The 59,808-nt window shown below is 45.4% G+C and overlaps 2 protein-coding genes across 6 annotated transcripts in view; one reads left to right on the top strand and one right to left on the bottom strand.

The window, feature by feature from the left end:
- Window positions 1–20,042: 20,042 nt before the first annotated feature.
- Window positions 20,043–47,861, top strand: LOC121572091 (N-acetylneuraminate 9-O-acetyltransferase). The gene is made up of 19 exons (XM_041883996.2): window positions 20,043–20,254; window positions 21,597–21,693; window positions 21,849–21,969; window positions 23,952–23,996; window positions 24,185–24,247; window positions 24,871–24,915; window positions 25,028–25,151; window positions 31,999–32,213; window positions 32,874–33,040; window positions 34,124–34,382; window positions 34,586–34,675; window positions 34,925–35,044; window positions 35,659–35,815; window positions 36,006–36,085; window positions 36,343–36,444; window positions 37,057–37,197; window positions 37,919–37,996; window positions 44,583–44,675; window positions 44,821–47,861. The coding sequence occupies exons 1-19, from the start codon at window positions 20,122–20,124 to the stop codon at window positions 45,094–45,096; spliced, it is 2,406 nt and encodes an 801-aa protein (XP_041739930.1). The 5' UTR covers window positions 20,043–20,121; the 3' UTR covers window positions 45,097–47,861.
- A 1,075-nt stretch (window positions 47,862–48,936) lies between these two features.
- LOC121572090 (epsilon-sarcoglycan) overlaps window positions 48,937–59,808 on the bottom strand; it is a 36,485-nt gene continuing 25,613 nt past the window's right edge. For 3 of the 5 annotated variants that reach the window (XM_041883993.1, XM_041883995.1, XM_041883991.2), the window contains 8 exons: window positions 57,798–57,996; window positions 55,644–55,806; window positions 54,803–55,017; window positions 54,204–54,230; window positions 52,354–52,539; window positions 50,769–50,812; window positions 50,176–50,219; window positions 48,937–49,794 (listed from right to left, as the gene is read on the bottom strand). In XM_041883993.1, the coding sequence (XP_041739927.1) occupies window positions 49,744–49,794; window positions 50,176–50,219; window positions 50,769–50,812; window positions 52,354–52,539; window positions 54,204–54,230; window positions 54,803–55,017; window positions 55,644–55,806; window positions 57,798–57,996 (929 nt within the window). In that variant the 3' untranslated portion in view covers window positions 48,937–49,743. The remainder of the gene's footprint in view (window positions 49,795–50,175; window positions 50,220–50,768; window positions 50,813–52,353; window positions 52,540–54,203; window positions 54,231–54,802; window positions 55,018–55,643; window positions 55,807–57,797; window positions 57,997–59,808) is intronic. The other 2 variants (XM_041883994.1, XM_041883992.1) reach the window with 2 other exon arrangements.

Here is a 59,808-nt window from a genome sequence, read left to right as displayed (position 1 = left end):
CTTTCAGAATGAGACTGATATGAGGTAAATGATTAATAAATGACTGTTAAATGATAAGAGATATCTAGATATCTTTAGAGTCAATTCGGGAAACGGTAACTCGTTAAACAACTTTTCCCGTGGTGCCCCCAAATTCCTAATGAGTTAATTGTTACATTATTAATTTAATCTAGTAACGATTAAACATAGTAGGTAATTATTCAATAAATAATAGTCATCACAAATATGAAAGTCACGTCACGACACAGGCCTACAGTAGGCTGTGGCATCCACCACGACTGACAGTAATATGGTTACAATTAACTATGGATTTGCCATTGGATAAATTAGGCTATGTCTGTGCTTTGCTCACCTCACTAGAGTAGGGAATTGATAATGCTTGGTCATGTTTATCCTTTAAAAACGAACTTTATTTAAATAAATGTGTCTATACAATTTGTGCTTATGCTGCACTGTCTGGCGTGAGCAGTGTTGTGAGTCATATGAGTGTATTTTGTAGTCTGTCCCCACCTATTGTTATTAGTGTGACTATCTCACATACATTCAGAAAAAAGGGTTATTCGGCTGTCCCCATAGCAGAACCCTTTTTGGTTCCATGTGGAACCCTCTGTAGAAAGGGTTTTACATGGCACCCAAAAGGGTTGTACCTGCAACCAAAAAGGGTTCTTCAAAGGGTTCTGTTATGGGGGACAGCCGAAGAACCCTTTAAGGTTCTAGATACATCATTTATGCTAAGAGTATTCTTATTAGTGGGCTTGGTGAAAGCAGAACCACTTGTTATTTGCTCTCCTCTGTCACCTGTAGGGTCAAGATCAGTGGTGTAATGGAGGGCATACACATGTATACACCATATACCCACTTATTAAAACAATTTAGAAAAATGTCTTTGTCACATGCTTCGTAAACACAGGTGTGAACTAACAGTAAAATGCTTACTTAAGGGCCCTTCCCAACAATGCAGAGAGAAAGAAAATAGAGAAATAATAGCTGAAAAAAAAGAACACATAATAATAAAAGTAATAATAGATACACAATGAGTAACGATAACTTGGCTATATACAAGGGGTGCCAGTACCGAGTCGATGTGCAGGGGTACGAGGTAATTGAAGTAGATATGTACATACAGTGGGGAGAACAAGTATTTGATACACTGCCGATTTTGCAGGTTTTCTTACTTACAAAGCATGTAGAGGTCTGTATTTTTTATCATAGGTACACTTCAACTGTGAGAGACGGAATCTAAAACAAAAATCCAGAAAATCACATTGTATGATTTTTAAGTAATTAATTTGCATTTTATTGCATGACATAAGTATTTGATACATCAGAAAAGCAGTGTTCTTGGGGTTGTACTCATCCTTCTTCTTCCTCCAAACACGGCGAGTGGAGTTTAGACCAAAAATATATATTTTTGTCTCAACAGACCACATGACCTTCTCCCATTCCTCCTCTGGATCATCCAGATGGTCATTGGCAAACTTCAGACGGGCCTGGACATGCGCTGGCTTGAGCAGGGGGACCTTGCGTGCGCTGCAGGATTTTAATCCATGACGGCGTAGTGTGTTACTAATGGTTTTCTTTGAGACTGTGGTCCCAGCTCTCTTCAGGTCATTGACCAGGTCCTGCCGTGTAGTTCTGGGCTGATCCCTCACCTTCCTCATGATCATTGATGCCCCACGAGGTGAGATCTTGCATGGAGCTCCAGACCGAGGGTGATTGACCGTCATCTTGAACTTCTTCCATTTTCTAATAATTGCGCCAACAGTTGTTGCCTTCTCACCAAGCTGCTTGTCTATTGTCCTGTAGCCCATCCCAGCCTTGTGCAGGTCTACAATTTTATCCCTGATGTCCTTACACAGCTCTCTGGTCTTGGCCATTGTGGAGAGGTTGGAGTCTGTTTGATTGAGTGTGTGGACAGGTGTCTTTTATACAGGTAACAAGTTCAAACAGGTGCAGTTAATACAGGTAATGAGTGGAGAACAGGAGGGCTTCTTAAAGAGAAACTAACAGGTCTGTGAGAGCCGGAATTCTTACTGGTTGGTAGGTGATCAAATACTTATGTCATGCAATAAAATGCAAATTAATTACTTAAAAATGATACGATGTGATTTTCTGGATTTTTGTTTTAGATTCTGTCTCTCACAGTTGAAGTGTACATATGATACAAATTACAGACCTCTACATGCTTTGTAAGTAGGAAACCCTGCAAAATTGGCAGTGTATCAAACACTTGTTCTCCCCACTGTATAACTAGGATTAAAGTGGCAGATAGTAAACAGTAGCAGCAGAGCATATGTAATGAGTCCAAAAAGTGAGCGCAAAAAACGATTGCTATTTGGTACGAACTATTTAGCAGTCTTCTGGTTTGGGGGTAGAAGCCGTTAAGGTCCTGTTTGTTCCAGACTTGGTGCATCGGTACCGCTTGCCGTGCGGTAGCAGAGAGAACAGTCAATTACTTGGTATAGAGGTCTTGGATGGCAGGGAGCCCGGCCCCAGTGATGTACTGGGCCATACGCACTACCCTCTGTAGCACCTTGCAGTCGGATGCCAAAGCAGTTGCCATACCAAGCGGTGATGCAGCCAGTCAAGATGCTCTCAATGGTGCAGATGTAGAACTTTTGGAGGATCTGATTTTCTGCAGTTTTTTTCAATGTTTATTAAAACAATTATGAAAAATAGTAATAACATTCCACCCATGAGGCCACTAGAGGTCGCTTTGGTCATTCCACTGCATGAAAGGGCTACACGGACACAAACGGAATGAAACGGGGATAAAGATACCTGAATTTGTCCAGTAGAAACTCTTGTTTGCAACTGCTGGACTAATGATTACACCTTAGATCAGCTAGATGCAGGCAAGAGTGTGCAAGGTGATATTGAATGTGTCAACGTCTCACCTTGATTACTCAAATTTCTCTCGCCTGTGAACCTACGTTGTAGACTTTCATTCATATGCTAGGTTGCAGCAACCTCATGATGGGTGTAGGGACATTTTGAGTATCATGTAGTAGCCTAAACCTATCAATGTTACATTGAGCTGGGTGAATGGAATATGAAAGACAGTCATCCAATATGCTGTAATAGAAATAAGGCCATGCTCCTAAAAAATATAATCGTCCTCCCTCATCTTAAATGGCACCGACCGCCACTGCCTCATTGTGCACAGCGTATATAAGCCTAGGATATTAACCACTCAAAGTTGGCCTTACTGGGAGTAAAGTATTCGTTATCATTTAATTTTAGCGAAACACACAACTGCAAGGCATGCCTCTGTGTTTGTGGTGTGCTAGCGTACAGAGGAGGGTTAGGGGGAAGGAGTTGTGGGAGATGATTGTTTGGTAGTGTTACGTTCTCCCCTCGGGTGTAGTTCGTCAGAGGAGGAGAAGTAAATGCCCATGCCTGCGCACACAAGGTAAACTAGATGGATGGGGAAATGTGGGGTGTAATGAACTGAAATAACCAGACAACAATGTTAGCCCTCGGGGGACGTTTTGTAATTAAGCGAAAATAAATATACAATACCCATTAAGAAACAGTAATAAAACAAAAACCAATCAAACAAACCAAGGAAGGTAAGAGAAGGGAAGGTTTGGGAACGGGGTCCAAGTAATGAAAATAAACTAAAAAGTCCCTCCTCTTTTACACACCTAATCCTTCCTAACACACTCTAAGCCCTAACCCACTTTCCTACGTGTTACCAAAAATACAGGGGTGACTCCCGCCCGGCTAACCTAGTGTGTAAAACAATGGGTTATCTATGTGTGAATGTACACCCATGGGCAGATCTACCTTTTCCCTTCTCCCGGACCTAGGTAGGGTGGAGTACATCAGGAGGACAGGCTGGAACACAAACAAAGATACATTAAAACAACCACACGGCAAACAGTTTATTCTCTCGTCAATCAGGACTCCGGACCGAAGCCACGCCCACCATCGTCAGCCACAACTCAGCACACCTGTAATGCCCAGAACACACACAAACACACTACAAAGGATAATGGGGAGAAGAAAAAACACGTCACACGTAACAGTAGATTAAGCCAATGTCTATGTGCCGGGAGATTCTCCCGGCACTCTGTAACACTTCCAAAGGCCAAGTTTGACTCATTGGCCCACCAGACTCTTTACGCATTTGGGCGGAAGTGTCTGGGAACGAGATTAAAACATACACAACTAAGATCACACATGAACTTCATAGAACAGTGAACACATTTATCTCTCACAAAAAACACACATACTTGTATGAGTATTATGAGTAGGGCAGACTAAAACAACTGACACAAACACACATGCAAGCATATACCTCCCTCCACTCACATCTTCTGCCCCACGGGGTGCCAGAGGATATCGTGTCCGACCGAGGTCCCCAGTTCACGTCCAAGGTTTGGAAGGCGTTCATGGAACTTTTGGGGGTCTCGGTCAGCCTGACCTCTGGGTTCCACCCCTAGTCAAATGGGCAGGTGGAATGAGTAAATCAGGATGTGGGTAGGTTCCTGCGGTCCTACTGCCAGGACCAGTCGGGGGAGGGGTCGGTGTTCTTGCCATGGGCAGAATATGCCCAGAACTCTCTCCGCCACTCCTCTACTAACCTAACACCATTCTAATGTGTTTTAGGTTACCAACCGGTTCTGGCACCGTGGCACCAGAGCCAGACCGAAGCTCCTCCTGGATGACTGGTTTTGGTGCACGGAGGAGACGTGGGACGCTGCCCAGGTTCACCTCCAGCGCACTTTGCGTTGTCAGAAGGCCAATGCTGACCATCACCGCAGTGAGGTCCCGGTCTTCGTACCGGGGGATCAGGTCTGGCTCTCGACCCAGAATCTGCCCCTCCGCCTGCCCTGCCGGAAGCTGAGCCCACGGTTTGTGGGGCCGTTCAAAGTCCTGAGGAGAATCAACGAGGTTACGTATAGGTTGTTACTTCCCCCTGATTACCGTATTAACCCTTCGTTTCATGTGTCTCTCCTCAGACCGGTGGTAGTTGGTCCGCTCCAGGAGTCTGAGGTGCGGGAGGTTCCTCCACCTCCTCTGGACATCGAGGGGGCCCCGTCGTACTCTGTCCGTGCCGTCCTGGATTCGAGGCGTCGGGTGGGGGGCCTTCAGTACCTCGTGGAGAGGGAGGGGTACGGTCCGGAGGAACGGTGCTGGGTCCCGGTGAGGGATATCCTCGATCCCTCCCTGTTGCGGGATTTCCACCGTCGCCACCCGAGGCCGGTGTCGGCGCGCTGCTGGAGCTGCGCGTCGGGGGGGGCATGTCCAATGTTCCAAAACGACACCATTTAATGACTAAAGTGCTTTCGTGTTTTATGATGATGATATTATTAAATGAGGTTGGAGTTGAAAGATTGTTTTGTGTTTTTGGTGAAATAGAGAGCGCTTAACTCTTCCTTCCACATATCATCTTCACGACCAGAAGGAGGATACAAAGACTCTGCCAGTATGCAAGTAACTTCTTTAATCATCATTACCTATTTTCTATAAGTAAACCAAACACCTTTTTTCAATAGTTTAGGAATCAAATAGCCCTACAAGTACATGAATACAGATGTCTGTTTACAAATGTAGCATCCACCACAGCTAACACAGGCCTACAGTAGGCTGTAACATCCACCACAGCTAACACAGGAAAATATCAAGGAGGAAGACAATGTTTTCGTGAAGATAGGAATGTGATTTTAGCTTTCTAACAAAATCATAGTGATGACAATACTCAAAGAACGTGTCAGTATGACGGAAACGCACCACTTTACCAGAGTGCATAATAAATCAACACGACGACAAAGTTGCCTCCACTAACAATCAATGTTACGGCTGAGTAGCTGTTCTAAGTACTGTATCTAAGAAGGTGAATTTAAGTGGGACCATCCTGTTACTCTCTTCAAACCATCGACTACTACACGGCTCTCATCACCCCACAGGGGATCATCGACACAGCTGATTAGCCGTCCTCAGAAGACCACTTCCAGAACGAATGAAAGTAAACAGACAACTAAGAAGAAGGACATTGTGACCTCGTGGACAATCTGAGCCTTACATCTAAAAGGCCATCCGAAAGAGAAGGCCCAATCGACCCCTTCCCATTAAGGCCTGGGTCCAACAGAGATACACGACGAAGACCTCCAACACGTAAATACATGCATTGCTTTTCTTCCCATACGGGCGGCAGTTCCGGGCAAAGTATTAGGATTACTGTGAGCATAGGTCCATGTGTATCCAAGTGTTTTCTCTCTCTCTCTTTAACTCGCCATCTTTTGTAACAAGTGTCATATTGTGTTAGTCCGCTAGGGAACGTTTTCATTGTATTACATTTCTAATCCCTACCTATGCCGTGTACGTGTTTGTATCTTGTGTTATCATTTTTAATTAGTTAGTAAATAAATAATTAAATCAATTTGTGTGGTACGGAATGATCAGTAAGGTTCGTGCAGACTTAAGAGCCTACGACTTTCAGAATGAGACTGATATGAGGTAAATGATTAATAAATGACTGTTAAATGATAAGAGATATCTAGATATCTTTAGAGTCAATTCGGGAAACGGTAACTCGTTAAACAACTTTTCCCGTGGTGCCCCCAAATTCCTAATGAGTTAATTGTTACATTATTAATTTAATCTAGTAACGATTAAACATAGTAGGTAATTATTCAATAAATAATAGTCATCACAAATATGAAAGTCACGTCACGACACAGGCCTACAGTAGGCTGTGGCATCCACCACGACTGACAGTAATATGGTTACAATTAACTATGGATTTGCCATTGGATAAATTAGGCTATGTCTGTGCTTTGCTCACCTCACTAGAGTAGGGAATTGATAATGCTTGGTCATGTTTATCCTTTAAAAACGAACTTTATTTAAATAAATGTGTCTATACAATTTGTGCTTATGCTGCACTGTCTGGCGTGAGCAGTGTTGTGAGTCATATGAGTGTATTTTGTAGTCTGTCCCCACCTATTGTTATTAGTGTGACTATCTTACATACACTCAGAAAAAAGGGTTATTCGGCTGTCCCCATAGCAGAACCCTTTTTGGTTCCAGGTAGAACCCTTTTGGGTTCTATGTGGAACCCTCTGTAGAAAGGGTTTTACATGGCACCCAAAAGGGTTGTACCTGCAACCAAAAAGGGTTCTTCAAAGGGTTCTGTTATGGGGGACAGCCGAAGAACCCTTTAAGGTTCTAGATACATCATTTATGCTAAGAGTATTCTTATTAGTGGGCTTGCTGAAAGCAGAACCACTTGTTATTTGCTCTCCTCTGTCACCTGTAGGGTCAAGATCAGTGGTGTAATGGAGGGCATACACATGTATACACCATATACCCACTTATTAAAACAATTTAGAAAAATGTCTTTGTCACATGCTTCGTAAACACAGGTGTGAACTAACAGTAAAATGCTTACTTAAGGGCCCTTCCCAACAATGCAGAGAGAGAAAGAAAATAGAGAAATAATAGCTGAAAAAAAGAACACATAATAATAAAAGTAATAATAGATACACAATGAGTAACGATAACTTGGCTATATACAAGGGGTGCCAGTACCGAGTCGATGTGCAGGGGTATGAGGTAATTGAAGTAGATATGTACATACAGTGGGGAGAACAAGTATTTGATACACTGCCGATTTTGCAGGTTTTCTTACTTACAAAGCATGTAGAGGTCTGTAATTTTTATCATAGGTACACTTCAACTGTGAGAGACGGAATCTAAAACAAAAATCCAGAAAATCACATTGTATGATTTTTAAGTAATTAATTTGCATTTTATTGCATGTGCGCGTCGGTGGACCCTACCCTCTGTAGCACCTTGCAGTCGGATGCCAAAGCAGTTGCCATACCAAGCGGTGATGCAGCCAGTCAAGATGCTCTCAATGGTGCAGATGTAGAACTTTTGGAGGATCTGATTTTCTGCAGTTTTTTTCAATGTTTATTAAAACAATTATGAAAAATAGTAATAACATTCCACCCATGAGGCCACTAGAGGTCGCTTTGGTCATTCCACTGCATGAAAGGGCTACACGGACACAAACGGAATGAAACGTGGATAAAGATACCTGAATTTGTCCAGTAGAAACTCTTGTTTGCAACTGCTGGACTAATGATTACACCTTAGATCAGCTAGATGCAGGCAAGAGTGTGCAAGGTGATATTGAATGTGTCAACGTCTCACCTTGATTACTCAAATTTCTCTCGCCTGTGAACCTACGTTGTAGACTTTCATTCATATGCTAGGTTGCAGCAACCTCATGATGGGTGTAGGGACATTTTGAGTATCATGTAGTAGCCTAAACCTATCAATGTTACATTGAGCTGGGTGAATGGAATATGAAAGACAGTCATCCAATATGCTGTAATAGAAATAAGGCCATGCTCCTAAAAAATATAATCGTCCTCCCCTCATCTTAAATGGCACCGACCGCCACTGCCTCATTGTGCACAGCGTATATAAGCCTAGGATATTAACCACTCAAAGTTGGCCTTACTGGGAGTAAAGTATTCGTTATCATTTAATTTTAGCGAAACACACAACTGCAAGGCATGCCTCTGTGTTTGTGGTGTGCTAGCGTACAGAGGAGGGTTAGGGGGAAGGAGTTGTGGGAGATGATTGTTTGGTAGTGTTACGTTCTCCCCTCGGGTGTAGTTCGTCAGAGGAGGAGAAGTAAATGCCCATGCCTGCGCACACAAGGTAAACTAGATGGATGGGGAAATGTGGGGTGTAATGAACTGAAATAACCAGACAACAATGTTAGCCCTCGGGGGACGTTTTGTAATTAAGCGAAAATAAATATACAATACCCATTAAGAAACAGTAATAAAACAAAAACCAATCAAACAAACCAAGGAAGGTAAGAGAAGGGAAGGTTTGGGAACGGGGTCCAAGTAATGAAAATAAACTAAAAAGTCCCTCCTCTTTTACACACCTAATCCTTCCTAACACACTCTAAGCCCTAACCCACTTTCCTACGTGTTACCAAAAATACAGGGGTGACTCCCGCCCGGCTAACCTAGTGTGTAAAACAATGGGTTATCTATGTGTGAATGTACACCCATGGGCAGATCTACCTTTTCCCTTCTCCCGGACCTAGGTAGGGTGGAGTACATCAGGAGGACAGGCTGGAACACAAACAAAGATACATTAAAACAACCACACGGCAAACAGTTTATTCTCTCGTCAATCAGGACTCCGGACCGAAGCCACGCCCACCATCGTCAGCCACAACTCAGCACACCTGTAATGCCCAGAACACACACAAACACACTACAAAGGATAATGGGGAGAAGAAAAAACACGTCACACGTAACAGTAGATTAAGCCAATGTCTATGTGCCGGGAGATTCTCCCGGCACTCTGTAACACTTCCAAAGGCCAAGTTTGACTCATTGGCCCACCAGACTCTTTACGCATTTGGGCGGAAGTGTCTGGGAACGAGATTAAAACAAACACAACTAAGATCACACATGAACTTCATAGAACAGTGAACACATTTATCTCTCACAAAAAACACACATACTTTTATGAGTATTATGAGTAGGGCAGACTAAAACAACTGACACAAACACACAGACATGCAAGCATATACCTCCCTCCACTCACATCTTCTGCCCCACGGGGTGCCAGAGGATATCGTGTCCGACCGAGGTCCCCAGTTCACGTCCAAGGTTTGGAAGGCGTTCATGGAACGTTTGGGGGTCTCGGTCAGCCTGACCTCTGGGTTCCACCCCTAGTCAAATGGGCAGGTGGAATGAGTAAATCAGGATGTGGGTAGGTTCCTGCGGTCCTACTGCCAGGACCAGTCGGGGGAGGGGTCGGTGTTCTTGCCATGGGCAGAATATGCCCAGAACTCTCTCCGCCACTCCTCTACTAACCTAACACCATTCCAATGTGTTTTAGGTTACCAACCGGTTCTGGCACCGTGGCACCAGAGCCAGACCGAAGCTCCTCCTGGATGACTGGTTTTGGTGCACGGAGGAGACGTGGGACGCTGCCCAGGTTTACCTCCAGCGCACTTTGCGTTGTCAGAAGGCCAATGCTGACCATCACCGCAGTGAGGTCCCGGTCTTCGTACCGGGGGATCAGGTCTGGCTCTCGACCCAGAATCTGCCCCTCCGCCTGCCCTGCCGGAAGCTGAGCCCACGGTTTGTGGGGCCGTTCAAAGTCCTGAGGAAAATCAACGAGGTTACGTATAGGTTGTTACTTCCCCCTGATTACCGTATTAACCCTTCGTTTCATGTGTCTCTCCTCAGACCGGTGGTAGTTGGTCCGCTCCAGGAGTCTGAGGTGCGGGAGGTTCCTCCACCTCCTCTGGACATCGAGGGGGCCCCGGCGTACTCTGTCTGTGTCGTCCTGGATTCGAGGCGTCGGGTGGGGGGCCTTCAGTACCTCGTGGAGAGGGAGGGGTACGGTCCGGAGGAACGGTGCTGGGTCCCGGTGAGGGATATCCTCGAACCCTCCCTGTTGCGGGATTTCCACCGTCGCCACCCGAGGCCGGTGTCGGCGCGCTGCTGGAGCTGCGCGTCGGGGGGGGGGGTACTGTCACGACTTCGGCCGAGGCTGCCTCCCCTCCTTGTTCGGGCAGGCTTTGGCGTTCGTCGTCACTGGAGTACTAACCACTGCCGCCCCAATCATCATCACAATTGTCGTGTCTCTTTATCACACACACCTGGATCTTATTCCCTAATTAGTCCGTATATAAGTGTTCCCTCTGCCCCCTTGTCCTTGTGGGTGATTGTTTATTGTGTTTAAGGTTAGTGAAGCTCAGTGGAGCTTGTGTATTTTGTTAGACAGGAGTATTTTCCTGTGTGCCTTGTATTTGCTGTAGGTCATGTAACTGTTTGTTACATGCAAAATGCTTTGTGGACTTCACCTGACAGCTGTTTGTCACGGTTTCGGCCGAGGCTGCTCCTCCTCCTGGTTCGGGCAGGCTTCGGCGTTCGCCGTCCCCGGAGTACTAGCTGCCACCGCTCTATGTTTCTGTATTTGATTGCTTTTGTCTGTCTGTCACACCTGTGTCTGTTTGGGTGTTGATTACGTGTCTTATAAGTTCCTTGTTTTGCTCTAGGGTAATTGTGTGTTGTTATTCTGTTGCCACGTTGTCTATGCTACGTGTTTGTTTTCCGTTTCATTTTCATGTTTAGTGTTTTACGCGTGTGCGTAATTTTCCCTCGCCACTTCGTGTTTTCGAGGTCGGGGTTTTCCACTCGTGTGATTGAGACTATTAAAGTCTTGTTGGACTAAACCTCTGTTTCCTGCGCTTGACTCCTCCACCACATCCACATCGGCATAGTGACAGAACAACACACCATCATGGAGTCAGCAGGAACAGCGGCGGCACCCGAATCCCTGCTGGACCGGATCAACTTCCAGGACGCCATGATCCGGCAACTCGGGACCGCCATGGACGAGGTGTCCAACACTCTGCGCCGATTGGTGAACCCTGAGGTGGCCAAGGACCCTTACAACATCTCATCACCAACGGCCAGTCCTCCTCTCTCAGCACCGGAACCCAGTGGCATTCGGCTCTCACTCCCGAGGGCATATGACGGTTCTGCAGCCGGGTGTCAGGGATTCCTCCTGCAGGTGGAACTTTACCTTGCCACCATACACCCGGCGCCCTCGGGATACGAGAGCGTCTCCGCCCTCATCTCCTGTCTCTCCGGCAAGGCGTTGGAGTGGGCCAACGCCGAATGGAGGGGAATAGACGCCGCAACCATCACCTACGCGGAGTTCTCCCGCCGCTTCAGGGCTGTCTTCGATCATCCACTTGAGGGGAAAGCGGCGGGAGAGCGTCTATTCCACCTCCGACAGGGGAAGAGGAGCGCACAGGAGTTCGCACTGGAGTTCCGGACACTAGCGGCGGATGCGGGGTGGAATGAGAGGGCCCTCATCGACCAGTATCGGTGTAGTCTACGAGAGAACGTTCGTCGGGAGCTGGCCTGCAGGGACACCAACCTGTCGTTTGACCAGTTGGTGGACATTTCCATCCGTCTGGACACCCTGCTGGCTACCCGCGGACGTCCCGAGTGGGGGTCGTCCAGTCCACCCTCCAGCACCCCCGAGCCGATTCCCATGGAGCTCGGGGGTGCTGGCGCTAGAGAGAGGAGGAGGGGGAACCCGAGGGGGGCCATCCCCTGCACCACCTGCGGTCGTGGAGGACACACTGCGGCCAGGTGCTGGGGAGGGTCACCTGGGAGAGGTGACAACAGGCCACGCACTGGGGAGTCATTTCAGGTGAGTAGGCGCCCCACTTACCCAGAGCTCTCTGTTGGACACATGAGTATTCCTGTGAGGTTTCCACAGGTGGCACCTCATTCCCAGCATAAGGCGCTAGTAGATTCAGGCGCAGCTGGGAACTTTATTGATCGGGCATTTTGTAGTAGGTTAGGAATTCCCCTTCGGCCGGTAGACACTCCATTTCCTGTCCACGCATTAGACAGCCGGCTGTTGGGGTCGGGCCTGATCAGGGAGGTCACAGCACCACTGACGATGACGACGCAGGGGGGTCATGAGGAGATCATTCAGTTTTATCTGATTGACTCTCCTGCGTACCCCGTGGTGTCAAGGCAGAGAAATGCCTGTTCTTCCAGGAGTCCGTCTCCTTTTTGGGTTATCGGTTGTCCGCGTCTGGTGTGGAGATAGAGGTAGACCGGGTATCGGCCGTGCGTAATTGGCAAACTCCAACCACTGTAAAAGAGGTGCAGCAGTTCTTGGGTTTTGCTAATTACTACCGGAGGTTTATTCTGGGTTTTGGACAGGTTGCAGCTCCCATTACGTCCCTGCTAAAGGGGGGTCCGGTTCGTTTGCAGTGGTCGGCTGAGGAGGACAGGGCATTTGTCAAACTGAAGAACCTGTTCACCTCAGCTCCGGTGCTGGCGCATCCGGATCCCTCTTTACCATTCCAGGTTGAGGTAGACGCGTCCGAGACCGGTATTGGGGCAGTCCTGTCACAACGGTCCGGCGCGCCACCTAAACTCCGCCCCTGTGCTTTCTACTCTAAGAAGCTCAGCTCGGCGGAGCGCAACTATGATGTTGGGGACAGGGAGCTGTTAGCCGTGGTCCAAGCCCTAAAGGTGTGGAGGCATTGGCTTGAGGGGGCTCAACACCCTTTCCTCATTCTGACTGATCACCGTAACCTGGAGTACATCCGGGCAGCTAGGAGATTGAACCTTCGTCAGGCTAGGTGGAATATGTTCCTAACCCGGTTTGTTTTTAAGATCACATACATCCCAGGGTCCCAGAATGGTAAGGCAGACGCCCTGTCCCGGCGGTATGACACGGAGGAGAGGTCCAACGAGCCTACTTCCATATTGCCGGAATCTTGTTTGGTGGCTCCGGTGGTATGGGAGGTCGATACGGAAATCGAGCGGGCACTGCGTACCGACCCTACTCCCCCGAGTGTCCTGTGGGGCGGACGTCACGTTCGCTCGAGGTCCGTGATCGTCTTATTTATTGGGCTCATACATCACCCTCCTCTGGACATCCAGGTATTGGCCGGACCGTGCACTGTCTTAGCATGAAATACTGGTGGCCAACGTTAGCTAGGGATGTGAGGGTTTATGTCTCCTCCTGCTCGGTGTGTGCCCAGTGTAAGGCGCCTAGACATTTGCCCAGGGGTAAGCTACATCCCCTGCCCGTTCCACAACGACCATGGTCCCACCTATCGGTGGATTTCGTAACAGACCTACCCCCCTCCCAGGGGAATACCACCATATTGGTCGTTGTGGATCGGTTTTCCAAGGCCTGTCGTCTCCTTCCCATGCCGGGTCTCCCTACTGCCCTACAAACCGCTGAGGCCCTGTTTACCCATGTGTTCCGGCACTATGGGGTCCCCGAGGATATTGTGTCTGACCGAGGTCCCCAGTTCACTTCCAGAGTTTGGGGAGCGTTCATGGAACGGTTGGGGGTCTCGGTAAGCCTTACCTCGGGGTACCACCCAGAGAGTAATGGGCAGGTGGAACGTGTCAACCAGGATGTGGGTAGGTTTTTGAGGTCCTATTGCTGGGACCGGCCGGAGGAGTGGTCGAGGTTCATCCCCTGGGCAGAGATGGCCCAGAACTCTCTCCGCCACTCCTCCACCAACTTAACACCTTTCCAGTGTGTTTTAGGTTATCAGCCGGTCCTGGCACCGTGGCACGAGAGCCAGATCGAGGCCCCTGCGGTGGACGAGTGGATTCGGCGCTCGGAGGAGACGTGGGACGCTGCCCATGTCCATCTGCAGCGTGCCATCCGTCAACAAAAGGCGAGCGCCGATCGCCACCGCAGTGAGGGACCGGTGTACGCACCGGGAGATCGAGTCTGGCTCTCGACTCGAAACCTGCCCCTCCGCCTGCCCTGCCGGAAGCTGGGTCGGCGGTTTGTGGGGCCCTTCAAAGTCCTGAGAAGATTGAACGAGGTGTGTTACAGGTTACAACTGCCAATTGAGTATAAAAATATTAACCCCCTCGTTCCATGTGTCTCTTCTCAGGCCGGTGGTAGCTGGCCCACTCCAAGAAGATGAGATAGGAGAGACCCCTCCGCCCCCTTTGGACATCGAGGGGGTCCCGGCGTACAGGGTCCGGACCATCTTGGACTCGAGGCGCCGGAGGAGTGGTCTCCAGTATCTCGTGGAGTGGGAGGGGTACGGTCCGGAGGAACGGTGCTGGGTGCCCAGGAGGGACATACTCGATCCATCCCTCCTGACTGAGTTTCACCGTGGGCATCCCACGCGCCCGGGTCCGCATCCTCCTGGCCGTCCCCGAGGCCGGGGTCGGCGCGCGGCTCCTGCCGCGCGTCAAGGGGAGGGTACTGTCACGGTTTCGGCCGAGGCTGCTCCTCCTCCTGGTTCGGGCAGGCTTCGGCGTTCGCCGTCCCCGGAGTACTAGCTGCCACCGCTCTATGTTTCTGTATTTGATTGCTTTTGTCTGTCTGTCACACCTGTGTCTGTTTGGGTGTTGATTACGTGTCTTATAAGTTCCTTGTTTTGCTCTAGGGTAATTGTGTGTTGTTATTCTGTTGCCACGTTGTCTATGCTACGTGTTTGTTTTCCGTTTCATTTTCATGTTTAGTGTTTTACGCGTGTGCGTAATTTTCCCTCGCCACTTCGTGTTTTCGAGGTCGGGGTTTTCCACTCGTGTGATTGAGACTATTAAAGTCTTGTTGGACTAAACCTCTGCTTCCTGCGCTTGACTCCTCCACCACATCCACATCGGCATAGTGACACTGTTGCTGTTTTGTGATTAAAAAAAGGTGTGGTTGAATGTATTCTGCCACTGTGTCTTCTTATTGTCTCAGCCTTAGGCCTATATATTACGGTGGCAAGGCATATGAACTAACAGGTTATAGAGCAAACAACGCAATTATCACAACCCATACGTTGTAATATGGCTTTTTTTCCCTGGCTTGGCTTCCCCAGTGATTTTACTGATGATGTAGGCTAAATCAAGTGTTATCAAGTCTTGATCAAATGTCACGCTGCTGTGGCAGTACTGTTGATATTTAAACTAGGTAGCTACCTACACACACTCAACCGGTGACCGCATCTCTCAAGCCATGCATGTTTGGATACCAGGCGCATGCAATCTCTGTACAGGGCAGACTGGAAAACAGGCGCAACCGGGCCGGGGTGTGGGGGGTTATACCACAGCCCAAAAGGGCACTTTAGATACTGGAAGGGCAAATGGGCAGGTAGAGCCGTATCTGTGCACCACAGGAGGTTGGTGGCACCGGGCTCGTGGTAATGGCCAGAGTGACTGCTCTTCTCTTTTGATCACCTGGAAATTCCTATTACACTATGACACCCACTAAGGCTGTGAAACCAGAACAACTGGTCAAACGTTTCATGAAACAAGACAGAGCACACAGCAACACACAGAGGCAGAGCAAGCTGAAAGGTGAAACTAAATGGATATTTCAGGGTGATTACTGTGCATTTGTTGGTTATGAACCGGAAGATGTTACAACTCCGTTGTGTCCTCCTCCCAGAGTGCGAAGAGCCTTGGTGTGACCCTGGACAACACCCTGTCGTTCTCCGCTAACATCAAGGCGGTGACCCGATCCTGTAGGTTCATGCTCTACAACATTCGGAGAGTACGACCCTGCCTTACACAGGAAGCGGCACAGGTCCTAATCCAGGCACTTGTCATCTCCCGTCTGGATTACTGCAACTCGCTGTTGGCTGGGCTCCCTGCCTGTGCCATCAAACCCCTACAACTCATCCAGAATGCCGCAGCCCGTCTGGTGTTCAACCTTCCCAAGTTCTCTCACGTCACCCCGCTCCTCCGCACACTCCACTGGCTTCCAGTTGAAGCTCGCATCTGCTACAAGACCATGGTGCTTGCCTACGGAGCTGTGAGGGGAACGGCACCTCCGTACCTTCAGGCTCTGATCAGTCCCTACACCCAAACGAGGGCATTGCGTTCATCCACCTCTGGCCTGCTGGCTCCCCTACATCTGCGGAAGCATAGTTCCCGCTCAGCCCAGTCAAAACTGTTCGCTGCTCTGGCACCCCAATGGTGGAACAATCTCCCTCACGACGCCAGGACAGAGGAGTCACTCACCACCTTCCGGAGACATTTGAAACCCCACCTCTTTAAGGAATACCTGGGATAGGATAAAGTAATCCTTCTACCCCCCCTTACCCCAACCCACCCACAAAAATGTGTAAAGTGGTTATCCCACTGGCTATAAGGTGAATGCACCAATTTGTAAATCGCTCTGCTAAATGACGTAAATGTAAATGTATTGTGAGATGAATTTTCTTTATCAGTCATCAGCTAAAGAGCTGTAAAGCACATACTCAATCACACAGCATCATTAGTAGGCCTACAATAGAGGATAAAAGTGATTGTATATATATTAAGAAAACTGTAAGTGCTATTGTGTTAATTTGTTGTAAAAAGTAGAAGATGTGTGTGCAAATGTAAAGCAAATCACCTAACCCTAATATGGAGTTAAAGGAAAAATCCACTCAAAAACTATCTTTAGGTATTTTATTCATTAGTCCACTGTTGATGCAGTCCCAAAATGTTTTGCATGTCAGCAGTCAAGTTTTCAAGATATAGGATTTTCAAAAAGCAAAGTGTCACTTGCCACATCATCATGATGATGCGTTCTGCATATACAGTGGGGAAAAAAGTATTTAGTCAGCCACCAATTGTGTAAGTTCTCCCACTTATATACTTATTTTCCACCATAATTTGCAAATAAATTTATAACAAATCCTACAATGTGATTTTCTGGATTTGTTTTTCTCAATTTGTCTGTCATAGTTGACGTGTACCTATGATGAAAATTACAGGCCTCTCTCATCTTTTTAAGTGGGAGAACTTGCACAATTGGTGGCTGACTAAATACTTTTTTTCCCCACTGTACACCATTTTTTTCTTTTTATAAAAAATAAACACAATATCACTTACATTTACATTTACGTCATTTAGCAGATGCTCTTATCCAGAGCGACTTACAAATAGGTGAATTCACCTTATAGCCAGTGGGATCACCACTTCACAATGTTTTTTTTTATTTTTGGGGGGGTTGGGGTTTGGGTTGGGGTAAGGGGGGGTAGAATGATTACTTTATCCTATCCCAGGTTTTCCTTAAAGAGGTGGGGTTTCAAATGTCTCCGGAAGGTGGTGAGTGACTCCGCTGTCCTGGCGTCGTGAGGGAGCTTGTTCCACCATTGGGGTGCCAGAGCAGCGAACAGTTTTGACTGGGCTGAGCGGGAACTATGCTTCCGCAGAGGTAGGGGAGCCAGCAGGCCAGAGGTGGATGAACGCACTGCCCTCGTTTGGGTGTAGGGACTGATCAGAGCCTGCATGTACGGAGGTGCCGTTCCCCTCACAGCTCCGTAGGCAAGCACCATGGTCTTGTAGCAGATGCGAGCTTCAACTGGAAGCCAGTGGAGTGTGCGGAGGAGCGGGGTGACGTGAGAGAACTTGGGAAGGTTGAACACCAGACGGGCTGCGGCATTCTGGATGAGTTGTAGGGGTTTAATGGCACAGTTTTAATGGCACAGTTTTGTTAATATAGTATATACAATTATTTATTTGGGAAAGGAGCAAAAAACTGTAAATTCTTCACACAAAGAATTGTCATGTGATTCAAAGGTCACTAAACTTAATGAAATGAATGGAAGGCAGCAGAGTGCTCATTTTGCCTGCAGGCCACCTGATCTAGACAATAGCACTAGACCAAGTTGCCCCACAAGTTTGACAGCATTATCGATTAGGCCTACGGTCTTAGTGTATAACACAAGAGAAGCTTTCGAGTTAAGTCACACTCAAATCACTGTACCTTTTTAGAAGCACTTGTCCCTCGGAAGGTAATCGGTAGACAGTTCTTATTAAATCGGTATCCCTTTCATCACAGAGCAGTGCACAAGAAAGTATTAAATCCAGTTGTTAGATGGGGTGCAGCATCTAACAACTGGATTTAATATTTTCTTGTGCACTGCTTGATGATGTTAACGATGCATTTTTAATCCGAACTTTCTACCGATTACGGATATAACTTCCGACAAGGTAAAAGTGTTGCTAAACAGGTACAGTCACAGGTCCGGACTAAACAGGTACAGTCACAAGTCTGGACTAAACAGGAACAGTCACAGGTATGGACTAAACAGGAACAGTCACAGGTATGGACTTAAGTGGCACGGTTTGCTGTTAGTGATATAGAGATGGACCTTGATTCATCGAGGTCTGACTATAACCTGGGCTATAGACCAAGGTGTAGGCCTAGCCCAAATATAGACAAACAGATAGATTAGCCTACATATCTAAACCAATTAGACCAACTTGAGCTCTACCTAGACTAGTTCTACACCATAGACTACTAGATTGTAGATCTACTGTAACATCTGGTATGGCAACTGCTTGGCAACTGCTTGGCCTCTGGTATGGCAACTGCTTGGCCTCTGACCGCAAGGCACTACAGAGGGTAGTGCGTACGGCCCAGTACATCACTGGGGCAAAGCTCCCTGCCATCCAGGACCTCTATACCAGGCGGTGTCAGAGGAAGGCCCTCAAAATTGTCAAAGACTCCAGCCACCCTAGTCATAGACTGTTCTCTCTGCTACCGCGACGGCAAGCGGTACCGGAGTGCCAAGTCTAGGTCCAAAAGACTTCTCAACAGCTTCTACCCCCAAGCCATAAGACTCCTGAACAGCTAATCATGGCTACCCGGACTATTTGCACTGCCCCCCACCCCATCCTTTTTACGCTGCTGCTACTCTGTTAAGTATTTATGCATAGTCACTTTAACTCTACCCACATGTACATATTACCTCAACTACCTCAACTAGCCGGTGCCCCCCGCACATTGACTATGCAACGGTACCCCCCTGTATATATAGCCTCCCTACTGTCACTTTATTTTACTGTATATATAGCCTCCCTACTGTCACTTTATTTTACTTCTGCTCTTTTTTTTCTCAACACTTTTTTGTTGTTGTTTTATTCTTACTTTTTTGTTTAAAATAAATGCACTGTTGGTTAAGGGCTGTAAGTAAGCATTTCACTGTAATGTCTGCACCTGTTGTATTCGGCGCATGTGACCAATAAAATTTGATTTGATTTGATTTGATCTATTTATATCACAGGTTCTAGGCCCATTTATATAGAAACAGTTGCAAGGCGTTTCTAGACTAACAGCAGAAGCAAATGAGTGCCTTTTTTATAGAGATACTTTTGCAGTTTAGTCAAGTCCCTGGCCATGTCCCACCGTATTATCTCTTATCTTTATTATAGCAGCTGCAGCCAATTGCTTTATGTGTCTTTCAGATCATTATACCCTCAGTTGATGGCAATCAAGAAAGTCAAATCCCCACAAATCTATAGTTCCAGGAACGGAATGACGACAACACAATGAATACAATTCAAACAACTGATAAGATTTTGCAGCATACGTTTTCAGGATCCTTTAATTGTACTGATGATTTATTTAACTCATGTTTGCATTGACGATGGAAGATGAAACGCAGATGCAGGTGGCTGGACCAGCCGCAGGTCAACGAGCAGCATCAGAAAATCGCGCACCAGCTATGCCCCACACAACAACAGTGTCAGACAGCCGAGGCGTGGACGCGCGGTGTACTCAGCCCACGACTACCCCGCTGCATCATATCTGTCTGCTTGTTGTCATGGAGGAGCCAAGATGGCGGTCCTCGCCTATAGCCTTGGCAAACGGGAAATAAATCAGTATTTTTGCATTAAAAATGCCAAATTATTATCTCTCGCTGCCGTCATTCTACTGACTGTGTTTCACACAGTTTCTCGGTATTATGGAGGTAAGCGACTGGCTTTTAAATATTTTGTTAGATAGCCAGCTACGTTAGCTAACGTAGACACTTGACTCAACTGTGTTAGCGGAACTTGTAGCTAGCTAGCTAACGTTAGCTTCCCTCTTTGGCCCTTTTTGCTCGCTGTTAGGGCGTTTGCTAACACAATCTTACTAGTTACAACAGTATGGTATTTGCAAATTGAGAGAACAGAATAATAAAACCGCAAGGATTTAGCTATAGCTAAGCAATTGCAAGGAAACATGAATACACTTGCAGAAGCCTGAATTAACTGAATTAGCTAACTTACGTTAGCTGCATCGTTTTAGCACAGATAGAACAATGAGATATACAATCTTTGGTTTTAGTGCAGGTGCATAGATGCGATGCCTGCAACCAAGAGACAGTCAAGTCTCTTAATTGCATCGCAGGTGGATAGCATCAAAGAGGAATCGCATCATCGCGAGTTAACCCATGTTTAATAACATTATTGTAGTAGTTAGCTAGTACGCTCTTACTGGCTAACTATCCGACTGTATTAGCTGCTAGCAACTAGCTTGTTAGTTAATCTGTCTCTTATCTGTCAACAACCTAAGCTAACGTTAGTTAACTGGTCAGTTCACTTTTAAAGAGCTCGCTAGCTAGCAGAATTACTAGTTAACGTAAGTAACATACTGCGCTTGCGCGGTTAATTACTAGCTAACGTTAACTAGCTAGTTAGCTTGCTAGTTATCATGGAGCGTCATTTTTTTACAGGAAGCTCAAATTTGAAATTACTGTTGATTGATAGTGGGGATCATAAAGCCATAGCTGTCTGTGGCAAACTGTGGAATCTAATGTATGTCTTATGAATGGCAATTATGCACATACAGCCATAGAGGAGGCAGGAGCCTAACTGGCCATTTAAAAATTATTGTTTGTATCTGGCTGGCAAGCGTCCGCCTCCCCGATGATGGCTTGCATACAGTGATCTTTGTTTATGGAAGGCGTAGGACACAGTGGGCTCTGTGTGTACACTGAGAACAGCTGCTGTTTTCTGGCAGGCTTTGACACTGGCTGCTCTTGATGCCTTCTCTTGTCACCCCACATATTTTGCTCGTTTGCATTGATGAATTGCCAGATGGGTATTTTCAATTAGAACACAAGTGAACGTCATGAGATGTGTGTGCTTTAGTGGAACATGTTGATAGCTTAATTTGTACTGCAGGCTGCAATGCTCTCTTGGCTGAACCTTGCATTGCGCACACTGCTGCATTTGCAGTGTTGAAAACCATGTAGAGGCAGCAGGTTTCATTTGTGTGTTTGTGTTTTGTTATGGCTTACTGGGATGTTCTCTCTGTCTTCCCCTCAGGTGGAGACACATGTGAGTGGCTGCTGTCCAGTGGTCGGTTCTTAGGAGAGAACGTGTGGCAGCCCTATGGCTGTATGATGCACAAATATAAAAGCATGTGAGTCACACTAATGGGGGGGAATGTGTGTGTGTGTGTGTAAAATGTGTTACATACTTTAGATAGCATTTTAACCAAGCCCACAACTACAAAATTGTTTGTCAGTTGTAGTTACTATGTGCGAGTGAGTCATTAGTTGTTGTTTTTTCCCACAGTGAAGCAAAGACTTGCCTTAATGAGAAAAGGGTGGCCTTCATTGGCGATTCCAGAATACGGCAGCTATTCTATTCATACATACAAATAATCGATCCTACACAAAGAGAGAATGGAAGAAAGGTAGGCTAAGTCCCCCTGGCATAAAGCACACACAAACTCTAAGCTTTTGGCTGAATCCTAACTTGAGATCTCTGCCCTTGACATCCCATTGACATCAATGCAGGATTATTCAAAAGTCAGTTAGGATTCACCTCTTAAGTGCATAACTCTAATTACTCCTGTAAGTTGCTCTGGATAAGAGCGTCTGCTGAATTGTTAAAATGTAAATGAGTATATATATATATATATATATATATATATATATATACACACACACAGTGGGGAGAACAAGTATTTGATACACTGCCAATTTTCCTACTTACAAAGCATGTAGAGGTCTGTAATTTTTATCATAGGTACACTTCAACTGTGAGAGACGGAATCTAAAACAAAAATCCAGAAAATCACTTTGTATGATTTTTAAGTAATTAATTTGCATTTTATTGCATGACATAAGTATTTGATACATCAGAAAAGCAGAACTTAATATTTGGTACAGAAACCTTTGTTTGCAATTACAGAGATCATACGTTTCCTGTAGGTCTTGACCAGGTTTGCACACACTGCAGCAGGGATTTTGGCCCACTCCTCCATACAGACCTTCTCCAGATCCTTCAGGTTTCGGGGCTGTCGTTGGGCAATACAGACTTTCAGCTCCCTCCAAAGATTTTCTATTGGGTTCAGGTCTGGAGACTGGCTAGACCACTCCAGGACCTTGAGATGCTTCTTACGGAGCCACTCCTTAGTTGCCCTGGCTGTGTGTTTCGGGTCGTTGTCATGCTGGAAGACCCAGCCACGACCCATCTTCAATGCTCTTACTGAGGGAAGGAGGTTGTTGGCCAAGATCTCGCGATACATGGTCCCATCCATCCTCCCCTCAATACGGTGCAGTCGTCCTGTCCCCTTTGCAGAAAAGCATCCCCAAAGAATGATGTTTCCACCTCCATGCTTCACGGTTGGGATGGTGTTCTTGGGGTTGTACTCATCCTTCTTCTTCCTCCAAACACGGCGAGTGGAGTTTAGACCAAAAAGCTCTATTTTTGTCTCATCAGACCACACAACCTTCTCCCATTCCTCCTCTGGATCATCCAGATGGTCATTGGCAAACTTCAGACGGGCCTGGACATGCGCTGGCTTGAGCAGGGGGACCTTGCGTGCGCTGCAGGATTTTAATCCATGACGGCGTAGTGTGTTACTAATGGTTTTCTTTGCGACTGTGGTCCCAGCTCTCTTCAGGTCATTGACCAGGTCCTGCCATGTAGTTCTGGGCTGATCCCTCACCTTCCTCATGATCATTGATGCCCCACGAGGTGAGATCTTGCATGGAGCCCCAGACCGAGGGTGATTGACCGTCATCTTGAACTTCTTCCATTTTCTAATAATTGCGCCAACAGTTGTTGCCTTCCACCAAGCTGCTTGCCTATTGTCCTGTAGCCCATCCCTGCCTTGTGCAGGTCTACGATTTTATCCCTGTCCTTACACAGCTCTCTGGTCTTGGCCATTGTGGAGAGGTTGGAGTCTGTTTGATTGAGTGTGTGGACAGGTGTCTTTTTATACATGTAACGAGTTCAAACAGGTGCAGTTAATACAGGTAATGAGTGGAGAACAGGAGGGCTTCTTAAAGAAAAACTAACAGGTCTGTGAGAGCCGGAATTCTTACTGATTGGTAGGTGATCAAATACTTATGTCATGCAATAAAATGCAAATTAATTACTTAAAAATCATACAATGTGATTTTCTGGATTTTTGTTTTAGATTCCGTCTCACAGTTGAAGTGTACCTATGATAAAAATTACAGACCTCTACATGCTTTGTAAGTAGGAAAACCTGCAAAATCGGCAGTGTATCAAATACTTGTTCTCCCCACTGTAAATGATTTGTAGCCATGGTATTCCTAAAATAGGATAGGTAGTTGCTGCACTCTCAATCAATGCTCTAATCTTGAGTAGACAAATAGAGGGACATTGACTGTTTTATCCCTCGTTGTGATGTCTGTCCACCAGCACGAGAACATTCCCTTTGAAGATAGGAGCTCTTCAGTCAATGTGGTGAGCTATTTATGTATCGCTCTTCACATCTCCTCTGTCAGTCAACAATAACAATGTCAAAGCCCAACAATTCCTTTTTTTATTTCACTATGTAGATTTGCCTCCATTAAAATAATAATTAAGGCAAACAGCATGTTTATTTTGGGGAGTGTCCCGATAAGATCGATTGTTTCCTGTTTTGTTGATAGGACTTCCTGTGGTATGCAGAAGTGAATAACTCTCTGAAGGAGCGCTTGATGTCATGGACAGAGGTAAAGGCAAGCACATGTATCTAACACAGGGTTGGGGTCAATTCCAATTGATTGCAGTCAATTCAAAAAGTTTACTGAAATTCCAGTTCAATAATTTAAAAAGGGACATCCATTTTCAATGACTTATCAATAAACTGAAAGGTAGATACCATTTATTTTATTTTAAATTCAAACCACTTCCTGAAATGAGTGCCTTCAATTCGAATTGACCATAACTCTGATCTAACCTGCAGGGCTTGTCAGCAGATCAGAGTTCAGTCAAATCTACCATAGATTAGAAATGTTTTATTATCTAATCCGACATAAACTGAATCACATCTTTGTTTACACAACATATGTGTCTTATTCCTTAAAGTGAAAGTGTATACTTAATGAGAGATTTTTACAATGTATTTTTTGTTTGACAACGCATATGCAATATGTGAGAAAAAATGTATGTTTAAGTGCTGCTGTGTAAATACTGTGATGAATGTAGGTTTGATTGAATTGAGCCCTTGGAAGAGCCCTCAGCTATTTCTGTTTCCCGTAAGCAGACAATACATAGCAACAGTTTACTGCCATTTAAGATCACTCCAAAATAGTAACATGGCATGATTTAATATGATTTCTTGACTGTGTTTCAGGATCCTTCTGTAAAACCAGATGTCGTCATCATCGGAGCTGCCACTGTTAGTGAAATATGCTCACTCTCAACTCTGTTTACCACATATTTATCACATTTCCTCCTGCATAGTTTAGATTAGATGCATTTCATCATTGAAATCTCTATCTCTCCCACAGTGGTCCATCAAGTTGCGTGGTGGCAGCAGCGAGGCGCTGCAGCAGTACAGGGCCAACCTCACAGCCATCTCCTTACCTCTGGAACAGCTGGCTGAGGATGGGGAGGTCTACTGGGTTTTACAGGGTTCGTGCTTTACTGTTCATCTACTAGTCAGTCAAAGAGAGACATAATGATGAGTGCTTTGAAAGTGAGGAATTGATATCGATTAAGCATCCGTCACTCTTGGTCTCTTTCTTGTTCTCTCTCTCATTTTCCCTCCTATTTTTCCTATCGCTCTCTCTCTCTCTTCCCTCTTTCCCTCCTTCTCTTTATCTCTTTACTTCTCTCTTCTTCCATCTTTCTTTCCAATCTCACTGTCTTACTCCCCCCTCCATCTCTCTCTCTCTCTCTCTCTCTCTCTCTCTCTCTCTCTCTCTCTCTCTCTCTCTCTCTCTCAGTGCATGCTGGGAGTTTTTTGGAGTTTGAGTGTTTGGTGTGGAGGGCTTGTCCTAACTAATTTGTTTGTTTTCCTTCCTTGTTTTCTCTCTTCTATGGTGGAGGGTTAATGCACTGTTTGTTTTAGTGGTACCCACTGTTTTTTATTTTTCAAAGTTAGAGAGGAAGAGGACAGAGGTTTAGTTTCCTGGGGTTTTGAACGGTGAGGTGTGAGCGATGGCTTCGCAGCCTAGCGCGGAGGAAACGCTGTCGTTACGGCATGGATTCAGGTGTGTTCCTGAGAATGGAATTAAGGTGGAGGAGGTTCTGCTCGCGGTCGGCGAACAGGTAGGAGCCGAATTTATACATTCCGCGTCCAGAATGAACAAAGCTGTGGTTGTGTTCATGAAAAGGGCACATTTGGTGGGTAGGCTCATTTCAAGCGGAATATTTGTAAGGGATGTGTTGGTGCCAATTTCTCCTCTTTCTACCCCTTCGACCAGGGTGGTAGTTGCAAATTTGCCTCCGTTTATTACGGATGATCAAATCAGGAAGGAGTTGAGTCGTTTTGGTAAGTTTGCTAGTGGTTTTCGTGTACTGTCTGCAGGTTTTTAGGCAGATGCCGTCAAGCACGTTGTTTCATTCCGGAGGCAAGTGTTCATGTTTCTGAACAACAATGAGCAACAGTTAAATGTGCACTTTAAAGTGAGGCATGGGGAGGGGCTCTACGCAGGTTTTGCCAGCACAGATAGTCTACGGTGCTTTGAGTGTGGGGATTTGGGGCATAAGAGCTTTGCGTGCCCACATAAAGGCCGTAGACAAGGTGAGGGTTCAAGCGCCAGTGGAGGAAATAGAGGTCAACGTGCAGGGGGCCATGAGACACAGGCAGCAGAGGCTGGGCCTAGTCATGCTACAGATGGTGGTGTAGTTAAGGCTGGGTCTAGTCATGCTATAGGTGGTGGTGTAGATGGGGCTGGGTCTAGTCAGGCTATAGATGGTGGTGTAGATGGGGCTGGGCCTAGTCATGCTACAGATGGTGGTGTAGTTAAGGCTGGGTCTAGTCATGCTATAGGTGGTGGTGTAGATGGGGCTGGGCCTAGTCATGCTACAGATGGTGGTGTAGTTAAGGCTTGGTCTAGTCATGCTATAGGTGGTGGTGTAGATGGGGCTGGGTCTAGTCAGGCTATAGATGGTGGTGTAGATGGGGCTGGGTCTAGTCATGCTATAGATGGTGGTGTAGATGGGGCTGGGCCTAGTCATGCTATAGATGGTGGTGTAGATGGGGCTGGGTCTAGTCGTGTGATGGATGGTGGTGTAGCTGAGGCTGGGTCTAGTCATGTTATGGAGTGTGGTGTAGATGAGGCTGGGCCTAGTCATGCTATAGATGGTGGTGTAGATGAGGCTGGGTCTAGTCATGCTATAGATGGTGGTGTAGATGAGGCTGGTCAGGTTATGTTAGTGGATGAGGAGAGTGTAGTGGGGAAGGGTAAGCGACTAGGAGGGGTGGAGGAGGGTGTCAAGCGGAAGAGGAAAAAGGGGGAGAAGAAAGGAGGTGGGAGGGCAGAGGCTGGTGTGATGAAAGACACCAAGGAACCTTTGCCTGGTGCGGGGGGGGAGGCCCCGACTAGAGAGGAAGGGCAGGTGGTCAGGTTGCCTGGTGCGGGGGAGGCCCCGACTAGAGAGGAAGGACAGGTGGTCAGGATGGGAGATGGAGATGAGGAGGAGGAAGGTGAGTCTGAGGAAGAAGACGATGAGGAGGATTTCTTTTCAGACTCCTCCTCAATGGGTCCAGAGCTGACAGCCAGTCAGTCAGAGGGGTCAAAGTACACAGTGAGGGAACTGTCAAGGTTCCTGAAGGAGACTAAGGGGGAAAAAGGTTAATCTTGAGGCTTTTTTTTGCGATCCGGGAAAGTTTGTAAGATCAGTGCAACATGCAATGAAAAATGAGGGGCATGGTGTCCTCTCACCCAGGAAACGGTTTAGGTTAAGGAAGTGGGTCACAACTGTGCGTAAAGGTCTACCTTCAGACACTGTCTAGATGAAAGTTTTCTTTCTGGCACTGGAGCTTTTTGAGCTTTGCTATTGGTCTCTTTCTTTGTTGGCTTTTCTCCCACTTCTTATGGAGACTCTTTGGGTAGGCTCGCTTAATATTAATGGCGCCAGAGATGCGGGAAAGAGGAGTGTGTTGGGTGAATATGTAAAACAAAAAAAAGTACAAGTGTTGTTTCTGCAGGAGACGCATAGCGATGTGGTGAATGAAGTTGATTGGGGGCTCTGGTGGAAAGGGGGCAAGTGTGCTGAGCCATGGAACAAATGTTAGTGCAGGGGTGGCAGTCCTTTTTGTACCGGGTCTGTCTGTAAAAATTTGCTCCTCAAAAGAGGTGTGTACAGGTAGACTGCTTGTAGTAAAGGCAGAAATTAACAACAGGGGTTTTGTCTTTATAAATGTGTATGCGCCCAACACAGGGAGAGAGAGGGGGCTTCTATTTGGGTGTCTTAGAAAGGAACTCTCACAGGTAGCGCCTGAGGAGATGCTGGTGGTCGGCGGGGACTGGAACTGTACGATGGATTTTACGAAAGACAGAAATGGGGAGGAGCCTCATTCAGGCTCAGTGGGGGTGTTAAGGGACATTATTAATCAATTTGACCTAGTTGATGTTTGGAGAACTAGACATCCCAACACAAGACAGTATACATGGGTGAAGGTCTTTGGGGCTAGGGTGAGTGCAGCCCGACTTGATCGATTGTACATGTCCAGGAATCAGAGCAATAGGTTGTTGGGCGCTACCATTCTCCCGGTGGGTTTTTCGGATCATCACATAACCATGGCTCGGCTGTCTATTTCACCAGGGCCTCGGCAGGCATCCTATTGGAAGTTTAATGTAAAGCTCTTACAAGATGCCACTTTTTGCTCAGGTTTCCAGACTTTTTTGGGAAAGGTGGGGGCAGCGAAGAGAGGAGTATGAGTCTCTGAGTCAATGGTGGGATGTGGGAAAAGTCCAAATTCGGCTTTTCTGCCAACAGTATACAGCTCTGTCATCCTCAGAGGCTAGGAGAGTATTGGGGGAACTCGAACGTAGTATTAGTGAGATGGAGGTAGAGCTGGTGGGGCAAGGCAATGTAGGCCTCCAGGTTAATCTAGCTGAACTACGTAGGGACCTGGGCAGTTTTTTCCAGGTTAAAGCAAAGGGAGCACTTGTAAGAGCTAGGTTCTCCATGCTCAAGGAGATGGATGCTCCCAGCTCCTTCTTCTTTGGTTTGGAAAGACAGAGCGGTGAAGCCAAGGGTATGCATTGTCTACGGCTTTCGGATGGGCGGGTGACCTCTGTGGTGGGGGAGATGCGGGAGCGGACTGTGGAGTTTTATACTGAATTGTATAAGGCAGAACTGTGTGATCCTATGTGTGCTCAGGTTTTGTTTGCCGAACTCCCTAAGCTCTCTCTGGTACAAAGGGATGAAATGGACATTCCCCTGTTGTCCCATGAACTGGCAGAGGCCGTAACCCAGATGTCCCCCGGCCGTGCACCGGGGGTCGATGGACTCCCAGTGGAGTTTTATAAAAAATTCTGGGGAATAATTGGACTGGACTTCTTTTGCGTGTTGCGTGAATGCGTCGGGGTTGGAGAGTTGCCGATGAGCTGCCGTCGGGCGGCTCTGACTCTCCTGCCCAAAAAAGGGGACTTGTGTGAACTTAAGAACTGGAGGCCTGTGGCATTGCTCTGTGCGGACTACAAGATATTTGCCAAGGTCCTCGCTAACAGACTAAAGTCCCATCTGGACTCTATAGTACACAAGGACCAGACATATTGCATACCAGGACGCTTAATCACGGACAACTTGTTCTTAATCAGGGACATGTTGGACTTGTCGAGAAGTTCTAATGTGAACTTTGGTCTGGTCTCTTTAGATCAAGAGAAGGCCTTTGATAGAGTGGACCATGAGTATCTGTTTAATGTGATGTCTGTGTTTGGGTTTGGGGAAAGGTTTTTGGCCTATGTGAAGATGTTGTATGCTGGGGCATCATGTATGGTTAAGGTGGGAGGGGGGCTCAGTAGGCCAGTCTGGGTGAGGCGGGGCATTAGACAAGGATGCCCTCTATCAGGGAGTGTGCTGGACAGGCATAGCAGTGTCAGCGTATGCAGATGACGTTTCTGTGATGGTCAGGGATGGTCAGGATATGCAGGCACTGGAGAATAGTCTGAAGGTGTACGAGGGAGCTTCGTCAGCTAAGGTAAACTGGGGAAAGAGCAAAGCTCTGTTATGTGGGGCATGGGGGATAGGGTCCCTCCTCTGCTTCCAGGGGGGTTGCAGTGGGGGTTGTGAAGGGCTTAAAATATTGGGGGTGTACCTGGGCTCGGAGAGGTGGGTCAGGAAGAACTGGGAGGGGCTGTCACAGGCAGTGGTGTCAAGACTGGCCAGGTGGAGGTGGCTCCTGTCCCAAGTGTCATATAGAGGGAGGGTGCTGATAATCAACAACCTGGTGGCATCTTCCCTGTGGCATAAACTGGCTGTCCTCAACCCCCCTGCTGGGCTGCTCGCAGACCTGCAACGCAAGCTGGTGGATTTCTTCTGGTCGGGCCATCACTGGCTGAGGGCGGCAGTGTTGTATATGTCCGTAAATGAAGGAGGACAGGGCCTGGTGGAACTGGAGAGCAGGGTGGCTGCATTCCGACTAAAGGCGGCACAGAGACTGCTGTACCATACTGATGTCGGATGGAGGGAGCCAGCATGCGCTGCTGAGGAGAGCTGGCGGATTAGGGTTGGACCGGCAGCTATTCCTCATGAGGCTGGAGGGGCTGAGTACAGCAGGACTCTCTGATTTTACTCTGCGGTGCTGAGGGCCTGGCAGCTACTAAGGCCCACACGAAAAGGGGTGTGGAGCCTGGGCTGTGGGTGTGGGAGGAGCCTATCTTCCACAACCCAGTCATCCTTTTGAGATCGGTTCAGTCAGCCACCCTGAAGAGGCGACTGATGGCAGCGGGATTACTAAGGCTGGGTGACCTGCGACTGCTGGGAGAGGATGGATGGAAAACCCCAGAAGTCCTAGCAAAACAAACAGGACTAACGTCTCTTAGGCTGCTGGAGAGATTCCTGGGGGAAGTCCAGGAGGCACTGTCTGAGCCGGTAAGGGGGTGTTTGAGCAGCCAAAGGGGGAGGGGCCACCAATGTTTCCGCCACTGCACGTGACGGCAGAGACTGGGGACTGGCAAGGGGGTCTGGAGGACTTGTTAGATTTTAACACTCCGAGCCTGGGCGAGTTTGAGGGGGTGGGAGGTAAAGCCCTCTACAACCTCTGCATTAAGGTAAGGAACATTAGGAGCCTAACAGGAGTGAAGGCACATCAGTGGCAGGGGGCATGTGGAGCGGAGAGTATGGTTGGTTTTAGATGGAGGGGGCTCTACAAACTCCCAGTACCAAAGAGGTCAGGGACCTCCAGTGGAGGGTTTTACATGGAGCCCTGGCCACTAACAGCTGGTTAGCACGGGTTGAACCGGGAGTCAGACAGGGGTGTCCTTTCTGTGTCATGAGTGAAACTGTGATTCATGTGTTTTCTGTGTGCGCCAGGTTAATGCCTTTAATGTCTCAGTTGGAATGTCTGTGTGAGAGGTTGGGGGTGGGTTTTACTGTCGGGATGTTTATAATGGGGTACAGGTATTCAAATAAGGAAAAGGAAAAATGTGTGTTGTTGAATTTTCTGTTTGCTCAGTCAAAGTTAGCTATTTGGCTAACAAGGAGGAACAGGGTCAAAGGTGGGGGGATAACAGACCCTTTACTATTATTTAATGGGACGGTCTATGCGCGCCTTAGGTTTGGAATTTGAGTTTTATAAAATGATAAAAAGTGTGGAGATGTTTCAAGAAATATGGTGTGTTGGGGGGGCTGTCTGTATAGCTGAGGAAGATTGTCTGGATATACGGTTGTAGAGTTGGTGAGGTTTGGGTTATTGTGATGTGTGGTGTTGTTTTTGTAACGTGGGGTAGAGGAAAAGGTGAGTATGCAGTACAGGGGATATTGGTAATCTGTGTACTTTATTTTAAGGGGTGGGGGGTGGGGTGAGGTTTTAATTAGATGAGGATGTACCATTAAAGAAAGACAAAAAGTCAAAAAAGTATCTCTCTCTCTCTCTCTCTCTCTCTCTGTCTCTGTGTGTGTCTCTCTCTCTCTCTCTCTCTCTCTCTCTCTCTCTCTGTCTCTGTCTCTGTCTCTGTCTCTCTGTCTCTGTGTGTGTGTCTCTCTCTCTCTCTCTCTGTGTCTCTCTCTCTCTGTCTCTCTCTCTCTCTCTCTCTCTCTCTCTCTCTCTCTCTGTCTCTCTGTCTCTCTGTCTCTCTCTCTCTCTGTGTCTCTCTCTCTCTCTCTCTCTCTCTCTCTCTCTCTCTCTCTCTCTCTGTCTCTGTGTGTGTCTCTCTCTCTCTCTGTCTCTGTCTCTGTCTCTCTCTCTGTCTCTGTGTGTGTGTCTCTCTCTCTCTCTCTCTCTCTCTCTCTCTCTCTCTCTCTCTCTCTCTCTCTCTCTCTCTCTCTCTCTCTCTCTCTCTCTCTCTCTCTCTCCCCCCTCCAGACCCTGTTCATGAGGAAGTTCTGAGTGACAACAGGAAGATGATTACTAACGAGCAGTTGGAGCTGTACAACGAGGCGGCGCTCAGCACTCTGAACAGCAACAAGAACAACGGCAAGGCCAGAGTCAGGTTCCTGGGCGCCTCGCGCCAGGCTGCCATGGAAACCATTGCCCAATCAGATGATGGCCTGCACCTGCCCGAGAGCACCCGGAATGTGGTAGGTGTTTAGGTGGTCTGTCTGGCCTGGCACCTCTTCCTGCATCTGTGTGATCCAAATAACAGCTGGCTTAAGGCTAAAATAGAAACAGAAATAAAGATGTATGTTTTGAACCAGTTTTGTGCTGAAAAACCATCAGGCTCTATGACTCTCTTAACCAGCACCTTGTCAAATTACTCTGTCCATCCCTTATACCTTGCACTTTCATTCATTGAACATTTGACAGCTTTTATGTTCACCTGCATTTGCCTAGTTAGTAGATGATTAGTGTGCTCAACCTTATAGAAACAGGCTCTTTGAGGACAGGGTTCAAAGTACAAACAACAGAAAGCCCTCTATAAGTTGACATACCTTAAGACTGCGATAACCTGCGAGTCTGTTACAGCACAAGCCGCGCATGGCTCATTATAACCTGCTCTCGGGGGGTAAGTTTCCCAAAGGTACAGATCTAGGATCAGCTTCCCCTCCCCCTAATCCTAACCTTAACCATTAGTGGGGAAAATGCAAAACTGACCCAAGATCCACATCTAAGGGCAACTTCACCATACACCTGATAACCCTGTCACAGTAAACCTATTACCCTTCATCCGGAGCCAGGAAAAGGCTTGCACTGTGCTGGAGTCTTCCGCTCTATAATAATGTCCCTCTATCCTCCACCAGGGTGCCATGATCCTGATGAACGCTGTGTGTAACAAGGTCCTGCAGCCCATCGACGGCTCCTGCTGCCAGTCCCTGCCGGCCCCCAACTTCCTCCAGAAACTGACAGCCTGTGTCTTCCTGGGCTCAGCCCTGGTCTTCCTGGTGCTCCATGCTCTGGGCCACAACAGGTACACGCTCCCTTGTGGCTCAGTCGGTTAGAGGGGCATGGGTTCGATCCCCGCTGGGGCCACATATACTGAAACATATGCACATAGACTATTTTGTATATTGTTCAGAGCCAGGGCTCTAAATTAACATTTTTCATTGGTCGCACTGGTGCTCCCAACTTTCAAAAAGTTAGGAGCACCACTCGAAATTTAGTAGCGCCAGAAAAAGTGTTTTTATTTGTATTAATTGTTTGAGATACAGCCTATATAAATTCTAGATACTTTTGAAGCACATGTTGTGCCATGCAAACTAATATGTAACACTGTAAAGACATTTGTTTATTATAAAAACTAAAATGTTGATACGAATACCTGTCATTGAAATTACAAAGTCATTTGTGCAATATTAGGTTTCTACATTGTGTAAAAGCACTATTTTTCTATTGAGATGCATTACATTGAAAATGGTACACTGTCTCTTTAAAAAGGTCAGGTTTGTGATGAAGATGTGCAAGAGATCTGTTATTCATTCATTGCTATGGTCATTGATCTCCTGAAGAAGCTATCCCTTTCCTTTCTTTCTGTCCCCCCAAATGTTTGGATATACTGGTAAAGTTAAAAGGTTGTAAGCTAGCTGGCTAATGAGGTTGCATGACTGAACAAAGTGTAAACAAATGGTTAACGATGCGTGAGTAGTTTTTGAACGGCCCACAACAATCTTTATGAATGTAAAATGGGGTCCCTGCGAGCCACTATAGGAAGATAAGAATGTTGCGCTGGAAATATGGGTCAGATCTTTTGACCTGGTTGGGCTATAAGCAAGCTGTTTTTGCTGTAGCAATGCTGCAACCATGACGCTTATGAATCTGCACTTGTTTTTTCCTAGTCGCATGGTGCTTCCAAAATATAACTCCTGGTCACACAGAAAATATTTTGTTGCATATGCAAACAAATTGGTCGCACTTTAGAGTCCTGTTCAAAGCTCACTTGTAAAAGAGACCTGTATCTCAATGTGACTTCATTGTATTAATAAAGGTTCAATAAAAAGCAGCTGTACTGTAAGCCGCTTTAGAGAAATTTTACAAAATGTAAACATATTAACAGGCACTGGAAGTCCCGGCCCACACCCCCCGATGTGGAGAGCGGCGAGGAGAAGAAGCCGGCTACAGTGGCGCCGCCTCTCAGCCACAAGGCTCCGTTCCAGGCCGTGTGTAAGATGGGCCTCATCATGGCTTACTTCTACCTGTGTGACCGGGCCGACGTCTTCATGAAGGAGCAGAAGTTCTATACCCACTCCACCTTCTTCATCCCCCTCATCTATATGTTTGTCCTGGGGATCTTCTACAGCGAGAACAGCAAGGAGGTGAGAGGGTTTGGGATGGAATGTTTAAGGGAGTTGGAAGAAAAAGTGGTATTCTTGGAGGTGGAAGCTTAGGCCTACATGAATTCAGATATGTTTTTGAGGATTTTAAATGAGTTGTTGTTGACTGCTAAACTCAATCGTCCATGTCTGACCTGATAGAAGGCTCTATCCTCTATCTCAGTGATTTTCTATTTCCCACGTAGACCAAGCTGCTGAACAGAGAGCAGACCGATGAGTGGAAGGGCTGGATGCAGCTGGTCATCCTAATCTACCACATATCTGGAGCCAGCGCTGTGAGTTTCACCATTCTTTATTTATAATGATGTGTTAACTCTGTCGCTTTGAATATAAACTAAATGACCACATTTAGAATTGCATTAGAAAGCCTTTACCATTTTATATTTTCAAAGTGTTCCAACAAGGCATGTATCGTGTGAGTATCCATGTAGCCTAATTATTATTTATTTTTTTACTGCGACGTGTGATAAAGTAAAGGGTACAAGTGAAGGGGTGTGTGTTTAAAAGTAAATCCTCCTTCCCAGTTCATCCCTGTGTACATGCATGTCCGGGTCCTGGTGGCAGCCTACCTTTTCCAGACAGGATACGGACACTTCTCCTTCTTCTGGCTCAAAGGGGACTTCGGACTCTACAGAGTGTGCCAGGTAACCATAGGCAACGATTGGGCTTTATTAGAGTTAATAAGAAGTTACTGTGGTACTGGTTGTAGCTGCTGTACCTATCCTAAGGGACAAAATTGAACGTAAAATACATAACTGCTGACATGTAGTACCATATGCCATAGAAACAATTACATTTTTATCAAAAACCAAAACCTGGATAGTTAGCAACAACTGTATTGATCACATATGTGGAGGTATTGATAAGGAAACCCTTGATAAGAGAGATTCCGTATGGTCTGGCCAAAGCTTACTTCACACAGGTTGTACTTTGGTTGTGCTGCAGTATCAAGTTCCTTATCTCAAGTCACCCTCTGTGTGTCATTGTCAAACTGTTAAAAGCATTGTCCGTTCAACCATGCAAAACTATTTATTTTTATTTCATTTAGATAATTATAATTATTTATTAAGCAGGTTCCATGTTTGTTCTTTAGAATGCTTTGTTAAAAGTGAGAATGGCCATTTCCTGTTTCCTGTGTTTGTCCGCTCCGTGGTGAAGTTTCCCCTAGGTACAGAACAAGGATCAGCTTCCCTTCTCCCAATCCTAACCCCAGATCAGCGTATAGGAGCAACTTCACCGTACTCCTGTCTGTCCACAGGTCCTATTCCGTCTCAACTTCCTGGTCATAGTTCTGTGTCTGGTGATGGACCGGCCGTACCAGTTCTACTACTTTGTGCCTCTGGTCACCTTCTGGTTCGTCATAATCTATGCCACCATGGCCATGTGGCCCCAGATACTGCAGAAGAAAGCCAACGGTCCGTATGGGTCAGCCATTGTACTGGACAAATAGTAGTAGAAGTAATGATAGCAAATACACCAGTGATTTAAAAGCTAAGAAATGCTTTGATTTAAAAGTGTTTAATTCAGAAGTGATTCATACTAGTGTTGAATTGTGAAGAAATTCTGTCCAGCACAGTGAGTGTTTAGTCATTTGTCTTTTTACAGGTAGTGGGATGTGGCACATTGGGATTCTAGTTAAGCTGCTTGGGTTACTCCTGTTCATCTGCTTCTTTGCGCATTCACAGGTGAGTTCATCATCCGGTTTATTCACGCATTTAGAGGCTTTATCTCTCTTGAGAAGTTGAGAAGTATCTCTCTTAAAAAGTTCTCAACTGGTATGGGTCACTGTTTAAGACCAGGGGCCGTATTCGTAAAGCGTCTCAGAGCAGGAATAGTGATCTAGGATCAGGGCCCCCCTGTCCATGTTGTCTTATCTTATTTTATCTAAAAGGCTAAACTGATCCTAAATCAGCAGGTTTAACTAACTGTCTATCTCTTCCAGGGGTTGTTTGAGAGCATTTTCTCAGTCTGGCCCGTCTCCAAGCTCTTTGAGCTGAACGGAAGCATTCACGAGTGGTGGTTTAGGTGGAAGCTGGATCGATTTGTAAGTAGATATTTGAACGTGTTTTGACACCCTTTAAGTGGCTCTATCCTATCATATGTTCTTGATGCGGTATCAACATATCATAGTATCACATCTTTCTTTAGGAAGTTGCACCAATAACTTGTCAATAATTTTTTTTATTGTCACATACACCGGATAGGTGCAGTAAAATGTGTTGTTTTACAGGGTCAGCCATAGTAGTACGGTGCCCCTGGAGCAAAATATTGTTAAGTGCCTTGCTCAAGGGCATATCGGCAGATTTCCCCCACCTTGGTGGGGCGGGTATTCGAACCAGCGACTTTTCGGTGACTGGCCCAACACTCTAACCACTAGGCTACCTGCCGCCCTTGATTAATCTGTTGGTGGATGTTTAATGTTAGTGATCTAGATGGTTCTATTGGTTGGTCAGTGTGAGTAAGTGGTCCTGTGTGGCTCAGTTGGTAGAACATCAAGATTGTGGATTTGATTCCCACTGGAGCCACCCATACAAAAATGTATACACACACTAAGTTGTTTTGCATAAAAGCATCTGTGAAATGGCATTTATTATTAATATTATTATATATATTAGTATCTGAATGTGTGTGTTTGACTTTTTTATGTGTCTTTCAGGCCATTATCCACGGGATGCTGTTTGCCTTTGTCTACCTGGTGTTGCAGAAGTGCCAGGTCCTCTCTGAGGGGAAAGGAGAGCCTCTCTTCTCCACAAGGATCTCCAACATCCTACTCCTCATCTCTGTGGTCTCATTCATGGTAAGAAGACCACTTTTGATGTATTTATTTAACCATTCTTAAACTAATACTACACCATATTTTAGTATTTAGTTTATTAGTCCATCAATCCCCAAACCATTGTGCTTGTCAGCAGTCCAGTTTTCAAGAGCACTTTCAGTACAGCGCAAAAAACTGTCATGATGACAGCAAGTTTTTGTAGTATTAATTTAAACCAGTCAGGTGAGTATATTGAGCACCTGTTCTCATAAATAAGGTAACCGCGTAAAAAATGTATTTTTTTATTTTATTTTTTGTAAACGTTCACACTGAGGTCAAAGTAAATCTCAGATAGAAGATGTCCCTTCTATCCCTATCTGATGCACTTTTCTTCCTTGAACAACACTTTCCTAAACTCTCCCGTTACCTTATCATCCTTGAACAAGACTTTCCTAACCTCTCCTTGTACATGTTCTCCTTGAACAACACTTTCCTAACCGCTCCTTTTACATTGTTCTCCTTGAACAACACTTTCCTAACCTCTCCTTGTACATGTTCTCATTGAACAACACTTTCCTAACCTCTCCTTGTACATGTTCTCCTTGAATAACACTTTCCTAACCGCTCCTTTTACATTGTTCTCCTTGAACAACACTTTCCTAACCTCTCCTTGTACATGTCTCATTGAACAACACTTTCCTAACCTCTCCTTGTACAACATGAACAACACTTTACTAACCTCTCCTTGTTTCATCTGTTCCAGACCTATTCCATATGGGCCAGCAGCTGTAAAAACAAGACCGAGTGCAACGAGATGCATCCCTACGTCTCAGGGCTCCAGGTAAATACAGTAGGAAGTCAGGCCTTGCTTACCGTTGGTCTCACAGACAAAGGCATGCTCACAGTAGTTTTCCCATACACAGATTCACGTTTTGTTACTTGTCAAGTAGTTAGCACTAAGCTAAGGAGTTGGTGAACATCTTTAAACAGTTAATGCATACCTTCTACCTTCTTCTATGAAAAGTAGAAGTTGTTGTGTTGACTTTGCTAAATCACCAGAGAACACATCTCATTTGGGTAGGCTAAATAATGGCGCCTGTGGCCTAGAGGGTTTTGTTGAAACTAGCATTTATCTTAAGTTTACTTAAGAATATACAGTACTTAAGTATCCCCTCTTAGGCTATGATATACCAATGTTGTAGTACTCGAGACCAGTCTTGAGACCACATATTGAGTGTCTCGGTCTTGTCTCGGTGTTGGATACATTTGTACTCGGTCTTGTCTCGGACAGTGAGGACTTATAATTTCTTCCCAAGACCAGCGGAGTAAAAAACTCATAATTATCAGCTTCCATTCAATCAGCGCATAAAACCACTTCGCCAGGTCAAATATTCTTGAAACATTAATACAGTATCTTAACAGCCTTTATATCTATTATAGACATGTTTGCGCAGTGGCAAACCTATAGGCCTTCAGTGTGTGACAGGTTCGTGATTCTGAAAGGACAGCAACCGTAATACCAGCACACTCATGTAGGAAAGTGCACTTTTTGTAAAACACAAAGGGCCAGTGGTGTAGTGGAGGCTATACCCAGGTATAATCCATATACCCACTTATTTTTCAGTGGGCATTGCGTATACTCACTTCTTAATCCATACTGATGCGTATCAAAAGTAGTGTAGTGGATGTATACAGTGGGGGAAAAAAAGTATTTAGTCAGCCACCAATTGTGCAAGTTCTCCCACTTAAGAAGATGAGAGAGGCCTGTAATTTTCATCATAGGTACACGTCAACTATGACAGACAGATTGAGAATTTTTTTCTACAGAAAATCACATTGTAGGATTTTTAATGAATTTATTTGCAAATGATGGTGGAAAATAAGTATTTGGTCACCTACAAACAAGCAAGATTTCTGGCTCTCACAGACCTGTAACTTCTTCTTTAAGAGGCTCCTCTGTCCTCCACTCGTTACCTGTATTAATGGCACCTGTTTGAACTTGTTATCAGTATAAAAGACACCTGTCCACAACCTCAAACAGTCACACTCCAAACTCCACTATGGCCAAGACCAAAGAGCTGTCAAAGGACACCAGAAACAAAATTGTAGACCTGCACCAGGCTGGGAAGACTGAATCTGCAATAGGTAAGCAGCTTGGTTTGAAGAAATCAACTGTGGGAGCAATTATTAGGAAATGGAAGACATACAAGACCACTGATAATCTCCCTCGATCTGGGGCTCCACGCAAGATCTCACCCCGTGGGGTCAAAATGATCACAAGCACGGTGAGCAAAAATCCCAGAACCACACGGGGGGGACCTAGTGAATGACCTGCAGAGAGCTGGGACCAAAGTTACAAAGCCTACCATCAGTAACACACTACGCCGCCAGGGACTCAAATCCTGCAGTGCCAGACGTGTCCCCCTGCTTAAGCCAGTACATGTCCAGGCCCGTCTGAAGTTTGCTAGAGTGCATTTGGATGATCCAGAAGAGGATTGGGAGAATGTCATATGGTCAGATGAAACCAAAATAGAACTTTTTGGTAAAAACTCAACTCGTCGTGTTTGGAGGACAAAGAATGCTGAGTTGCATCCAAAGAACACCATACCTACTGTGAAGCATGGGGATGGAAACTTCATGCTTTGGGGCTGTTATTCTGCAAAGGGACCAGGACGACTGATCCGTGTAAAGGAAATAATGAATGGGGCCATGTATCGTGAGATTTTGAGTGAAAACCTCCTTCCATCAGCAAGGGCATTGAAGATGAAACGTGGCTGGGTCTTTCAGCATGACAATGATCCCAAACACACCGCCCGGGCAATGAAGGAGTGGCTTCGTAAGAAGCATTTCAAGGTCCTGGAGTGGCCTAGCCAGTCTCCAGATCTCAACCCCATAGAAAATCTTTGGAGGGAGTTGAAAGTCCGTGTTGCCCAGCGACAGCCCCAAAACATCACTGCTCTAGAGGAGATATGCATGGAGGAATGGGCCAAAATACCAGCAACAGTGTGTGAAAACCTTGTGAAGACTTACAGAAAACGTTTGACCTGTGTCATTGCCAACAAAGGGTATATAACAAAGTATTGAGAAACTTTTGTTATTGACCAAATACTTATTTTCCACCATAATTTGCAAATAAATTCATTTAAAATCCTACAATGTGATTTTCTGGAGAAAAAAAATTCTCATTTTGTCTGTCATAGTTGACGTGTACCTATGATGAAAATTACAGGCCTCTCTCATCTTTTTAAGTGGGAGAACTTGCACAATTGGTGGCTGACTAAATACTTTTTTTCCCCACTGTATGACTTATCAATTATGTAGTACAATAGAGAAATCATGCACAAAGTAGCCTACACAATCGCAAAGCACGTGAAATATATTCACATGCGCGCCGCACACAGCCTAGTTTCAGCGGAATATAATCTGCAGGCAGCAAGAGAGTGCAGCTCTCGACTGGTTTTGGCATGGAGCAGCTCACAGAAGAATGCCATCGGTAGCATGTAGGGTAGGATAGACATTTCAACTTATGATATCTACCAGTAAATGCTAACTAAGGCAACAATGGGTATGCAAACCAGGTATTTAAAAAGTTTGGTCCGAAGTGTTGGTTAGTAGGCTATTTGTGATGCGCAATTGTCATAATGCGCTGTTTGCATCAGGGGCGTAGACATACAACAATCAAATTGATATGGTTTTAAGCATTGTTGTGGACTTAGACCATCAAATTGTTGTATTTTTTATATTTTAAAAAGGTGTGATTTGGACAGTGACAATCTGAAAAATCTATAGGAAAACTCATAACAGAACATAAGAAAACATAGATTTTTCACACAGGGCCTTTCCTTTGCTGGGTGGGCCGTTTGGGAACTTTTTGGCAAAATTATAGTATACCCACTTCTCCAGGCACCACTGCACCACTGGATAGGGCCAATGGAAAGACAGCAGTCACACACAGCATGATGTTAAAGGATAAGCAGTCCATAAACTCAGATATAATAAGCCAGTAGGTCCAAATCCTAAGAATACAAAAACACAACCATTAAGCATTTCCCAATCGAAATGTACAGCTATTACTACCCATTGCAAAAAATATTTCGCATTTAGCACACAAAGTAACTGGTGACCTAAAGTTTAAAGTGCAACTGACAGCATTCTAACTACTTTGCAGATATGAAACAAACAGACAATCATAATATCAGTAAAAAATATCAAATTCCCAGTTTATGCTACAAAACCAACTTTATAAGAGGTTTTAAAAATAGGTTCTATTTGACTCAACATTCCATGACGTACACTGCATTGTTGGCAGAATAGATAGATGCAGTTTAATGCATGATTAATATACTTCACCAATACATTTCTTGGTAGTCCAAAAAAGATTGCAATCAGGTTGTAAATCACAGCTGGCCTTGTACATTGTTTGCTACCTCCATTTGGGATGCACTGATGCAGTTTCAATGACTCAATATTCTGGACAAAAACTGACAAATGTAACTAAGGCTGGGAATGTCAATACAATCAAACTAGCAAGGGCAATGATTACAATTCAGTCATAATGTGGCTAATAGGCTAGCGTATCTATTTATGTAGCAAGCTAAAAACACGGAGCCTAACATTAGCTAGCTAGCTGGTAGGAGGATGTCATGCCATTGGAGGAATGGGTGAGTGACTGACTTTTTCCCCTCATATCGTTTTTTGGTGGCTATACACAGATAGAGATGCAGGTGTCATTTGGTTAGCTAGCAAGAACCTTAACGACTGTTATCCAGTTAGCATATCTCTTGCGTTTGCAATTTCACTCTGGTTACTCCGATTTCAGAGCACTCTCGTCTGAGTGTGCCAGAGCGCAGAATAACTGTTTAATTTATGAACGCGCAACACCCGCTGAATATGACCGTGTCAGTAAACGTAGACAAAAAAAGTAATAGTTAGTCAAGAATGCTCTAGATAACATGTGAACAGCCTAACAGCGTTCTCTCATTTCAAATCAAATCAAATGTAATTTGTGAGCCGAATACAACAGTTGTAGACCTTACAGTGAAATGCTTACTTACAAGCCCTTAACCAACAATAGTTTTTAAGAAAAATACGTATTAAAGTATTTACTAAAATAAACGGAAGTAAGAAATACATTTAAAAAAAGAATGTGTCTGGAAGTAGCTAGCTTGCCAGTTAGCTTGGGTGCTTGGTTGGGACAAGCATGACGAGGAGGCTACAATTCCCCATCGTTTATCAGTGCAATTTTGACGACCAACTAGCTGAAAAAGTTTGAGAGGGTTTATCTAATGTTGTTTCGTTAGATTTTAGCTCGTCTTGCTCTGGCTAGCATTAGTTGTTGATCTTGTTGATGTGCATAACTGAGGGAGCCTACCTTTTCGGGGCGGCAGGTAGCTTAGTGGTTAAGAGCGTTGTGCCAGTAACCGAAAGGTCGCTGGTTCTAATCCCCGAGCCGACTAGGTGAAAAATCTGTCTGTGCCCTTGAGCAAGGCACTTAACCCTAATTGCTCCTGTAAGTCGCTCTGGATAAGAGCGTCTGCTAAATGACCTATTTATTTATTATTTTCATGGTTGTTTGATCAATAGGACTGTAAAGTTCCCAAATGTAAGAGGACTGCCGTGGTGTTTACATATTTGCAGAAATCCATTCAGGTGTATTTTTTGGCGAATGTGTTCTAATGATCTAAAGTCACGCTGTTGCAACTGCCTGTAAACACACAGTCCAGTTCAAAGTGAATGATGGCAGGCGCGTGTGGAAAATGGCTTGTTTATATAAAGGCCTACTGTAGCTCTGATTGGCTATAGCGTACCGGTCTGTATATACTCCGGTTCTGGACAAGACAGATGTTTTTATTAGGTTTTATTTACTGCAGTGTCTATTAATTGTCCAAACGCACGGACACTTTCACACTCTATATTGCTATAGAATTTTCACAAATGCCTTAGGATACATAATTCCCAAACATTCTAAGAATTAATGAAAACGTGGTCGCTTGTCAGAATGTTTAAAAAAGTGTCATTCTTCCGGGGGGTGTATATGAACGGATTTTAATAAGATTTCATGTTGCTAAAATGCTGTCAGTTCCACTTTAAATGCAACAATGTTTCACACATGTTATTTTCAAAGAGATGGCTAACAGCAGCAAGCACACTGCAATAACAAACACAGTTCCACTCACCAGATGATGATAATTTGAAACGTAACTTCTTGTTGAAAGTTATTCTTGAAAAGGGAGAAGCTAACAAATTAGCAACAACATCCTATTTGATAACACCTGCTGCAGCAGCTGCAAAACTAGCCGACAACAAAAGCTAGCTAGTTAGACCGTCTCGCCACTACAGAGCAGTAGTTTTCCCACAGACTAGCTAGCTAGCGTTTGTTGTCGGCTAGTTTTTCAGTGACCTATTGGCCTTCAAGAAGGCAGAAGTTTCCATACGTTTTTGTAAAAACAGTCCCACCCATTAAGTCACTGTGATTGGTTGATTCCACTGTCACTCCAAAATGTTGCCCTAATACAGTTGAATGGCAGATGCCTTTATCTAGCTTCTGATGGCCTAGCCAATGGCTGACTTAGCTAGCTAGATCTATCTTCCCAGAGACCAGCAAAGAAAAATCCTGATTTTAGAACTTTTTTCGCTTCAGTGTTAACCCTTTCCTTTCCAACAAAAACTGAAGAGATTAAATCAGAACTTCATTGAAAATAATAATAATATTATAATTATAATTATTATTATTTTATAAATCCTTAGCCCTTCTCTTAAGGGATAGAAGGCCCATTGTTCCCCACTGTGTTTGGGTTAGTAATAATTTGTAGAGTGGCTCTATTTTCCCTCAGCATGCATTTGTTCATTATTTTGAATGTCTCTAAAGAATCCATATGTTGTTCTGAAATATGAACACAGAAATACTGGACATTTTGAACTTTTATGGTGGTGATTTGAAAAAATTACAATCATGGTCTTGAATTGGACTCGCATTTTTCTGGTCTCGGTCTTGACTCGGTCTCGAACCCCTTATCCCCCTCCCGGTCTCGGTCTTGACTCGGTCTCCGCCCTGCCGGTCTCGGTCTTGACTTGGACTGGATTTGCTCCGGTATTGGTCTTGATTCGGTCTCGCTTTAGGTGGTCTCAAACACAACACTGTGATATACAGTACGTAGAACAAAATGACAACGGCGTTAGTTGCCTTCTACAATAACAGGATGGGTGTACTTTACTGTAGCTCAGCCAAAGAATAATAAAGAAACGTGTTTTGCTGCTCCCAAACGAAACAGTGAGCCGACATTCTCTTGTTTCTATGTATTGGATCATCTTTTTGGTCCAGTCTCTGTTAGCATTGGGATGTGCTTAAACCCCCCCACCCCCTTAATACAGTTGGTCCATGCCATGCACTCACTGGCTGGAACATCTTTCTCTTCTCCTCCTCTCAGATCCTAGCCTTCATCCTAATCAGAAACATTCCCGGATACGCCCGCTCTTTATACAGCTCATTCTTCGCATGGTTCGGGAAGATCTCCCTAGAGGTAAGATGGATGCCGCTGGCAGGGATGCTGCACTCACTGTTCATCAGCAGAATTTCTGTATCTCTACATGATACTTGTGAATTTTGTATATTGCATTGACCTCATAAAACTCCCTCCCTTTGCCTCTCTCTCTCCGACCCCCAAGCTGTTCATCTGCCAGTACCACATCTGGCTGGCGGCGGACACCAAGGGCATCCTGGTGCTGATCCCAGGCAACCCCTCGCTCAACATCATCCTCAGCACCTTCATCTTTGTGTGCGTGGCCCATGAGATCTCCCTGATCACCAACGACCTGGCCCAGGTGGCCATTCCCAAGGACGGGGGTGCCCTGCTCAAGAGGCTGCTGGCCGCCGGGGTCTTCACCCTGGGTCTACTTCTGACGTCCAGGAGCGCTGAAGGGAACCAGGGAGAAGGCCACTGAGGTGGGGAGGGGGGGTACCACAGTGGGGGAGAGGTAGACTGATTTCTAGACTAATGAGTCTGACTGACTGGTTAGTCTTCCATGCCCCCAGGGTCGAATTCATTTGGCACAAAACGGAAGAAAATGTACTGATGGATGAAGGGACGTCCTGTTGTGTTCCTTTTTAAACCTTTTGCTACGGTTTGCATCAATGAATACAACGGAGTTGAACAGACACAGACCAAGTTAAGGATATGGCACTGCTGTCTGTCTCTCTTGACTGCTCTGCTCTGAGTACTGGGGTGAAAGTCGTACACTGAAGAGGACGAGGTCCCAACTTGGGCCCACACACCTCACTGAACAGCACATGAGTAAGGTTCTGACTCCATACTATAGACGTTTACAAAAGAAGGGTGAGGCGGGGATGGAGGGTCGGGGGTAATGGTGGGTTCGATGATGTGTGGATTTTAAACTAATGGTGTCCCAAATGGCTCGCTATGCAGTGCACTAGTTTTGACTGGGCTCTGGTCTAAAGCAGTGCACTATATAGAGTAGGGTACCATTTGGGACACACAGGTAGAAACAAATAATGTTTGCCTTGTGCTTAAAGGTGAGGTCAGCAGTCACCTAGCTCTGAAATCTATGTTTTATGCACAGTATTTAATTATTTAAATTAAGCTTATATTTTATACAGTTATTTTTTTTGTTGTTGCTTGTTTTGTTTTTCCATTTGATGTTGTGTGTATGTGTGTGTGTGTCCATGACTACTGTTTGTTTGTGAATGAAGTATTGCGTAGGTGTTTTTAGTTTATTTTCTCACCACCTCAAAGACCACGGTCAGGCCAGGCAGAAGATGCACTAATGAATTTTCATTGCAGAATCCTGTTGCATTCTGGGTCTGACACGAGCGTATAATAATAATAATAATAATAATAATAATAATAATAATATGCCATTTAGCAGACGCTTTTATCCAAAGCGACTTACAGTCATATCCTATCGAGGGTAAACAACCACTCTTGTGTCTGTGTATGTGTGCATGTGTGTGTGCACGTTTGTGCAGGTTCAGTTGTTTCACCAATTTATACTGGTATGTCAAAGGAGAAGTGTAGGATGTTCTGTGTTGTTCGTTAGTCATCTTAAACCAGGCTTTTCAGAGCTACAATAGAACATGCACTGCTTTGTACATATATCTACCATACCATGGTAGGACATCTGTCAAAGCATACTTTCATGTGCAACATTAGCTACCACTATAGCGAAGCCACTGCTAATGGATGAGTGGATCGATGGATGGATGGATGGATGAATTCTGCACCTGACTGAATGCCTTCTACTCACTACAGTTTTCTCTTCAGTTGCCACACGGCATCAGTGCCAAGTTTGCATTGAAATCTGACACGTCGTGATCAAGGATGAAATTTAAGGATTTTGGGCGGTGGCCAGCCGGGCTAGTAGACAGGAATTTCTACCAGCCCGGTTGGTATTCTGTGCAGTGTTATATTGTAAAAGACAAAATTTAACTCGCCGCCGGGCTAGTTAAGCACATTTTCTACTAGCCCAGACTGAAAAGTACTAGCATCGGGGCTAGCTTAATTTCCATCCCTGGTCGTGATACTTCATGATGTATTTTAAAAAAGGGGAGTGAATGGAAAGTATTGCTAAAGAATAAAAAGCAGTACTTCATGTTGAGCCTGTCATTTACCTACAGATGGACAATATACACCAACAGTTAAGCCTTCTTTCAGCCAACTTGGCAAACCCATGAGTTCTTTGCGTGTATTTTCCAATTCTGCAATGTAAGGTTTTTACAAAGGAAGGTTTGTTTTCTTTAAAATGGCATAGTAAACAGAGATTTTAGTATATCTGCTACTTCATCCATTTTGTACCTCACCTTGAAGGTAGCCTAAATACAACGGCCAAAATCGTACGGATTTAAAGAAACACTAAATCGCTTCATATCCAGTTGTTGAATCGTTTTGATACAACTTTGATCCATTGGTTATAGTGCCCATTATTCAACACCCTTCACAATGTGTAAATCAACTGCTTAAAGCTGGATGTTAAGGCAACTTTGCAAATATTGTAAGTGTACATTAAGAAGACTGCTAATTAGTTAATTATTTTAGTTTAATCGCATATGAATTTTATCTGTATTTTCTGTGCCGTGGAAAGGTAACGGACTGGGGTGTACACTGTTGAATCATGTAGCTTCTCAATCAAGTGAAATCAATACCATAGATTGGTCTGACAGGTGTTGTCACTGAGGGCTGTTCAGAAGACTGTATTGTGCACCCTATTCTCTATGTAGTGCACAACTTTTGAACCGGGCCCATAGGGCTCTGATCAAAAGTAGTGCACTTTGTAGGGAATAGGGTGCCATTTGGGACACTGACTGTTTATCTATTTGCTTGAAAGTCAAAACATTACACATTTTGATTATTTAATTGATTGATCAAGGTTGACAAAAAGGGTCCGACTGTAAATGGACGGCAATTATTCTGAATTTTGTTCTGTCAACCTGTTTCCATTTCAGAAAAATAGATACAGGCAAACAATTGTCTATCTTGATTTAAAGTATGTTATTCACAATTTGAGATTTTTCTGTTTTAAATTAGTTTTGGTCAAATTAAAAGAAGCAACAAGTATGTATACCCAGAGAAGTATAGATAAGTTTTATGTAAATAATTTTGTGATATCTTAAAAATGTGAAATGTACCCATTTATTTATAAATGCCTTTATTCTGTTGGACATTGTCAATAATACAAACCTTCATAAAAAATCTTGTCTGACTTCTTTGTCCCTTCCTTGTCAAAACCGTGAGGGCCAGTTTCCCTGACACAGATTAAGCCTAGTCCTGGACTAAAAAGCATGGTCAAAGGAGATTCTTGATTGTAAGTGCTTTTCAGTCCAGGACTAGGCTTAATCTGTGTCCGGGAAACCGGCCCAGAATGTTTCGTTTTGGTCTTTATGTTAACACTACTGAAGTTGCCCTCAGGTGGACACCAGAAAGAAAGTGCAAGCGAGGCAGACTAAAAACGCCATAGCAACGGACAGTGGTGGCTGAGCTAGAAGAGATGGGTCTTTCTTAGAACAGGACAGTGGTGGCTGAGCTGGAAGAGATGGGTCTTTCTTAGAACAGGACAGTGGTGGCTGAGCTGGAAGAGATGGGTCTTTCTTAGAACAAGGACAGTGGTGGCTGAGCTAGAAGAGATGGGTCTCTCTTAGAACAGGACAGTGGTGGCTGAGCTAGAAGAGATGGGTCTTTCTTAGAACAGGACAGTGGTGGCTGAGCTGGAAGAGATGGGTCTCTCATAGAACAGGACAGTGGTGGCTGAGCTAGAAGAGATGGGTCTTTCTTAGAACAGGACAGTGGTGGCTGAGCTGGAAGAGATGGGTCTTTCTTAGAACAGGATAGTGGTGGCTGAGCTAGAAGAGATGGGTCTTTCTTAGAACAGGACAGTGGTGGCTGAGCTGGAAGAGATGGGTCTTTCTTAGAACAGGACAGTGGTGGCTGAGCTAGAAGAGATGGGTCTCTCTTAGAACAGGACAGTGGTGGCTGAGCTAGAAGAGATGGGTATTTCTTAGAACAGGACAGTGGTGGCTGAGCTGGAAGAGATGGGTATCTCATAGAACAGGACACAAGCTGTGGCCAAAGACAGACTCCAGTGGCAGAAGATAGTTACTGCCTTATGTCCCAGCCGGGACGAAGAGGACTAAGGAAGTAGCTCATTTAACACAAGCTGGAGAAAGACAAAGAGTGGGCCCTCCTGACCTGCCACAGATGACTATAATATTTGTGCTGGGGGCCTGGTGTTACAGTTGCAGCCGTTGGAACACAATTGACACCAAACAGAAAATGTAAACAAAATGTATTTTTACTGTTATGATGTGACAGAACAGTTACACATACATGATCAGACATGAAACATAAAAGCATCTCTCTGTCCCTCTAAAGAGTGCAAGGCCAGTAAAAATACAAATATATCGTTAATGCCATATCATTTCTAGAACAAAATATTCAAAAAATATCAATTTTAATATTCACTATTAAGCTTGTATACACACATTCATACACTTAAACACGTACAGCCGACTACTGATAAATGCAACTGCTTGGGATTGTGGTGAAAGTGTGCACACAAAAATATGTATTATAAATTATGGTTCAGTGCCTTATTCACAGGCACATCAACAGATTTTTCACCTTGTCAGCTCAGGTATTCGGACCAGCAACTTTTCAGTTACTGACCCAATGCTCTAACCGCTAGGTTACTTGCTGCCCTAAAGAGCACATGGTTAAAAAGATCAATGAATTGGGACTGAAAAAAATATTACACTTCAACAGAGCTTGCACTAATACTAAGTGCACTTATCAGGAGTCTACTGTACTCTGCAACACTCGCTCACATACATAAGTGCACATGGAAAGACAATAGCGTTGAGTATGAAAGCACTGGTGGGGCATGCAAATTGGCACAGACGTAGTGTACGTCCCAAATGGCACCCTATTCCGTACATAGTGCACTACCCTATGGGCCCTGGTCAGAAGTGTGCACTATATAGGAAATAGGTTGCTATTTGGGATGTAGACATAGAAAAACACTTGGCTAAAAGGGACACACCCAGACAGAAAGCAGCTCCAGCACTCTGGGGTTTCTCTCTCGTCACAAATTCACAGCTTCAGCCACTTTCCTCTCCTCAGGAATACCATTTACCTAGAATGGAGAATAAAATACATTGCATAATATAATTTATTGGGATATAATGAAAATATAGATTGTTTACAGGTTCTGAGAGGGAATATTGTCACTACATTGTAACTAGTTTACTACTGTGGAAAGATGAGGAGGGCCCTCAACCAACGTGAGTCGAGGTGCAACCCAAAAAATTTGATCATCATTGAGTGAATGCCAAAATGTCCAACTCATAATAGTTGTTTAAATAAAATAAGATGTTTTTAATGGTGAGCGAGCGTAGCGTTGCGCCTTCTCCTTTTCAACTAGTTTACTACTGTTATATTAAGTGCAAAATAACATATTATCTCCTATAGTTGAGAATGATTCATTTAAACAACAACATCAAACCAGTATACTTGCCTCCAGTCTCCGAAATGTCGACATACAATAATTATCTCTATCTCCTTTGTTAGCAGTAAAAATAACAGACAGAGCAGTGATTTAGACAGAGCAGTTAGTAAAACAGAGCAGTAATTTAGACAGAGCAGTGATTTATACAGAGCAGTGATTTAGACAGAGCAGCGATTTAAAGAGAGCAGTGATTTAGACAGAGCAGTGATTTAGACAGAGTAGTTAGTTAGACAAAGCAGTGATTTAGAGCAGTTAGTTAGATAGAGGGCCCTCTTGCAGTGCATTGACATGCACACAAGGGGGAGCCACAGTCTAGTTAGACAGTCACTACAAAACAGCAGGTGGGTGGAAGAATGTATTTGGTTGAGGTGAATAAAAAGGAAAAATCAGGAAATAACTATTACAGTCAGCATTAACTATGTTATCAGAACTGAGCCTCCATGTTATTTCATCTAAAATGTGATAGGTTAGATGATTGAGGATGACTATGATTAATCTATGTCCAAGGTTGTCATGTTACTAAGTGAGGGCTTTATCTCATACATTTTCATTGGTCCATGAGATATTAGACCAATCATACACAAGCAGGACTCAATACTAACCTGATGGCTGTTGCTGTGGTATCTGAATCTGGTTCTGCAGGTTTCTGAAATTAGAGAACAGATTATAAGAGCATTTGTATAGCATTTATAGCAATGTTATAGAATGTGTCTTCTATAATTATCATGGGAAAGCATTTTTACTTGAAACTATTAACAGGACCCCCTTGCTCTGGTTTTCCTGAGCTCCAAGCCATGCCATACTTGAAATCATATGACAGATTTACCATTTAGAGTTTAAACCAGTGTTAATCTGAGCGCTTTGACAAAAGTCTCACTATGCTGGTTGTAAACATGGTTTAGCTCAGTACGTACTGTATTAGGACAACATTGTGCTTGTGTGTGTGTGTGCGTACGTGTATTGTGTGTGTGTGTGTGAGAGAGAGAGGTGTAAGGAGAAAATAGAATGTGTGTATCTGTCCTTGTATGTGGGTATTTCTACATGTTTCCCTGCATGTGTGTGTTTGGACACCCCAGCCACTCAGTGTATTTGGACACTCCAGCCACTCAGTGTGTTTGGACACCCCAGCCTCTCAGTGTGTCTGGACACCCCAGCCTCTCAGTGTGTCTGGACACCCCAGCCTCTCAGTGTGTTTGGACACTCCAGCCTCTCAGTGTGTTTGGACACCCCAGCCTCTCAGTGTATTTGGACACCCCAGCCTCTCAGTGTGTTTGGACACCCCAGCCTCTCAGTGTATTTGGACACTCCAGCCTCTCAGTATGTTTGGACACCCCAGCCACTCAGTGTGTTTGGACACCCCAGCCTCTCAGTGTGTCTGGACACCCCAGCCTCCCAGTGTGTTTGGACACCCCAGCCTCTCAGTGTGTCTGGACACCCCAGCCTCTCAGTGTGTTTGGACACCCCAGCCTCTCAGTGTGTTTGGACACCCCAGCCTCTCAGTGTGTCTGGACACCCCAGCCTCTCAGTGTGTCTGGACACCCCAGCCTCTCAGTGTGTTTGGACACTCCAGCCACTCAGTGTATTTGGACACTCCAGCCTCTCAGTGTGTCTGGACACCCCAGCCACTCAGTGTGTTTGGACACTCCAGCCACTCAGTGTGTTTGGACACTCCAGCCTCTCAGTGTGTTTGGACACCCAAGCCACTCAGTGTGTTTGGACACTCCAGCCACTCAGTGGGTTTGGACACCCCAGCCTCTCAGTGTGTTTGGACACCCCAGCCACTCAGTGTGTTTGGACACCCCAGCCACTCAGTGTATTTGGACACTCCAGCCTCTCAGTGTGTCTGGACACCCCAGCCTCTCAGTGTGTTTGGACACCCCAGCCACTCAGTGTGTTTGGACACTCCAGCCACTCAGTGTGTTTGGACACTCCAGCCTCTCAGTGTGTTTGGACACCCCAGCCACTCAGTGTGTTTGGACACTCCAGCCACTCAGTGTGTTTGGACACCCCAGCCACTCAGTGTGTTTGGACACTCCAGCCACTCAGTGGGTTTGGACACCCCAGCCTCTCAGTATGTTTGGACACCCCAGCCACTCAGTGTGTTTGGACACCCCAGCCACTCAGTGTGTTTGGACGCCCAACCCACTTAGTGTGTTTGGACACCCCAGCCACTCAGCCAGGACTCACGTCTGTGTCTGCATCAGGGGCATGCTGGTTGTCTCGTAGTTGTCTGGGTGTATGGGGGGCACCACCTCCCCACTTTGGCTGAAGACAGGCAGGGTGGAGAGGGGCCAGGAGATCTCCCTGTTTTTAGACATGCTCCGCAGCTCCTTGGTCGACTTCTGGATGGAGCTGTGATGCACTAACTGGATACTGAGGAGAGGACAGAGACCGATATAAAATAAATAAATAAATAATACATAAATAGATCTTAAGTCTTAAAGGGGTACTTCGGCATTCAGATTAACTCATGGATACCATTTGTATGTCTCTGTGTCTAGTATGAAGGAAGTTAGAGGTAATTTCACAAGCCAATGCTAACTAGCGTTACTGCAAAGACTGGAAGTCTATGGGTATCTGCTAGCATGAGGTAGACACCCATAGACTTCCAGTCTTTGCACTAACGCTAGTTAGCATTGACTCGCAAAACTACCCCTAACTTTCTTCATACTGGACACATAGACATAAAAATGGTATCCATGAGTTCATCTGACTCTGGGGAAGTAGATACTCATTGTATCCCTAACATCGTTGTATCCCTAACATCGCAGTCAACACGCACACTGTAGTGTACTGTACACACATGCATTAAGGTATACATTATAATATAAGAAAGACTTTGTAGACCAAAAGCATAAGGAGTGTTTCTCTTTGACAGGAGGAAACAGTTTTGTTGTTACTGTTGGTCATTTGCCATCTGCTGAAGCTAGTGGAGTTTGTTTGAGAGTATTTCTCCACTCCCTCTCATGCTGTCATACTAGCTGTTTCTCTCTTTCCTCTCTCCCTCCCCTCCCCCTCTCTCTCTCTCCCCACTCCCTGTCTCTCTCTCTCCCCCCTCTCCCTCTATCTCCCCCTCTCTCCCTCTGTCTCTCCCCCTCTCTGTCTCCCCCTATCACTGTCTCTCTCTCCCCCCTCTCTGTTTCTCTCTCCCCCTCCCTCCCCCCTCTCTCGCCCCCCCTCCCTACCTCTGTCTCTCTCCCTCCCCCTCTCTCTCTCCCCCTCCCTATCTATGTCTCTCTCTCCCTCTCTGTCTCTCCTCCTTTCGCGCTCTCCCTCTCTCCCCATTTCGCTCTCTGTCTCTTCCCCCTCTCCCTCTCTCTGTCTCTGTCTCCCCCTTCTCCCTCTCTGTCTCCCCTTCTCCCTTTCTCTCTCTGTCTCTCTCTCCCCCCTCTCTCTGTCTCTCCCCTCTCTCCCACTCTCTGTCTTTGTCTCTCCCACTCTGTCTCTCTCTCCCCCTCTCTCTGTCTCCCCCTCCCTCTCTCTGTCTCTCTCCCCCCCTCTCCCTCTCTCTCCCCCTCTCCCTCTCTCTCCCCCTCTCTCTGTCTCCCCCCTCCCTCCCCCTCTCCCTCCCCCCTCCCTCTCTCTCCCTCTCTCTCTCTCTCCCCCTCTACCTCTCTTTGTCTCTTTCTCCCCCGTTCTCTGTCTCCCCCCGCTCTCTGTCTCTGTAAACAACACTGGTCTGATATTTCTGTTTCAGCTACAGAACTATATACATTTTCCTTAACCACAGATGTAGGATAAGGTTACTGTATCTCCCAATCCTCCACCATTAGAGGTGGTGAACCAATATCTGACCCTGGATGTGCGGTTAAGGTCAACTTCCATTCTAACAGCTCCCTGCAGCTTTGAGCAGCTCATTGTATGACGGGATGTAAACACACAGATGACAGTATGGATGGACATGAGGATGTCACCATGGCGATTCGAAAGCAAAAGGTGAAAGGGCAAATTAATTGAAGGGGGGATCTAAACTAAGAGGAACCAAAACAGACCAAACTCAAAAGAAAATAAAAACACAGGAGAGGGTAAACACTTACTCTGCTGTTTGCATGTTTCTTTTATCCCTAGAAACAAAACAACATTTATGAATTAAATACTAATATTAATACTTAAAAGACATCCACACAGAAGCGAATGGAGAGCACGTGGTGTTGGATGGATGGATGGATGAATGGTGGGGGCGAAGGGACAAACAGTACTGCATGGACACACTGAGTGGTGGGTGGAGGGACACAGTCTCTCTCAGCCTGTAAATGAGGGTTGGAGTAGCAATATAATGGTTGATTGACCATCAATGTCATAATGATTATGCTAATAACCATCAAGATGAATATGAGAAATCAAAGCTGAGACAGAACAGTGTAACGTATGGAGAACATACATGGACCATAAGACTGGATGGTCATTGACAAGCTGTGTTTCCAGAATAGTAAACCTCTTGGCGTCCATCTATAGTGGCTAAGTACCACAACTAAACATCCCTTAACTCTGACTGGGCCTGTGACACTGCACTCAGTCAATCCCTCAGGATCTAAGAACCCCTACATGACAACTAAAAAGAAAAGTGTATGCGTGTGTGTGTGTGTTTTAATCTGTGTGTGTCTCTTTCTGTCAGAAGTGAAAGCAGCACACTTACACCCCTTCCCGCCGGCAGCACATGGAATAACCTAGGACGCTGAAGAGGACCATGGCCACGGCCGAGGGCACCGCCAACGTGATGAGGAAGTCAGCAAAGAAGTCCCTGCTCTTCAGAGACTCTGGTGGGGGGTTGTACTCCCCGATGTCAGGCAGAACCCCCGTCCCTGGGTCTGGACGGTTACTGTGGATCATGATCACCTTGGTGATGTCCACCTTGAGAAGAGAGAGGTTCAATCAGCACTTCATTTACTATAGATATTAGGGTGGCAAAATGTTGGTAATTTCCCCAAAATGTTGGTAATTTCCCCAAAATGTTGGTAATTTCCCCAAAATGTTGGTAATTTCCCCAAAATGTTGGTAATTTCCCCAAAATGTTGGTAATTTCCCCAGAATGTTGGTAATTTCCCCAGAATGTTGGTAATTTCCCCAAAATGTTGACGTTTTCCAGAAATCCCGGTTGGAGGATTCCCAGATTTCCTGCTTATTCCCTCCAGATTTCAGCCAAATACAAGCTCAAATATACCTAAATGTACTTTTTCTTATGACGATTGTGGAATGGCTTGTCCAAATACATTATGCTACTGTCGAGGTAAAAAGGCACATAGCTTGTGAACAACAATCAACAACATCTCAGAATCACAGATCTATAAAACAAAATGTGGCATAATTTGTGTGTGTGTGTGTCCGCGCACGCGCGTGTTTGACATCGTTTGGCTGTTTGGCATAGTTTGTGTATATGACACTACACAAACACAAACACCCTGTAATTTTTTAAAGGCATGGTCAGAGAACAGGTCAAGAGGTCAAGCCATGGCTCCAGGGTCCTGTCCAGTCCTCACCAGATTGATCTTGCACCAGTCGATGTCGAACTGGGCTCTGAACTTCTTGTCACAGCTGATGACAGGCTCCATCTCCTGGCTGCAGCGGAGCTGGTTGTGGGGGTTCTCCACCTCCCGCAGGCAGGAAGAGAACTGGACGTCTGCCCCCACCATCACATACACACTGGAGAGGGAGGCAGGGAGGTAGACAGTGGCTTATAATACAGGTGGCTGGTGGCCCCTTAATTGGGGAGGACAGGCTCATTGTAATGGCTGGAACAGAATGAATGAAATGGTATCAAGCACATCAACAATGTGGTTTCCATGGTTTCCATGTGTTTGATACCATTCCATTTACTCCATTCCAGCTATTATTACCTGTTGTGTGCAGGTAAGGTATGACAGACAGACAGTTAGTGGTATATCTGATAATACAGGTATAATGACAGACAGACAGTTAGTGGTATATCTGATATAATTGTTATGACTAGGGGAGTCTTAAGGCCAAGATGTAGATGTACAGTGCATGCACACTCACACGTGCACACGCACGTGCAGACACACACACACACACACACACACACACACACTGGGGAGGAAGGATTTTAACACCTCCTTTATCTACACACAAACACGCAAGCACATTAGAGGTAAAGGAGAGGAAGATTTAACCACTCACACACACTTTCACAATTCCACTCAGACTGACTTCCAATGTGAACCACATAGTGTTTTCCTCCTCCTGTCTAAGTCAGCATGGAGAGGTTCCTGATACTGTACTGTCAGGGTATCTTAGCCCTGCTGGCTGCGTCTTTCTATAGGGCTCTCCTCTGGAACCTTTTATCTTCCCAAACGGGGCCATGCATGTTACAGTATATTAACACCTTATGACAATTCATGTGGGTATTCATTCTCCCTGACTGCTACAAACTACCTGCCAGTGTCTGTCTGAGGCTGTAATGTCTAATACACTCAATGTGCTGATCTGGATCTCTCTCTCTCTCTCTCTCTCTCTCTCTCTCTCTTTCCCTCTCTCTCTCTCTCTCTCTCTCTCTCTCTCTCTCTTTCCCTCTCTCTCTCTCTCTCTCTCTCTCTCTCTCTCTCTCTCTCTCTCTCTCTCTCTCTCTCTCTCTCTCTCTCTCTCTCTCTCTCTTTCCCTCTCTCTCTCTCTCTCTCTCTCTTTCCCTCTCTCTCTCTCTCGCTCTCTCTCTCTCTCTCTCTCTCTCTCTCTCTCTCTCTCTCTTCCCTCTCTCTCTCTCTCTCTCTCTCTCTCTCTCTCTCTCTCTCTCTCTCTCTCTATCTCTCTCTCGCCCCCTCTCTCTCTCTCTCCCTCTCTCACTCTCCCTCTCTCTCTCTCTCTCTCTCCTTCTCTCTCACACACACTCTCTCTCTGTTCCAATTAAAGGAAACCTCAGCACGATGCGACAGTGAGACAGGCTGTACAGTGAGCAGAACGGATGGGAGTTTTTAAAGTGGTAAGGTTACAGTAAGGTTACCCATGCATTACATAAGCATATTTAAGTACATGTTTGTGTTGAAACTGATGCAAGAAAATGTTATGAACGTGCATATTCAAAATACAACACTTTGATAATGACTGTAGACAAGGCATTACAAAGCTGCTATAGTACTTTCTGAGGATGAATATTTAGGTAACAAACCATCCTGTTATGTCTTACATCTATCAAGCAATATTTAAATTCGTCATCAACCTCTCTCTTGTTTCTGTAAGGGCTGAAGATACTGTACTTGAAGTCATCGTCCGCTTTCAACTGAAGATACTTGAATTCATCATCCTCTTTCAACTGAAGATACTTGAATTCATCATCCTCTTTCAACTGAAGATATTTGAATGCATCATCCTCTATCAACTAAAGATACTTGAATTCATCATCCTCTTTCAACAAAAGATACTTGAAGTCATCATCCTCTATCAAACTATGTATCAAACTGCTCTGGTCCTGTAAGGGCTGCAGAGGGTGATCCTGTCCCTCACCCCTCTGAGGTTGTTGATGGGCAGGGGAACGCGTCCACCCCTGTCCAGGGTCGGGTGATGTTGATATGTAAATTCATCCTCATACTCTGCTAAACCATGTATTGAACTGCGCTAAAGAGGGTCACTCTCACCCATAGCGATATGTGTTTCTAATTCTAATTCTATTTCTACACCCTCACCCCTCTTTGAGGTTGTTTATGGGCAGGGGAACGCGTCCGCCCCTGTCCAGGGCTGAGGTGATGTTGATGGCGTTGAGGCGTTCGGGCTGCCACACGTTCTTCACTGCCCCCAGAAAGTCTCCCAGAACCTCGCTTGCCAACATCTCCTCCACATTCATGTTCTTTATGTAGAACTCTGCCTGGTACGGCAGTGGGTACTCTAAGAGAGGGAGGGAGGAAGGAAGGAAGGAAGGAAGGAAGGAAGGAAGGAAGGAAGGAAGGAAGGAGGGAGGGAGGGTGGGAGGCAGGGAGGGAGGGAGGGAGGGAGGGAGGGAGGGTGGGAGGGAAGGAAGGAAGGAAGGAAGGAAGGAAGAAAGGAAGGAAGGAAGGAAGGAAGGAAGGAAGGAAGGAAGGAAGGAAGGAAGGAAGGAAGGAAGGAAGGAAGGAAGGAAGGAAGGGAGACAGAGGGAGAGAGCGGGAGAGAGAGGGAGAGAGGGGAAGAGAGAGAGGGAGAGGGGAAGAGAGAGAGAGAGAGAGAGAGAGAGAGAGAGAGAGAGAGAGAGAGAGAGAGAGAGAGAGAGAGAGAGAGAGAGAGAGAGAGAGAGAGAGAGAGAGAGAGAGAGAGAGAGATTACCGATACAGAATCTGTTCATTTTCAGAAGTTTGTTGATTGATTTACACTGCTGTGAGTCCCGTATTGAAGGTGTTGACTTGATTTTTATTAATTGTCGGTTTGGTTTAGGAGATGTCATTATGGATATGTGAATGATATTCACCCACTCTTGAAAGAAATTGAAATAGGAGCTTTTGGGCCTTTTAGTCTTTATCAGGATTGGTTAGGGCTGTGGCGGTCATGGAATGTTGTCAGGAATGGTTAGGGCTGTGGCGGTCATGGAATGTTGTCAGGAATGGTTAGGGCTGTGGCGGTCATGGAATGTTGTCAGGAATGGTTAGGGCTGTGGCGGTCATGGAATGTTGTCAGGAATGGTTAGGGCTGTGGCGGTCATGGAATGTTGTCAGGAATGGTTAGGGCTGTGGCGGTCATGGAATGTTGTCAGCCAGTGATTGGTCAAGCAAATAACTGCTGGTCTCACGGTAATTGACCGTTAATTAACATAAACACATTTAGCATCTCCTGGCTTCCACACATAGCCTACAAGTCACTGATGCAGACCTTTGGAACATCTACATTTTAAAATGTCTAATAAATCCATGTAATATAGCCTACACCATCACAATAAATCCATTATTTATTTTAGACAGGTCTAAAGAAACATGATATGAAGAAAATGTAGTCTATTTCAGAAGAACAGAATAGCATACTCTGAGTTGTCTTTACTCTGATGTAGTCCTGTGTAGCTCAGTTGGTAGAGCATGGCACTTGCAACGCCAGGGTTGTGGGTTCGTTTCCCACGGGGGGCCAGTATGAAAAATGTATGCACTCACTACTGTAAGTCGCTCTGGATAAGAGTGTCTGCTAAATTACTAAAATGTAAATGTTAGGCCCTGATATGGCTGTGGGCTACACTAGTTCATTTAACAGACAAGATTTGCTTAGAATTCTGTGGCATTATTTTATAGTATGAAGAAAACAATTGAACATAGCTGAATAAAATTTGAGGGAGTGCGCACATGCAGCTATTCTGTGTTGAGGGGTTAACAAAGAAACAGGTCCTCCTATATGCTTAATTTAGAGTTATTTATGCAACTTTAGTTGTGATACAAACGTTGGGCTATATTTTTTAATTTTTAATACATTCTAAGGCTGCATGATGCGACTCTAATGATGATTTGAAAAAAGTTGCTTGAAAGGCATGAGCTCTGCTTTGTTTTTTGCACAGGCTGCACACACTTCATCAGTCTCTCATTCACAATTTGACAAGCACTTGATAATGCCTTGAATTTCCCAGTGGCATCCCCTTTGTGTGGCCATAATGACCCCTAAAACAAATCCATGCCTTTTGAGGCCAGTGGCCATTGTGCCCTTGGGCTGAATATAATAATTATAATCCCTTTCTCCTGGCTGAGTGCT

This window comes from Coregonus clupeaformis, chromosome 8 (genome assembly GCF_020615455.1).
Source record: "Coregonus clupeaformis isolate EN_2021a chromosome 8, ASM2061545v1, whole genome shotgun sequence".
Taxonomy (NCBI): domain Eukaryota; kingdom Metazoa; phylum Chordata; class Actinopteri; order Salmoniformes; family Salmonidae; genus Coregonus; species Coregonus clupeaformis.
The sequence above is the reverse complement of the archived record's forward strand: the minus strand, read 5'-3'. Positions and strand labels throughout refer to the sequence as shown.

Coding starts and splice junctions, on each gene's coding strand:
- LOC121572091 (XM_041883996.2), top strand. CDS start 20,122: ATGGCGGTCCTCGCCTATAGCCTTGGCAAACGGGAAATAAATCAGTAT. Junction 20,255..21,596: donor AGTTTCTCGGTATTATGGAG/GTAAGCGACTGG, acceptor TCTTCCCCTCAG/GTGGAGACACATGTGAGTGG. Junction 37,997..44,582: donor CCTACGTCTCAGGGCTCCAG/GTAAATACAGTA, acceptor TCCTCCTCTCAG/ATCCTAGCCTTCATCCTAAT.